The sequence below is a fragment of the Papaver somniferum genome, chromosome 2 (genome assembly GCF_003573695.1).
Source record: "Papaver somniferum cultivar HN1 chromosome 2, ASM357369v1, whole genome shotgun sequence".
Classification (NCBI taxonomy): Eukaryota; Viridiplantae; Streptophyta; class Magnoliopsida; order Ranunculales; family Papaveraceae; genus Papaver; species Papaver somniferum.
This window is the reverse complement of record NC_039359.1, coordinates 210633078-210705166: the sequence shown is the minus strand read 5'-3', so window position 1 is coordinate 210705166 and position 72089 is coordinate 210633078. Positions and strand designations below refer to the sequence as shown.

The 72089-nt window shown below is 36.6% G+C and overlaps 6 protein-coding genes and 1 long non-coding RNA gene across 9 annotated transcripts in view; 3 read left to right on the top strand and 4 right to left on the bottom strand.

Annotated features, from left to right (window-relative positions):
- The window catches only part of LOC113350407 (cytochrome P450 CYP82D47-like), a 4186-nt gene extending 992 nt beyond the window's left edge, over nt 1-3194 (bottom strand). Inside the window, exons 1-3 of one of the 3 annotated variants that reach the window (XM_026594542.1) lie at nt 1677-3185; nt 1121-1586; nt 719-1048 (exon numbers count right to left, since the gene is read on the bottom strand). In XM_026594542.1, the coding sequence (XP_026450327.1) occupies nt 942-1048; nt 1121-1586; nt 1677-2720 (1617 nt within the window). In that variant the 5' untranslated portion in view covers nt 2721-3185 and the 3' untranslated portion in view covers nt 719-941. Of the gene's footprint in view, nt 1-718; nt 1587-1676 lie in introns of those variants that run through there. The other 2 variants (XM_026594540.1, XM_026594541.1) reach the window with 2 other exon arrangements.
- Nucleotides 3195-18035: 14841 nt separating this feature from the next.
- Nucleotides 18036-18817, top strand: LOC113352727. The gene is made up of 2 exons (XM_026596514.1): nt 18036-18294; nt 18444-18817. The coding sequence occupies exons 1-2, from the start codon at nt 18036-18038 to the stop codon at nt 18815-18817; spliced, it is 633 nt and encodes a 210-aa protein (XP_026452299.1).
- An 8799-nt stretch (nt 18818-27616) lies between these two features.
- Nucleotides 27617-34989, bottom strand: LOC113352726 (respiratory burst oxidase homolog protein C-like). Its single transcript, XM_026596513.1, has 15 exons — nt 34721-34989; nt 34450-34602; nt 34299-34347; nt 34067-34180; nt 33480-33875; nt 32993-33379; nt 32790-32885; nt 32561-32673; nt 31312-31403; nt 31147-31202; nt 30924-30934; nt 30264-30801; nt 30200-30229; nt 27834-27841; nt 27617-27728 (listed from the first exon to the last, which is right to left on the bottom strand). The coding sequence occupies exons 1-15, from the start codon at nt 34987-34989 to the stop codon at nt 27617-27619; spliced, it is 2424 nt and encodes an 807-aa protein (XP_026452298.1).
- Nucleotides 34990-37076: 2087 nt separating this feature from the next.
- Nucleotides 37077-38009, bottom strand: LOC113352725 (F-box protein At3g56470-like). Its single transcript, XM_026596512.1, has one exon. It carries the CDS (start codon nt 38007-38009, stop codon nt 37077-37079), a length of 933 nt encoding a protein of 310 aa, XP_026452297.1.
- Nucleotides 38010-39876: 1867 nt separating this feature from the next.
- LOC113352724 (AP2-like ethylene-responsive transcription factor AIL1) lies at nt 39877-67381 on the top strand. Its single transcript, XM_026596511.1, has 6 exons — nt 39877-40024; nt 40437-40445; nt 40542-40630; nt 40734-40807; nt 66902-67017; nt 67146-67381. Exons 1-6 carry the CDS (start codon nt 39877-39879, stop codon nt 67379-67381), a joined length of 672 nt encoding a protein of 223 aa, XP_026452296.1.
- LOC113354494 lies at nt 46103-48067 on the bottom strand. The gene is made up of 3 exons (XR_003361917.1): nt 47473-48067; nt 47002-47349; nt 46103-46417 (listed from the first exon to the last, which is right to left on the bottom strand). It is a non-coding gene; the product is annotated as an uncharacterized LOC113354494 (long non-coding RNA).
- Nucleotides 67382-68829: 1448 nt separating the features above from the next.
- Nucleotides 68830-70427, top strand: LOC113352723 (AP2-like ethylene-responsive transcription factor AIL1). Its single transcript, XM_026596510.1, has 6 exons — nt 68830-69199; nt 69386-69394; nt 69530-69618; nt 69699-69772; nt 69931-70049; nt 70210-70427. Exons 1-6 carry the CDS (start codon nt 68830-68832, stop codon nt 70425-70427), a joined length of 879 nt encoding a protein of 292 aa, XP_026452295.1.
- The last annotated feature ends 1662 nt before the right edge of the window (nt 70428-72089 follow it).

Sequence of the window (72089 nt, the reverse complement as noted above, 5' to 3'; positions counted from 1 at the left end):
TGAAGAGCTCGTGCATGATAACGTTTTTGAGGGGAAAACAGAGAGAAGACTAAGAATATGGGTGACGGCAAGAGGGAGTCTATTGATAGGCAGCAACCATATTACATATCAGAGTATGCTTTATATACAACCATGGGAAAACCGTAACTACCTAGTTGAGCCGCACATCTATGGGCCTACAACACATTCCTGATTTTTTTTTTGGGGTTCAGGGAATGTTATGGTCAGCAGTCGAGATGCAGAAATATCATAAACGGAAAATGGGTCATTTGTCCAAAAAAAATTAAAAAATGGTTCAAATGGAAGAGTAAAAATTAGTATGGGTGAAATGGACAAAAAAAAATAGTAAGGATGAAATTGGATTCATCGCGACTTAAACTTAAAAAATAACAAGGATGAAACTGGATGCATCCTGATATAAAATAAAAATAAGAATAAATATTTGAAAATGGGTAGGATGAAACTGGTTACATCCTGGCTATTTTTATATTTTTGTCCATTTGAACAATATCTTTTTAATTTTTGTCCATTTAAACAGTATCAAAATGTACAAGTTTTTTTCACCCAAATTTTTTTGATTTTGATCTTTTTAACCAATTTTGTGTATCATAAATCACCATATGATCAACGGGTAAAGCATCCACCAGTATGACCATTTTTCCTAACTCAACTATTGTGTGGATCATACTCAAGAGTCAAGATATTTGGAACACAATATATATGAACACAACAAAGTTCCCATTAAAAGGTCTATAACTTTCCAATTGGCTAGCATCCCAAATCTTATTTATGAATCTGGCAGCGAAACACACTTACACTTGTTTTTCAATTCAGTGAATACTTCGAAAAAATGAAATTATTCTTTACCTCTTCTTCTGCCATCAATCCGGACTCCACGAGTATTGATGGCACACCCTCATCTCTAATTATTATTAAGCCTACTAGTAAAGTGTGAGAGGCAGACGTGGGGTAAGGTTAACTTCAAGTGGAGTTACCTTGGGCATCGTAAGACCTGGACCTTCCTCCAAGTTTATAACTAGTCCTCCATCTGTGTCAAAATCAAATGCATGTAGTATACGAGCTAGTGCCATGTGAATAGTCTGGAGGAAAAAGTCTATACCTGGGCATACCCTTCTTCCGGATCCAAAGGGTGTGTACTCAAAATGTTGACCCCTGAAGTCTAAGTGTGCTGTTTCATTACCAAAACCACCATTCTGGTGGGGAAGAAACCTCTCCGGCTTAAACTCTGACGGGTTTGACCACACTCGCGGGTCACGCTGCAGTTTCCACAGGTTAACCAACAAGCGTGTGCCTGCTCTCACTTTATACCCACCAACAATACAGTCTTCCATAGCCTCGTGGGGTACGGAGAGTGGGCCAGGCGGGTACAATCGGAGTGTTTCCTTGACGATTGCCTGGAGATAGATCAGATCATCTATATCGTGTCCTTCTACGTTTCTTTCCTTGCCAACTTTTTTGTCAAGCTCATCTTGAGCCTTTCTTAGGACATTAGGGTTGGTGAGTACTAGTGAGAGTGCCCACGTCAATGCAACTGATGTAGTATCTGATGCTGCTACTATAAGTTGCTGTAAAATCCAAAGATTTTTTTTTTCAATCAACAAGTAATGAAGTATTTACAAATAAGCATATTACGGATAGCGAAGTTAGTTACATACCAGACATGTTGCTTTAATGACGGTATCTCGAGTGTAACCGAAGAAGTGATCATCCTTTTCTTCATCGAGAACTGACATCAACACGTCCATGAAGTCATCATGATTACTTCCACTTTTTATTTCGCCGGATAGGGCAGTCTGAAGTCTTTTTTTCACTTGATGCTCTTCAAGCCACTTTGAAGCAATCAGGTTCATCTCCTTGGAGACTCTTTTCATTTGTTTCGTTTGCCCATCCACATCTAGCCACCCAAGGAAAGGAAGAGCATCAGATGCAACTGATACACCTGCTAACTCGAAGAATTTTAGGATACTCTTATGAAGCTTTAGGCCCTCTTCTTCCTCTTTGGTGTAGTCTTCTTTATTTTTGTTGTTCCTGGTAAAAAGGGTTTTTCCTACAATCATCTTTAACACCACATTCAAGGATAGTTCCGCAAACACTTGGCTCATGTCCACCTTAACTGAAATAGTTGTTGTACCATCCTGCTTTATCTGATTATTTTGTTCCATCCAACATTGATATAATCTTTTCTTGCAATTGTCGATCTCTAAGTAACGGGCGTGCTTAAGCAATTCGAGGCGCCTAAGAGAGAGTAAATGGACTGTTGCGATCTTACGGATCTCTCGCCAATAAGGACCATACATGGAAAATCCAAACATGGCTTTGGTGAGGTACTTCCCGGCAGCACTAGGTGGACGAGTAGCGAATAACTTGTCATTAGTGGTGAAGCATTCTTTCGACAACTCCCAACTGCTGACAACTAGTGTCGGATACATGCCAAATCTGACCATGAAAATAGGTCCGTACTTGTCAGACATACCCGCAAGGATCTTGAATAGAGGTGTAGATCCTATTAGCTGGGGAAGATGGCCTACTATAGGCCACGCTCCTGCAACATCAGGCGGCGATGCTGGTGATACTCTGCGCCCATTCCATGGCCTTATAAAAGAAACCCAAATACAACAGAAGAAGGATAATAAAGCTAAAAAACCAGCCATATTCACAAACGGATGCAAAAGGTGTTGATAAATGACTGCCATATCCATCAAAATTTAGCAGCTAGCAATGATAGTTTCGACAGGGCGAAACCTAATTTATTTAGGAAGATCGATAGAATCGGATACAGAAAGATGCAACTTCTTATATATATGATGTTGATGATGATAATAATAATAATATATTACGATACTAACCTACCAAGCAAAGATTTGACTGAATATGTAGCAATCTCCATTATTGAATGGATGATGGGAAACTGCTTAGAAAATTAATATACGTGGTCGGGTAGGTAAGTAAATCAAATTCATACGTTGGTAAGTGCGTATGCAAATCAAACTATCGAACATGAGTTCACATGGAGATATTCGGGTCTGACGCCCGACATGATGCGTGAAAATAGAGATTGTTATCAAGTTATATTGATTGTTTTATTTTTTCAAAAAGATCTGATCAGATGGAAAATGAGAATTCGAGAAAAAGAGAATCACAAAAGGAAGTTTGAAATTGTTTTCTTTGCTAATGAGTTAAAGCTCACGGGGTAGCCTGCTTGGTTTGACCTACTTTAGCTTTGATACTTTCTTGAGTGAAGTGGGTAACTGCGCCTTCATTTTTACTCGCCTGTAATTTTTCTTGTTAATTAATTAATTAATCTAATTATCTATAACGCCCTTAAATCCTTTCTCGGCTTCCGAGTTATGCCCCCTTACAGCAAGGACCATGGCGTTGAGAGTTTCTTTCTAGATGAAAAGGTTATTACGTGTAGAGGGCAACCTTTTCACCTCAAACTCAATCACTTTTCCTTTGCTACATACACAATGAAGTGTATGCACCCAGAGAATCCGACCCAAGAAAAGTCACCCTCTCTGCATTTGGACAGAAATGAGGTATAAGTGGGCCTCATCCCCTCTCACACGTTGCATCGTTTTGTGTAATCATTTTCGTGTTTCATACGAGAGAGTGAAATTGTTCCCTACACGTCTCTTTATTCACCCCTAGAGAAAGCAGATGTACTACGGCTCTTTGTTTGCCGTTTAATAGGTTTCTGCTTTCAATTTTGTACGACGTCCACATTTAACTTTATTTTTATATTATTAAAAAATTGTGGCCCACAATTAGTTTTTAATCTTTATTATTTTCAAAGTCAACCTTTTCTTCTACACGGTGTATCATTAGCCATACATCTTTTACTTCTCTATCCCACAGTAGCAGCTCTACTCTTGTCAAAACCCTATATCCCATAACCTTGCTCTTAGTTTTTTGCTCCCTTAGTGTCTTAGTGTAGGAGTTGTCATTCACTAGAAAGCAATAGAGGAGCACTGGCATAGATTTACTCAGGTAAATTTAAACTAAGATATCTATTTACTTTCCACACCATTATGGAATGTTAGGATTAACTTGAATCTCAAGTTTGGTATTACCGATTTGTAAAACCTGAAAAAAACAGTGTAACAGTGCATGCAACTCAGAGCATTATATGTTCAAAGCACGTAATCACCAGAATTCTACTTCGACTTAAAATCCCCCATTTTGATCAATTGACTTTGACCAAGTCATAACAAACCTTAACCATGTTGCCAAATGCATGAATAGGAATCTTCTTGTTTGAGGGCGCCCCATGTTTGGTAAGAAAGCTACAGGCTTCCCTAAAATATCGGTAAACTTTGTTTATCCTGTTTTTGGTAACCGATTCCGCGCGTGAAGCATTTGGAAACCGATTCCGTGATGCAATTTTGCTATATAAATACGAAAATGTTTGGTGTATCGAAAAGGAGCACCGTGATGTGCACCGTGATTTTGGTGTGAGAGAAAAAAAGATGGTGGACCCCACCTTTTATCCCACCCCTGCAAATCTCCCCCAGGGCTACCCTAACAACCCTTGGATTTCTTCACGGTGCAAATCGCGGGACACACCTTCGGTGTACGTATCATCGCTGATATAAATAACACAAGTTCGTTTTTTTTTTTTTTTGTACCTCATTGGAAGAATCAAATTTCTTTTCTTTTTCTCTTATTGAAACGACAAGGTAAGAAGATGAAGATTTTGTTTATTCTCAAAAGCTTACTTACAGGAACAGGTTCTCCCTGTCTAAATAGGTCTGTACGCCTCTTACAAATAAGGTGAGCATATAATACTCAATTGATAAGTTTTCTAACATACGAGATATCTTAACTACCATATATACAATAATATATATGCGAATATCCTTAATACTCCCCCTCAAGTTGGAGCATGGAGATCATGAATGCCCAACTTGCGAAGAAGAAGCTCAAATTGAGGACCTCCAAGTGCTTTGGTGAAGATGTCTGCAAGCTGAGCAGTTGTGCGAACATGAGAAGTGGTAATAGAACCTGATTGAATTTGATCACGTACGTAATGACAATCAATTTCAATGTGTTTGGTGCGCTCGTGAAAAACAGGATTGACAACAATATGAAGAGCAGATTGGTTGTCACAGTAAAGACGCATCGACTGAGAGTGAGATACACCAAGAGTTTTCAACAACGCCTTGAGCCAAGTAAGCTCAATACAAGTATGAGCCATAGAACGATACTCAGCTTCGGCCGAAGAACGTGATACATTATGTTGTTTCTTTGTCTTCCAAGATATAGGTGAGCCTCCAAAAAAAAAAGTAACCGGTAAGAGAACGACGACTAATGGGGCAGGAGGCCCAATCAGAGTCACAATAAGCAATAAGTTGAAGAGCACTGTTCTTACGAAGAACAATCCCTTGACCTGGATGACTCTTAAGATAACGAAGAACTCGGAGAGCAGCTTCCCAATGTGCAACGCGAGGAGGTTGCATGAATTGAGCCAATACGAGCACCGAATAACACAATTATAGACGTGTAATGGTCAAATAAATCAAACGTCCAATAAGTCGGCAATACTGAGATGGATCTAAATACACGGGTCCGTCATCTAGAGCCAAACGATGATGTTGATCAATAGGAGAGGAAGCTGGTTTGGCTCCAAGAAGTCCAGTTTCAGAGAGTATATCCAAAGCGTATTTTCGTTGAGATAAGAATAGACCATCAGTACCACGAGATATTTCAATGCCAAGAAAATACTTGAGATGACCTAAATCTTTCATATGAAAGCACCGACTTAAGTATGCCTTAAAAGTAGCAATAGTAGCGGAATCATTCCCAGGAATAATCAAATCATCAACATAAACAAGCACATTAATAGAGATCTCACCTCGTCATAGAGTAAATAGAGAGTAATCAACATAAGATTGTATAAATAGATAGTATAGTTCCTCATCAAGATCCCCATGAAGAAGGGCATTGTGAACATCCATTTGATGTAATTCCCAATCTCGAGCAACTGCAACTGCCGAAAATGTTCTAACAGACACCATTTTGGCTACGGGGGCAAAAGTTTCATGGTAATCAATTCCTTCAACATGTCTATTACCGAGAACAACCAAACGAGCTTTGTACCTTTCGACACTGCCATCAGAATTGTATTTAATTTTGTAATCTCATTTATAACCAATGGCCTTTTTCCTTGGAGGAAGATCAGTAATAAATAATGTGCCATTTTTATCAAGAGCACCAATTTCTTTAGACATAGCAACACGCCAACATGGAAGTTTTACTGCTTCGGCATAGCTTGTTGGTTCCTTAAGAGTAGTAATAGCTGCCAAAAAATGAGTATGGTTAGGAGAAAAATTATCACACGAGACATAATTAATTATGGGATAAGGCGTACCTGAAAACATTGACGAGTGAGTAGTGGAGGAGCTGGAATCTATCTTCTCGATCGTATTACATACATAATCCTTCAACCTAGTATTAGGAACCCGAGAACGAACACTTCTTCAAACCACTGTATCACTATTAGTATCTGTCGACATTACCGATTTATTTATATTATCATGATCAGATGGAGAAGGAACAACTGTTGACAAAACGTTGTCATCATCAGATGAGACAGAACCATCGCCTGCTGAGATAAACTGATCAATACGCTCACTGCTAATATAAATATGTTCTGTCACAGACTGGTACGTTCTGTGAACTTGCTACTGATCGAGAGTCACGTCGTCTGTCCCTATACTCTATTCTCCGTGGTCTGACAGTGCTGTGATGTCTGTCCCCACTTTCTGCCTGCTGTGTAGTCAACCCCTGCTACATTCTGCACACCTGCTAAGTTCTGTACGCCTGGGACAGGTCTGTCACCTCCTGACACGGTTTGCAATTTAGTCTGTGTGTCCCCGGTGCCGATAGATGACCTGTACCTGTTACTGTAGATAAATGTTCACCTGATATATTCGTGTTCTGTCCATTAACCTTCTGTGGAATCCCCATGGAACTGTCAGTGTCAGATGAAAATAGTTCTGACCGTACATTAGGAGTTGCCGGCTCTTCAGTCAAGTCACTATGGCATTAATCATTACTGTTATCCAACACATCACCAGTGAAAGGAAACTTATTTTCAAAGAACACAACATCACGAGAAACAAAAAATTGTTTTGTTTCTAAATCGAACAACCTCCAACCTTTTTTACCATAAGGATAACCGACAAATATACAACGCCGGCTTCGTAAATTAAACTTGTTTCGATCACGAGGAACAAGGCTTGCATAGCATAAACAACCAAATACTCTAATATAAGTATAAATAGGAGATTTCTTATGCAACATTTTATATGGAGTTTTCCCGTTAAGCAAGGTACTAGGTGTGCGATTAATAAGATAAGCGGCACTTAGGATGCACTCATCCCAAAAACGAAGAGGTAAATTTTCTTGAAATCTTAAAGCACGTGCCACGTTTAAGATATGACGATGTTTACGTTCCACTCTTCCATTTTGTTGTGATGTATCCACACATGAAGTTTGAAATTCTATTCCTTGTTCAAGAAAAAATGAGATTAGTGGACGAAACTCAGTACCATTATCACTGCAAACATGCTTAACTTATCTATCAAATTATGTCTTAGCCACAACACAAAAATTCTTAAAAATCTGCACCACCTCAGTTTATGTGCCATCAAATAAACCCAAACACACCGTGAATAATCATCAACTGTAGTAAGAAAATAATGTGCACCGCAAGAAGACGAAGTACGATATGCACCCCATACATCACAATGAATTAAACTGAAGATATCATTAGCTTTATTCTCACTAATAGAAAAAGTAGCACGAGTTTGTTTAGCTTTAAAATAAATATCACATGGTTCTTTAAGAGACTTCTGACAATCAACTTAATTCATACCAGGAAGCAAAGAAATAATCTTATTAGAAGGACGACCTAAACGCCTATGCCACAGATAATAATCTTCACCGGTGGTAACTCGATTTTCCATAATCTGCGCTCCATTGTGGAATATATATACCCCATATCGTTCCTCACCCATACTAATCACCGTCCTCGTAGTACGGTCCTGTATCATTTCAGATCTTTAATTAAACATGCTAACGAAATCAGGTTGCAATGAATCAGGAACGTATATAACATGATATAATCTCATGTTATCTCCAAATACCACAGTGCCTTCACATGAAGAAACTGAGTATGTACCATTCGAAAGTTTTATTGAAGAAAAACCAATTTGATATGTTTTAGGAAAAAACTCTTTACTCCCTATCATATGTCTTGAGGCCCCTGTATCAAGTATCCACTTACCAAATAGCTTCTCCTTCGAACCATCAATATTCGAGTTTTTAAAAATTCTAACAATTGCTTCCCATTGGGCATCAGTAAGGGTATTATCAAGACCCAGACGATCTTGTGATGAAATAGAGCTTCCACTAGAATTGGTATTTGTCAGTGCAACATTAGCGTAGTTGGAGACGACTTTCTATGACCAATATTTTTTCCATGTTGACCGCGTCCTCGTCCTCTTCCTCATCCCATACTATACTCTTCATTCCACCATTCCGGGTACCTTTTCAGTTTAAAAAAAATTTCTACCTCGTGACCTATCTTTCCACAGTGTGTGCAAGTTGGTTTTCTGAGTTTGTACCGCAAAACCGACAACATCAGTACGCACATCACGTGTTTTTGTAATTGTTTGATGTCTTTCTTCTTGAACAACAAGAGCATATACACGACTCAAGTTTGGAAGAGGATCCTGAGCAATAATATGAGATCTAACAGTTCCATATACAACATCATCTAAACCCATTAAAAACTGATGTATACGTTCTTCATCACGTTGCTTATTCCATTGAGTGATAAGAGAACTGGTACACTTACCACAGCTGCACAAAGGTGGTTTAACATGATCATTGGTTTCTTCCCAGAGAGCTTTCAAATGCCCATAATATACTGGTACAATATGTCCATCTTGTCTACGTCTTGCTAAATCTGAACGTAACTGCATCAATCTTGGTCCATTCCCAATTGAAAAATGTTGTTTCAAATCATCCCATAATTCTTTGACAGTTCCAAAATAGGTCAAAGACGATCGAAGTGTTGGTTCAATGGATGTAAGAATCCATCCAATCAGCATAGAATTAACACTCCACCAATCTTCAATATACACATCATTTTCATCAAGCTGAGTAAGTTTTCCATCCAAGAAGGATGTTTTTCTTTTGGCTCGAAAGGCATTCAACATCGATCGAGACCATTCTTCATAATTATCTTCATTCAACTTCACCGGGGAGATCAACATACCAGGATGATCTGAAGGATGTAAGTAATATGATGAAGTTGAATCGACTTTCCGTTCACCTTGAGAACCCGATTCTTTTTCAAATTCTTTCCAGTCATGGTGCTAATCTTTTAGCACATTTTTGTGATTTGATTTTAATTAGATTAAGTCGAACCTGGCTCAGATGCCATGAAATGACAAGGTAAGAAGATGAAGATTTTGTTTATTCTCAAAAGCATACTTACAGGAACAGGTTCTCCCTGTATAAATAGGTATGTACGACTCTTACAAATAAGGTGAGCATATAATACTCAATTGATAAGTTTCCTAACATACAAGATATCTTAACTACCATATATACAATAATATATATGCTAATCTCCTTAATATTTTTCAAATCAATCAATGAGTCATATGGTTTTCGTTAGTTCCAATAACTACGTACGGAAGATTGAAAACTTTTCAGGTTTGAATGGTGAAACACATTGGTCTGAAGTTTACTCCGCATGTGGTGTTAACTGGTATGACTCAGTGTTTCCATTTCTACTACTATTCTATCATCTGCTTACCTCTTTATTATAGTATATGCTTTTGGATGAGGATTTTTTTTTATTATTATATATGCTTTGGAATCATATTGATTTATTTGTGTTTTCCTTTTGTAATATAAGGGCGTTGACTATTGATCCAAAAGGGTTTCCTGGAAAACTTTTACCTAAAGGGACATGGATGGAAACACAATTTGTAATAGGCCTTTCCCCTTTGGGCACTGGATCGTGGTTCGTCGAGTACAGCTTATCGGTTATCAATCTAAAATAAAAAGAGCAAACAAGAAAATATGGTATTTATAACTCTCTTTAACTTCGTATTATCTTGTGTTTTCCACAAAAATATAACATATATTTGGTGGAAGGTTTTGTTTATTCTTTGTATACATAAATTTCTGATGATCTTGTGTTTTAGATATCCAATGTGAAATGCCCGCAAATTGGACAACGTTGTTCGAAGGAATGACTCTTACAGAACTGTTTGGACCCAAAAATGGGTATATTATTGATGATTTTTGGAGATCATCTGTGTTATGAAAATACTCAAATCTGGTGATGTGGTAGAGCCACAACGAGACCTATGTCGCGGCAAGTGGCGTCACTTGATTCAGGTAATTAAAATTTAGATTTTGCTTCACAATATCTCAACAAAATAGTGTGTATTAGTATTAATCAGTGATCTAAATTCCTTCGAAATAACATGCATGGTTGTGTAATAATCCAGGCATCACTGAGAAGGCCAAAAAATTACATTCTGGAGAAAACAAGGAAAAGACATCACATTTTAGAAACATGAAGGAGATTCCTCATTCAGTAGACACAAAAGAACAATCGCCAGGTGATTTAAATTCTACGAATAACATCTCCGAAGAAAATCAAAATACCGAAACAAAAGATGAAGAAAGTGTTGGGGGAGACTTGCAAAATCCGAGCCTCTATGTGCAATACGAAAACCGCACAAGCAATGAAACACAATGCGGAAATAATACAACTATGACGATATAAGAAGCAATCACACAACACTGACAATTACGTGGAAAAACCCCTCCAATCGGGCAAATCTTCCACTATAATCAAACAATGGGTTACACACAATTCTCCCAATTTGGGGATACACTCTTCTTCAGGGTGCGTATAACACTTGGATAACAATTTGCCTAAATTATACTCATCCCAAAGGATGGATCAACAATTCATTCACCTAATAATAGAAATACTAGATGAGATTCACAAAGATAAGAACAATAGCAAGTGATTGAGATACTTACTTCTAGGATTTGATCAAACCCTAGGTTTTTCCCCCTTTTGAAGAGATGTGAAATTGATGGAACAAACTTTACCACAACCAACTAAATGGATCCTCAACAAGAACCCATTCTTATTCTTCAAAGATTAACTCCAAATCTCACCAAAGATGAACTCTAATGGTGGCTACTCTTTCTCTGCCACTCACTCTCTCCCTGTCTACCTCCCTTTTCTTTCTCTTTTTCACGACAAGAGAAGATAAGAACTCTCATGTCCGATTTCTTCTTTTAACATCAAACCTAACTGGGCACTTGTTAATCTCATCCTTTAAAAGGTTAAGGGGATACCTCTTGTTGTTGGGCCATAAGGCAGTGAAACCCAACAATATCCCCCTCACGACTTATGGCGAGGTACCCATCACTACCAAACCTGCCCTGCTGCAGAAATGCACATGCTTGTACTTAGGTAGCGGTTTTGTCATCATATCAGAACCAATTTCAGTCTTGATTCTATACACCCACTTGTTCTTCAGAATTTTCTGGTTCTTTGGCTTGTCAACCAACTCAAAAGTATCGTTCTCATTCAAAGAGCTTGCCTCTTCTTTCATGGATTTCAACCACTTCTGTCTTTCAGGAACAATAAGAGCTTCTTCATAAGAATACGGTTCACCTGCATATGTGAGCATCACATACTCATATGGTGTATACTTTGTTGAAGGTAATCCGGTCATGCTGGATCTTCTCAACTCATCTTCTGGTTGTTGTTGTTGCACTTCTTGCTCAACATCACCCACTGGAACATCTTCATGAGCTTCATCTTCATGATTGTGTTCTTGTTCTTCATGACCATTACAATCAACATCATCATCACGTTGTTCAAGAGAAGGAACAACTGTATTTGGATCCAAGAACATGTCTTCTTGAAGCTTTGGCTTTTCGATCTTCTCAAAGTCTTCAATAGTTTGATCTTCAAGGAATACTGCGTCCCTACTTCTGATAACCTTTCCTGTCAACTGGATACCAAAATCTATAACCAAACTTCTCTGTTACATAGCCTAGGAACACACACTGCTTCGCTTTGTCATCAAGCTTTGACCTCTGATCTTGGGATATGAACAAATGCCCTACAACCAAACACTCTCAAGTGATCATACGTAGGTTCTTTGTCTCTCCAAGCCTTCTCTGCTACTTCTCCATCTAGCGTTCTTGAAGGTGATCGATTGATCAAGTACACCCCAAAGTGCTTCTGCAATTTTAAATGAGATAACATGCACCTAATTCTCTCAAGAATAGTGCGGTTCATCCGCTCTGCAACACCATTATGTTGTGGAATCTTCGGTACTGATTTTTCATGACGTATACCAATGCTCTTGCAATAATCTTCAGGTGGCCCAATGTACTCTCCCCCGTTGTCAGAACGAAGGCACCTCTACCTGTTTCTCTTTCCACCATACTGTGAAACATCTTGAACACATGAACAACATCATCTTTGGTCTTGATTGCATATGACCGAACCTTCCTTCAAGCATCATCTATGAAGGTACCAAAATAAAAGGCACCACTAAGTATTTTGACCTTTAAAGGTCCAAATACGTCCGAATGAACAAGATCAATAATACCAGAATTACGCTTGGGTAAAGCTTTATGAAAATAAACTCTAGTTTGTTTACCAACTAAACAATAAGTACACTTACCCAATTGCGTACCTTTCACCTTTGGCAAGACTTTCCTTTGGGTGAGGATTTGAATTCCCTTCTCACTAAGATGACCAAGTCTTTTATGCCACAGCTCGGAGGTTGAATCATTGTCAGCAACATTCAACTCACCTTTCAACACCTTCATTTGTGTCTTATACAATGTGCCACATTTTTTGCCTCTTACAATAACCATGGGGCCCTTGGTTAGCTTCCATTTTCCATCATCTAAGTTATTATTGTACATTTCATCATCTAACACTCCAGGTGACATTAGATTCAAACAAAGATCTGGTACATGTCGCACATTTCTGAGAACCAACGCGCATCCAACACTGGTCTCGATCTTCACATCACCCATTCCTACAATCTTCGAAACACCACTGTTTCCCATTCTGACTGTACCAAAATCACCAGCCTTGTAGGAGATAAACACATCTTCTCGAGGAGTAGCATGATAGGATGCACCTGAATCTACTATCCATTCTGAACCAGAAACTGCAAAACTCACACACACATCATTACAATCAGAGAATGAAATAATATCACTACTTGTTACCACAATTGTAACATCATTGACTTGTCTGTCATTTACATTCACTTCCCTTGGTTCTCGCATCGTCTTCCTGCATTCATTTGAATAATGATCATTCTTACAACAATCCACGTCTTTACTAGACTTTGATTTACTTCTCGACTTACCACGGTCAAGAGCTTTGCCACAAGCAGATTTCTGATCATATAACTCATTTATCTTCAACCACAAAGAATATGCTAGTTTCTCACTCCACATGACGAAAAATATAATCATCAACCCATTGTAAAATCAAACTAACAACTTTACGATTAGCAACACTCCACACTTTATCTTCTATCATCTTAGGATTTACTCCCTTGCCCTCTATTGGACCATAGAGATCTTCACAATATAACCAATCCTCAATCTTCATCTTCCATATCACATAGTTCTCACAGGTCAAAACGACCATTTTATTACTAGTGCTAGCTTCCTTCATTGCACAATATTAGCTCAACCCAAAAGCTCTGATACCACTTGTTGGGGAAGACTTGCAAAATCCGAGCCGCTATGTGCAATACGAAAACCACCCAAGCAATGAAACACAATGCAGAAATAATACAACTATGACGATATAAGAAGAAATCACACAACACCGGGAATTACATGGAAAAACCCCTTCAATGTGAAGGGTAAAAAACCACGGGAAAATCTTCCACTATAATCAAACAATGGGTTACACACAATTCTCCCAATTTGGGGATGCACTCTTCTTCAAGGTGCGTATAGCACTTGGATAACAATTTGCCTAAATTGTACTCATCCCAAAGGATGGATCAACAATTCATTCACCTAAGAATAGAAATACTAGATGAGATTCACAAAGATAAGAACAATAGCAAGTGATTGAGATACTTACTTCTAGGATTTGATCAAACCCTAGGTTTTTCCCCCTTTTGAAGATATGTGAAATTTATGGAACAATCTTCACCACACTAACCAATAGATCCTTAGCTAAGAACCCTTTCTTCTTCTTCAAAGATTAACTCAAATCATCACCAAAGATCAACTCTAATGGTGGCTTCTCTTTCTCTCCCACTTACTCTCTCTACCTCCCTTTTCTTTCTCTTTTTCACGACAAGAGAAGATGACCCGTGAGACAAAAATGTCTCCTGATGCCTTTTGTTATAACCTAACAAAGGCACTGCTAAGTAGCTCCCCCCATTGGCTAAGGGGCATCCATAATGTTGGGCCATAAGACGTGAAACCCAACAGAAAGAAAATTCTCAATCTCTAGGTGGTTTCAAAAACTAAAAAGGAATACTGGAAAACATTTCAATGATGGCCATGGAGACTATGAAAGGCTTCAATAATGGCTCAAATAGTGATGCAGTACTAAAGAATGACTAGCAACTAACTGCAGGAGATTCTTTATATATCTCATTCTTATTGCACATGTACCACTAGTAGAAAAGTGACATTAAGTAACAGTTCAAACTTTTATAAAGTAACAGTTCGTAAAATGCCTGTTACTAAATGTTAGATAGTTAAATAACAGTAACACTTTTCGCAAGAACTGTTACATAATGTCATCCAGGTTGCATACTGTAACTGTTATTATAGTAAGTGTTACTATATACCCATGTTACTGTAACATATATCGTATGTCGACATTACCATTACAATTCTTTAAACCAACTGTTACTATATACCTATGTTACCGTAACATATTTAATATGTCACCGTAGTTGGCATTATCGTAACGTTTTTTAAACTAAATGTTACTATATATCTATGTTACTGCAACATGTTTAATATGTTACCATAGTTGACATTATCGTGACATTTCTGTAAATTATTTATTTGTATAACTAGTTTTGGGTATCCGGTTCAAAAAAATAACTAGTTATGGACTGACATTAATTTAACATATTTTGATTTAGTTCTAAGCACGAGAGCTAGCCATGGCTCGTACTGATGGTTACCTAAGGTTTGAGAAAAAATAGAATATAATACAAAATAATAACACAAGTTGTAAAAATATGTAGGAATATTAAAAATATAAATTGTGTTGTAGTTGCGCGGTGTGACGACGAAGTTGGTGGAGGTATAGTTTACTGTCTAATGAGAGTAAATATTTTATTTGGATAACATTAAACAAAAGGAAAACATGGAAGAGTGGTTCAAGCGTTATAATTAATGCAATAGGTCTCAAGGTCGAATCTTGTGAAGTGTACTTTTATAGAATTTATATTTCATATCCAAGAAGACCAACTCATGGTAGTGGACGCGGCGGACATGGTGGTGACGGTTGTGGAGATGCTAGTGTTGATGGTTGTAGCAGTGATGGTGGTGGAGGTAGTGGTGGCGCTAGTGGTGGAGGTGATGGTAATCAGTAAAAACTGTCAGTTTTTATGACAGTTTCAATAAAAACTGTTACGCTTACTCAAACAATAGCAACAGTTTGTTCCCAAACATGTTACAATAAACTGCTAACGGTAACGGTTTTATGTAAAATAGTTACAGTAGAAATTATTCAGTAACATATACTTTATAAAGTGTTACCGAAAACTACCAACAGTAATACTTTTAGAATTTATGAGTAATTTTTCAATAGCCTTTCCGTAACAGGTTTTATAAACTTTCCGTAACATGGGCTTTAGTAACACCGCAAAAAAAACTAAAACGGTTACGGAAATAATACAGTAACGGTTTTTAACTTTTACGGATCATCATTTTTCTACTAGTGTACATGGACATCTATATGAGTTGCCAGTAGCCACAACAAATACCAAATTAACCCTAGGGAAGTCTAAAATGTAGATTATTTTTGTTATTTTTTTATTGATTAAAAATGTAGATTCTTCCGGTCAGTTTTTAAGAATGTAAGAGAAATATTGGTTATCAGCAAGTCCGTGTGGATGGAGTACTACAGGCTAGCACAATTGGGATCTTTATGGATATCCTGTGCTAGAAGGTGCAGTTGCATGCATATCTTAAAAACATTAATATATTTAGAGGCAACACGATTTAAAGGAATTAAAAGTACTATAAGTAAAATTATGAGATGAATTATTTCTATACTTGATGATGTCAACGATAAATCAGAGGGAAAAAATTCAAAACAAATGCAGATTCCTTGGAAAGACAAATTATCAAACAATTATTTATTATGAAGGTGTCTTGAGCCAGTCAAGCTCCTGAGATGTAGACTTCAGCATATTCGGTTCAATCCAAGTGCAATTTCTAAGCCATCCTTCGGTGTCGTATAAATACTTCGCAGAATAATTGCTATTATGAGAGTGATATGTACCTGTTTCATGTGAATAGAATATGATCCCTCCGTCGTTCAGATATAATCTAGGGAAGTAAATATTTTTCTTCATGTAACTATTTGGAGCAACTGCCGATACACATGAGTTGTGGATAATGAATAACATATGCTCTCCCAAACTATTAACTTCTATCCATTCCATCTCAGAGAAATTCAGTTTAAAAATCCTAACCGACCTTTTGCCGTAATAACTTAATCTAACCTTCACTAATAGAACATCTCCAGTACACCCTAGTAAGTAACCTTAGGAACAATCATCAAATTGTTCATCGGGTTCCCCAAGAACTTTCCAACTGTTATCCTTAGTAGAAAAAACTCCCACAGTTCTATGATAATTTACGCAATAGAAAGCCCCTCGATGAAAAACTCTGGTATTAAAGAATGTCATGTATCTATCCCTATTAGTATTCGGATTATTAAAGATACAAGAACTCCAATGTGCTTCTCCCCTTATAATTAAATCAATATAGATCTTGTCGGTCCTATGATCCATAGCGAACTGTTGAAGAATAAACCAAGATACTGATAAGAAGACAAGAGGGATCAACAAGTGTTGTTGATATAGTTGTTATGAATCAACTGTAAGAGTTGAAAAGTTACAAGTGGATCAACAAGTGTTGTTGATCCAATAAGGAAAAAGGGTACGGATCAACTGTTGTAGTTGATCCAAAGTGAATGAATCAACATGTATTGTTGACCCAATGGTACGGTGTCCGTGAAGTAAACTTCAGTTGCAAGTTTTACTGGTATTTGAGTCGGTTTACGTAATAATTGTCTAGAAGTTTCTTTGTTAGAGTTTGGTTATTTTTGGAAGTCTTTATTTCTTGATTGTCAAGTTTGTTATTCATATAAATAGGTTGTTGAGCCATGAATCGAATATAATAGAAGAGAGAGTTTTATTTCAGTTAACTCTGTGAGTTTTTTCATTAAGTCTTTGATATCAGATTTTCTACATATGGTATCAGAGCACTGGTATCAGGTTCTAGGACTGTGGGTTTGAGAAGTTAAGTTGCTTTTTGATGACAAGGTTAAGTTCAATCAAGGTGCCGGTATTTGAAGGTAAAAACTTTGAACACTGGAGGTTGCATATGGAGAATATATTCATATTTCAAGAGGTTTGGGATATTTTGAAGGATGGTTATGTAGAACCAGCAGAAAAAGTTGTACTTGAAGGAGCTGCGCAAACTCTATTAACTGAAAACAGAAAGAAGAATTCTAAAGCTACATATATTCTTCATCAAGGTATTCATGAATCTCTCATGGACAAAGTTATATATATTAATCAAGCTAAAATAGCATGGGATGGTTTGATAAGCTATTACACAAGATCTGACAAGGTCAAGAAGGTTAGATTACAAACCCTAAAATAGCATGGGATGGTTGGAAACTACTGGAGCAATATCAGATTTTTTTCTCAATGACATTGAATCTTGTCAATGAGATGAAAGACAATGGTGATACTGTAGAAGATTCAGCAATTGTTGAAAAGATATTAAGAAGCTTATCTGAGAAGTATGAAGCAAAAGTAACTGCTATTGAAGATTGTAACACTGCTGCAACTATAAATCTTAATGAACAAAGATTGTTGGAGAAAACAATTGCTGCAAAACAAGTTGAAGAAGCACTTCAAAGTCAAGTAAGCTGGAGAAGCAATCAAGGAAAACCTAATGCTGGAGGTTTTCAAGGAAGATATAGTAATGGAGGGAGATCTAACACAAAGGGTTATCAAGGAAGAAAACCAGTTGATAGATCAAAGGTTCAAGTTATAATTGTGGAATTTTTGGACATTTTTCTGTTGAATGTAAAAAACCAAGAAATACGACAGATAACAACTACAAGGAAAATTTAAAAGATAATATTGCAGAAAGCCAAGAAGAAAAAGAAGAAGAAGAAAAGAAAGAAAATATGTTGTTGGCTTGTCATACACCTGAAGAACAACCTCAACATAAGTGGTATTTAGATACTGGTTGCAGTAACCACACGTGTGGAAGAAAAGACTTATTTGAGAGTCTAGATGAATCTGTAAGATCCACAGTGAAGTTTGGTAATAATTCTACCATTCTAGTTATGGGGAAAGGGAGAATTGAGATTGTTCTCAAGAATGGAGTGAAGACTTACATCATGGATGTATTCTATGTACCAGGATTACATCAAAACTTGTTGAGCATGGGACAATTGTCTGAAAGAGGATATGTATGAATATCTTTAATGGTGTTTGTTTTATCAGAGATAGAAGAACAAGATTGATAGCAAGAGTGAAGATGACTAGAAAAAGATTATTTCCCTTGAATGTTCAACATCAAAAGGAAAGCTGTTACAGTAGCAGTGTTCCTAATGATACTTGGTTATGACACAAGAGAATGCGACATGTGAACTTTAACAGTTTACAAACTTTAGCAAAGAAAGAGATGGTGTCAGTCTTACCTTTTATTGAGGTACCAGAATCAAGGTGTGAAAACTGCATCTTTGGCAAGCAGCACAGAGATCCATTTCCAGTTAACAAAGATAGAAGAGCTGAGCAACAGTTGGAGATTATTCATAGTGACTTGTGTAGTCCTATTGAAGTTACACCACATGGAGGTAACAATTACTTTATAATTTTCATTGATGATTTTAGTAGAAAAGCATGGGTGTATTTACTTAAACAAAAGAGTGATGCTTTTAATGATTTTAGAAGTTTCAAAGCTTATGCTGAGAAACAGATTGGTAAGAGCATCAAGATATTAAGAACTGATAGAGGGACAGAATATACTGTTGTTGACAGTTTCATGGAAGAACATGGTATTCTACATCAGCAAACAACAAGATATACACCTCAACAGAATGGTGTAGCTGAAAGAAAGAACAGAACCATAACGGAGATGGCAAGAACTATAAGAAAAACAAAAGATTTACCAAAGAATTTCTGGGGTTATGCAGTTGGTACAACAGTGTATCTACTTAACAGATGTCCTACAAATAGTTTGAATAACAAGACACCAGAAGAAGCATGGAGAGGAGTAAGACCAAGTGTAAGACATCTGAGAATTTTTGGATGCATTGCATATGCACATGTGCCAAAAGAATTGAGAAAGAAGCTGGATGATAAGAGTGAAAAATGTATTCTTGTTGGTTACAGTTCGGTGACTAAAGGATACAACCCATATAACCCAGAAACTAGAAAGATAGTTATAAGTAGAGATGTGATATTTGATGAAGATTCACAATGGAACTGGAATAATGGATCAACAATCAATGTTGATCCTCATAATATTGGATCAACAAGGGATGTTGATCCACGTAATATTGGATCAACAAGGAATGTTGATCCACCTATTGCTGTCAGAACAGTTCCAATTGTAGTTGAGGAATAAGTGCAAGCTCAAGACAATGTTGAAAAACAACATGAAGAAGCAAGAACAGAAGCAATACCTCAACAAGAAAGTACAAGACCAAGAAGAAAATATATTATACCTGCTAGGTTGAATGATTATGTTTTATCAAAAGATAATGAAGAAACTGATGATGATGTGGTGAATTTTGTATTATATGGAGATTGTGATCCTGTAACTTATGATGAAGCATCTAAAGAACAAGGTTGGATTCAAGCTATGAATGAAGAACTAAAGTCAATTGAGAAGAATGACACATGGGAATTAACTAAATTACCACCAGGAAAGAAGCCTATTGGTGTTAAGTGGGTTTACAAAATAAAGTGCAAGTCAAATGGTGAAATAGATAGATTGAAAACAAGGTTAGATGCTAAGGGATATAGACAGAGACAAGGAGTAGATTACTCAGAAGTATTTGCACCAGTTGTAAGACTTGATACAGTAAAAATGATCATTTCTATAGCTGCACAAAAACATTGGATGATATTTCAGATGGATGTGAAGTCAGCATTCTTGAATGGAGTATTAGAAGAAGAAATTTTATGTAGAGCAACCAGCTGGCTACATTATGGAGGGGAAGGAGAATGAAGTATACAAGCTAAATAAAGCCTTGTATGGTTTGAAACAAGCACCAAGAGCTTGGTATACAAGAATAGACTCTTACTTCATCAAGAAAGGGTTTACTAGATGTCCACATGAGCATACTTTATATTTGAAAGCTGATACTCTTGGCAATCATATAATAGTATGTTTGTACGTGGATGATCTTATATTTTTACTGGAAATAGTTATGAAATGATCAAGGAATTCAGGGAGGATATGGTGAAGGAGTTTGAGATGACAGATCTTGGTTTGATATCATATTTTCTTGGTATTGAAGTACAACAATCTGAGAAAGGAATTTTTATCAATCAACAAAGGTATGCAGAAGGAATTTTGAAGCGTACCAAGATGGATAATTATCATCCAATCTTAACACTAGTAGAAGAGAAATTGAAATTGACAAGAGAAGGATCAGGAGAGCTTGTGAATTCATCAGATTTAAAGGTCTTGTTGGATGTTTGAGATATTTGACTGCTACAAGACCAGATATCATGTATGCAGTTGGATTGGTTAGTAGGTTTATGGAAGAACCTAGATAATCACATTTACATGCTGCAAAACGCATTCTGAGATATGTTAGAGGAACAACTAGCTTGGGGATTCTCTATAATGTTTCATAAGATCCAAAATTGGTTGTATTTACTGATAGTGATTGGGATGGTGATACAGAAGGAAGAAAGAGCACATCAGGTTATGGATTTCAATTGGGAACTGGTTTTTTCTCTTGGTCATCAAAGAAGCAACAAGTTGTTGCATTATCTACAACATAAAATGAGTATATAGATGCTAGCAATTGTGCTACACAAGCTGTGTGGTTGAGAATGATGTTGAAGTCATTGTTTCAAGAACAGAAGACACCAACAACAATAGTTTGTGATAACAAGTCTACAATTTCATTAACAAGTCTATAATTTCATTTGGTATCAGAGCTTTGGTTTGATTTTTGGGGGAAGGTTTGGTAAAGATACTAATATAATCATCAAGTATTTTGGGTTATGTTTATTTTTCTTGGTAGTTTTCTTAAATTGGGTATTTCAATCTTATGGTGTTTTATTATGATATCAAAAAGAAGAATGAAAATGGACGGGTAAGTAAAAGTAAGTAATGTTCAAGTGATGGGATTATTAAATAAAATGAGATATGAGATGTTTTATGAAATGTGTCAACTAGTAGAAGAGAAAATTAAGAAGTTGGAAAGTCTTTATGTGGACTCATTTGAACTCTCTAATGATTATAAAGATGAAATGGAGTTAGAGAATTCAATTTCCATTGGTGGGTATGAGAAGATTGTGTGAAGAATGAGAGGTTCTCTTCTTTAAAACCTAATTGTTATCTCTAGGGGGGATTATATCATCTAATTCTAGAGTATCAACTAGATGCCTCTCATAATCTTATAGTTTCCAATTTAATTGGGTAGAAATTGTAAGTTATTTGAGAAGAATCTTCATTATTAGGTTCTTCCTTTATTCAAAGAGTAGAAGAAACTAAATTGGTTGATTATTTATCCTTTTTCAAGTTATCAATTTCAATTTATTTTCATTGTAAGCATCGACTTCTCATCATTTGGTATCAAGAGCTTTGGTTTGATTCTCAAGGGGAAAAGGTGTAATTGGTGAAGATACTTGTTCTTGAGGTGAACATTACTAATCTCTTTATCAAGTATTTTAGGTTGATTTTTATGTTCTTTGATAGTATTTTCAAATTGGGTTTTTCAATCTTATATTGATTTCACAATGGTTTACAAAAGAGAAGTTAATCTGGGTATGATTCATTCAAAGGATGTGTTAATGAATATTGTACATGAAGTGTTTGATGATATGTATCTAAGAATTGGAGAAATTTGTGAAGAATATTATTGGAAACTTGCAAGTCTCCATAACCAAGAAAGGATTCTACCTAATGATTGTGATTATTTAAGTGAACTAGATGTATCAATTTTGGTTGGTGGATATGAGGATAAAAAAATTTCCCACAAGATGTTTGATGAAATGACTCCTCCAAAATTTGATAGTTATTTGAGTCATGGGGAAAGTGAAATAGTGGGTGATCTTCCAATCTATTAAGATGGCATGAATGTGGATCAAATATTTGATTATTTTACTATCATGGACCAATTTCTATCACGTAAGAATCAAGAGAAAGAAGAATACAATCCTTTGTGTTCAATTTTTGATGAAGTATTTAATGGTAGTGAAGTAAAAGATTTTGGTGTACCCAAGGTATGATATTGAATTGGAAATGCTATGTTAGATGCATCTCGAGAACAATTTCAATTATGTGAACCGACAATTACCGGAAGAAAGCATTCACTCAAGCTACAACAAAATGGAAAGTCAATATATATTAATCCAATTTGGGCTTTCGTTAAAGACAAGTTCCATGGATTTCGTTACCGTGCAAGGTTGAGAGAAATGCTTGGTGTTTCTTTACTACTTGGAGATGCTTTTAACCATGACCTCAAAATGCTACGTTTGGTGAGTAACTATAATGGAAGGTGTAAAGGTAGAATTTTCTTCAAGCAAGGAAGAAATTCAAGCACTAATGGAGAATATGCTTTGAAGGATGAATTTTTTCAAACAAGGGGAGGATGATGTATTTACAAACGAAGAAATACTTGATATGTCATTACTACTTGGGCATGCTCTTTACTATGACCATAAAGTGCTACATTTGGTGAGTAAATACAATGGAAGGTATAGAGGTAGAATTGTCTTCAAACAAGGAAGAAGTTCAAGCACTAATGGAGAATATGCTTTGGAGAATTCGTGGACGAATTTGTGCAAACAAGGGGAGGATGATGTATTTAAAAATGAAGAAATACTTGGTGTGTCTTTACTACTTGGGGATGCTCTCAACGATGATCAAAAAATGCTACATTTGGTGAGTAACTACAATGGAAGGTGGAGAGGTAGAATTGTCTTCAAACAAGGAAGAAGTTCAAGCACAAATGAAGAATACACTTTGAAGAATTCGAGGACGAATTTGTTTAAAGAAGGGGAGGATGATGTATTGTGGATGTCCCATATCGATATTGAAGCACCATTTATAGTTTATCCTAGAATTACTTTGAATATGCCAAGTATGCCCTTGGTGCTAGTATAAATTAGAAGAGATAAGGCTAAATGAGGAAGTTTTTGAGTTTTAGAACATTTGTGCGAAGAATGAGAGGTTCTTTTCTTTCAAACCTAATTGTTATCTCTAGGGGTAATTAGATCATCTAATTCTAGAGTATCAACTAGATGCCTCTCATAATCTTATAGTTTCCAATTTAATTGGGTAGAAATTGTAAGTTATTTGAGAAGAATCTCCATTATTAGGTTCTTCCTTTATTCAAAGGGTAGAAGAAACTAAATTGGTTGGTTGTTTATCCTTTTCAATTTATCAATTTCAATTTATTTCAATTATAAGCTTCCACTTCTCATCACTTCTTCAAGAAGTTTTCTAAAGTTTGAGGTTAACACATAAGGAGAGTTTCAAATAGGCGGAAAAATAAAGATGCACGACAACTCTGTCTTGCTATTAGGTTTCCTAGGTTCCGTAAAAAACCCAATTAAACCCTTCTAAGAATTATTTTGCTAATTACTCCGTATAAAACAAAGAGGCGTTTTGAGATCTTTTGACTAAAATATCCACACTAACAAAAGAACACAAAAAATAAATTGAGATGAAATGTGTAAAATTTCTTCTTTAAAAGCCAAGGGATAAAATCCTAGATTTACCTTTACCTGTTACTCTATTAGGTCGTACATTTTAGTCTATTTTCCTCTGAATCCATCACCCTCCCTAGTCTCAACCTCGGAATCTACCTAGATTACAAGTCTATGAATCGATCTAAGCCAAGGTACTTGTGTTATTTCCTATAGGATCAGGATATTATCTATTCTATTTTTATCTCTTGTATTTAGGATTATTATTTAACAAGTTCAGTAAACCCGCGCAATTATGGTTCCCTTTTATTGATCTCTCCAGCTTACACTTATAAGTAGCATTTTGATTCTTGGACATTCATATTGATAGAGGGAAAATTGTTATCCAACACCGCGTAACAGTACAAAGAAAATATTATGCTGATGACGCAGACATAACAAAGGCGGTAAATTAATGTGCAAAAATATCACTATCTACAAAAATAAAAACAAAGAGAAAGTAACAAATTTATAATTTAGAAAATGTTATAAAAGCAAGAAAGTGACATAAACCACTTAACTGAATTGTTGTAGCACTTTGTTTTCCCTCTGTAAGAAATCTGAAAACTCTAACTGGTTTTTGCCATAATAGATGTGAATGGATAATAGCATGAAAATGTTTTCATATATTCATATATATGTATCCAAACACCCTGTTAGCATATGTCCCCTTTATTAGTGTTCTATAAAGACGTCGTTCATGCCAGCTAAATGATACACGATAACCATGGGTTAATGGGTACTTACAATGAGTTGTATCAGTTTGCATCATATATGTGCGAATGTAAATCATCTCCCTTCAGTCCGAGAAAATACTTTTTCTTCCTTGTTATTACTTCTTACGACTCCTGCATATCAAAATGGAGAGAAACCCAAAAATATTAAATTTTCCCATTTTAAGTAATAATTCAATTTTTTTTTTCTTTTGCTCTTTCCGCATCATCGATTATAAAACTGAAACCCCCAATTCAGTTTCTTTTGGTACCATTTCTAAGAAGAAAGGGAAGTTTAACAAAACTATTGATGTGTCAGTAATTCATACCAGCGATTCTAGCGTGACATGCTAAAATTTCTTCCGTTTAATTCAGAAGCAAGTAGGCATGATGCCCACTCTTCAGTTCCTCACATTTCATCCTTCGGTAAGTTTAATTTGTCAAGGCGTAGTCAGTTGCATTTATTGATTTGTCTAAATCATCTCTCCCACGTACTCTAAATGCTGGAAATCAATGAAGATATTTTCCATCTCTCATTTAGGCAGGGGGTTTATGCTTCTGGTGATTCACATATATTTTTTCTTTTGGCTATTCGTTGGTATCTTTCTCTTGTTTGTAGATGGCATTATACATTTTGTCATGAAGATTCATCGCCGGTCACCTATACTTTTTCTTTGGCTATCTATTGATTTGTTTCTTCTTCCAATTGTAGTCATATGTCGGACACACATTTGTGTTTGTAGTGTTTTGTACCAATCCATTAGCATGTACAATTGGACCTGCATGGATAATCTTAATATGATTAGCTTTTCTGAATTTATAAATTAATCGGCACTGTAATTCTTCATTGAAAGTAGTCGGTGTTTACACATCATACTGCCTCTGCAAATAGAAATAAAGAAAAGAAATACCTTATCGGTCCGCGAGTTATAACCCCAAAAGTGTCACTATCCATATACAAAAACTCCAACAAAACAAATTGTTCATAAAAACCCCATTTAATATAAACTGTCTATATTACCCTTCTAGTTTAAATCACCCAAAAAAAAACAAAAATCAACCACACTTTAATTCTTATTATATTGTCACCCCCAACAAGAAATAAACAACCACCAATAAGCACCGCAGCCACCGATAACCACCGCCACCACTTCCGACCACCGCCGCCACCGCCACCACCTCCGACCACCGCCAACGCAACCTTCCGCCACCGCCACCATCGACTACCGCCACCGACCACCGCCGCCACCTCCGACCACCTCCTCCGCCACTGACCACCACCGCCGCCGCCACCACCGACCATCACCGCTCCGCCGCCGCCGTCCGCCGCCGCCGTCCCACCACCACCGCCGCCACCGACCACCACCGCCCGCCGCCGCCACCACTGACCACCACCGCCTCCACTGACCACCACCGCCACCACCGACCACCACCGCCGCCACTACCGACCACCACCGCCGCCACCAACCACCGCCGCCGCCACCGACCACCACCGCTCCGCCGCCGCCGCCCGCCGCCGCCACCGGTACTGCGCAATTGCACCACCACTGCCAGCCACCCTACCATCCATCACCACCATTGTCGATCACCACCGCCACCACCTCCGACCACCACCACCACCGATACTATGTGATTGCACCACCAATACCAGCCACCCTACCATCCAGCACCACCACTATCGACCACCGCCGACCAAAACCAGCACCACGACCGCCCACCACCACCACCTCCCAAAAATACGATGAAACCAATTTTGGTTTCATCATAAATACGATGAAACCGATTTTGGTTTCATCTTGGTTTCGTGAGAAATCACCTGCAAGAAATTTTTTAAGAGGTATTATACATCTTCATGGATAGAAATACATTGTTGAAATACGATGACCGATTTTGGTTTCATCATAAATAAGATGAAACCATAATTGGTTTCTGCGCTTCAACAACAATACCACCAGTTATGTCTCAAGACCCATTACTCAGCTTCACCTGGTATATCTTTCCATCTAGGTTTACAGGCAATTCCTCATTGTATTGCAGCACTTCGTTGCACCTGCACCTGCAACTACAAATTCACTTCAAATCCCATACCCACTGCATCACTGCCTTCCATTTCAGTTCAATCTCATACCTGAACACCACAAATGCTCCATCTCAGGCTCAGTTTGATCTTCAACTGGACCTGCAATATCCATATTAATTCAACCAGAGCAACACCAGTTCCTCCATGGATTCTGATTATCACCAACTGCAGTTCATAATCACCACCAACATAGGCATCTCAGTTCTTCTCTACACTCTCAACCTGCAACTGTACTTAAAAACCATTCTCAAGCATCAGCTCAAACCATTCTTCATAGAGAACCAACTCAAAGCCAACACCAGTACCACCTTCTCTATAATATTAACTTGAGCTGCAACCGGAGCTTACTAGCAGCATCAAATGAAACTCATCACAAGACCCTGTCAGTGAAATAACCATATCAAACCCATCACTGCAATAACCATATCAACAATACCAGCAGCTACACTTGCACACTGCCAATCTGAAAGCAGCAGCAGCAACATCTCCTAGCTGACTCTACTCAGCTCCTCAATCCAATTCACCACCTGCAATTGCTTCCCATTTCAATTATAGCCATCATTTTTCTCTATTAAACCTTCTTTTGGACCCTCTCCTTCACCTAATTTCAGAATCGGATTCCACTGTTTCCAGAACAGTTTCATGTTTCCCTTCTTCCTGTAGTAAAGAAGTTTTATCAACTTTATTCATCCCAAGAGCAGTCCTTAATGTCTCCATCTTTCTCTCCTTTCTAGCATCAATTTGATGGGTCTGACTGAGTACCTGACACCCTGAATCGAACACAAGCAGTTCCAACATATCAGTAATAAGATATAAGAATATTGGCCAACAAGAATAGAATAGTTACTTTTCTCTTTCCATATGCTCAAATCATCTCAAGTAGGTACTCGGAAATTAAAAAGAGCATGTTTTAGGGAGATGCCTCCTTCAGTTACGCTGCACACAAGTGTCGATGCAGGAGTCAAAAGAGGGCCACACTGTGGTACTTATACAAGTTTTCAAGTTCAACAGGGGCACCTAGTCTAACCACTCTAACCATAGATGATAACTATCAGATTGAACTGCAAAATATGACTTTGAAATGTATGCATGGTAGCTCAACATTAACAAACCACATAATGTCAACTGCTAAGTTAACCGTGGAAACGCAACTTAAGTTTTCAATAATTTCACAACCAAACAACTTGTACACTTTCCTTAACCAGTTCTTTAACTAGCATGGACTTCAATTAAAAAGTTAGCCCATAAAATGGACCTCACTAAGAGACAGTAATGCACACTTCATTGATCTCAACATTTTAGACTAAAGTACTTATACAAACTTCAGTTCAAAATTCATTTACTATTAGAAAAATCAATCCACCAACAAGCAACATAAGACTAACTGTGATATTCATATCCCATTTCCACCAATACAGAGCAAATAAGGGACGAAATCTTGCACCCGACAAGTTAATCTCACTACTATTTGGTATAACATTTTCAAGAATAAATCTAATTCATCATCAAACATGTAAATGGAATTAAATTTACCAAGTCAATAAATCCTTACAGTAACAATCAAAAGTAGAAGGAAATAAGATTTTTACCAAGTCAATAAATCCTTACAGTAACAATCAAAATCAAATTCTCAAGAATAAAAACCAACGAAATGTCAAACAAAACGAAATCTGGTATCCAATTCAATTGAATTTTTTTTGAAATGATAAGATCTTTTAATACTTCAAAACTTCAAATTATCATTCTAAATCCACCGTTTTTCCCAACACGAGCATATCGTCATCGGTAGTTCATTTCCACCAGGGAATCAATTCCTAGACCTTGTTAGAAACGTCACCACTCCATCATCCCTTCCTTGAAAAATCGATCTCAATCATCAATTCGTCACCAACCCATCTTTGTTCTTCAACTGAAGTTAAAATCGCAACGCTAATTTCAACAATTAAGGGTTAAGGGAACGAAGGTGGTGATGGAATTGAAGGAGGCGGACGAAGGCGGTGGTGGTGGTGAGATACGAAGGTGCTAGTGTGGTCGGGGAAGCATAAAGTTTCTGCTGGTGAAATCTGGTATCGCTGCTGGTGGTGATGGTGGTGGGGAGAAGGAGAGAAAGAAAGAAGAAAAAAGAAAGGAGAGAAGACGAAGACGAAGAAGGGTACGTTTGGGTTTTTTCAAATTAAAAAAAAATTAAATTTGGTAATTATTATTTGAGCTGGGTTTTTTGTGTCACTATTTAATGAAACTGATTTAATTTGTTAAAATTAATATGGGTGGTTTTTTTGTTCCTTTAAGTTGGTCACCTAGGGGTTTTGTCACTAGTTTTGATACCTTATTAGCAATTCATCATTGGATAATCAAAACAAAAAAAACATTAAGCAAAACCTGGAAATGAATGTTAGAAGTGATGATCAACTGCTACCCCTAACAGTTTTTTCTTCATAGTTCATAATATTAAATATTTCACCCATAAAGAAAATAACAGGTTTCATGGCTCTGTGTTTCTTTAAGCGTTTTTCGTTCATATTTATTTGCTTTTACGTACGACACCTGCAACGGAAAGGGAACAAAGGGAACTCGTTCTTCCAATGCATCGGAAAAACGGCTTCGAAACACAACTATCAAGAGTTTGGAGAACTTCTGGTTTCCGCAATTCATCAAACTGTTGCGGCTCTTATTTTTTCTTAAACAACCTTCAAGTCTCTCTTGAATTTTTAGTTTGAAAAGACTGAAACAACGAATCCAAATTGATCAAATTGGTTGGCTAAAGAATTTATAATAGGATCCCATATATCCGTTCATTTGAAGTTGCAACGTTTCGAACGATAAGAGCATTCACTTTCCTTGCCAATAGTGTACCGAACTGAACTGTTGTGCCTTTTCAAATACCAACTCTCTTCAAACGTACCCGACTGAACTTTTGTGTCTTTTCAAATACCAACTCTCGCCAAACTTAATAAGGAGGGGCTGTTTGCAAAGAGTCGTATCTGACGTGGCATCTTAATTTTTCAGTAGCGATGAAGAGGAATATGGAGCCTCCACGTTAGCAAAAACATCCTCCTTTATGTAAAGAAGAATTGATTGATTGATGTGTAAATAGGGTTTTGATTAGAGTGCAGTAAAGGCTGTTATACGATATAAATAAACACTCTTTTGTTTTTATATTGGAAATCACTCAAGTAAAGAAAAATGTCAAAAATTGCGAGAGATTCTCTTGTAAACATCATGCCAATTAGGCCTCCTAAAATGAAACTTGATAGAGGTTCCACTAACAATGTCAACACCATTTTTTGCCTGATCGAGGCATTGTATGGCTGCAATTAGGGAAGCCCTAGCATCTTCTTTTCCATATCCTGTGAAATGATTGTGAAGCTCGAGGACTCCTTTGATATCCATCTTTTCCACCTCAATCATCTCCTCTTTGAACCATTCGAAGGAACCTGGCACTCTCGTTACCCAGTAAAAATAAGCGCGCTTCATCTTTAAATCACTCCTCATGTTATTCCTAGGATGGATGCTACCCTTATTATGACTACTATTTGTAGCAGTAGCTGTAGTTGATATCCCACACTCAGGATCATCTGCTTCATTGTATTTCATGTTGTTCACAATATCTTTTATAATGCTGATCATTGGCGTGGCCCCAATTCCTAATCCAACCAACAATACCACCTCGTAATCCTTGTAGTCTTGAGCGGGTGCACCATATGGACCATCTATCATCACCTTCGCAAACCTATTTCATACACCTTTAGTTGCAAATAGTTGAACAATTAACATACTCTAATATGAGTAAGAGGTTATTTATAGTTTATACATTAATCATGGAATTTCAGGTCGGCCCTGTGCCCTGACTACCAAACTGAGTACTACATCCGCAAGCCATGGGAAGGTTACACCATTGGCAATTCTAGCTATTCCATTCATTTTTCTATCTTGATAATTTCGGATGCCCATGCTTAACACTTCTATGGTAGCAAATGTGGCTAGAGAATACCCGCTACTTAACTGGTATATTTTTGTGCAACTATTGCAGGAAGAAAAAACAAGTTGTGATGTTTAGAAATTGTCAGATGCTTACAGTGTGTTGCATTCCCCTGCGGCTATTATGGGTCTTCTTTTTTCTCCATTTGAGGCCTGAATTGCATGTTTATGTATCATCATACAAAAAATTAATTAGCTTACGGCAACAGCAACGACATAATTTCAAGATTTGTGGACGTAGACTACTGACCTTAGAGAGAACGACTTTTAGCCCGTCTTGTCCAATCTCCAAGAGCTCGAATATGGACACTTAGGTGATCGTCTGCTGGAGCGGAAGTCAAGGAGAATGGATGCCTGTGTTCAAAGAGAAAAAAATCTTTTTCATTTTGGAGATGTACAACAAAAGTGAAAAGTTAATTTATAGGGAAAATTGATAAAATGCTCCAATACAGGGTGCAATGTTGAAAATCTGCATCAACATTTAAAATTTTAGAGAAATACCCCATTCCATCGAAAAGCCAGTTAAGTTATATGTATGAGCCTAGTTAGCAATTCGGGGTACGGGAAATGTTCGGAACGGAATACGTACGAGTATTATACGGATTTATAAAATTCATATTCTGTCAAAAATCCGGTCAACGGTTCGTGATTCAGCAGTAATACAGAATGACATACATAAGTGTATAATTTTAGACATGAATTCGGCGTACAAAATTCGGCATATATTAACCTGTTAAAAAGTCATTTTTAATATAATCCCTCCTTAGATACAGTAATTTAATAATGACATGAACTATATATATGATAGATGAATTACAATCAGCAAATAATATGTGTGTTGGTGGTATTGGAATCAGATTCATGTATGTAAAATTTTAAAAGTCAAAAATATAATAAAGAATGATAATTTAGTGATGATGTGGCAAAATATTATACGCGCTGTATGATTCGGTAATTCGTAAATACACGTATAATTCGTTTTGAGCTGAAAATTCGCGAATCTAAGTCGGGGTTCCAGTTATACGGCTGATACGTATGGATTCGCGAATTATACGAGTATAATTCGCGAACTTACTAACTAGGTGTATGAGCGCAAGCACCCGAAAAGGAAAAGACTCACCCCTCAGAATTCTGGTTTAAGGGTTCAAATTTTTGATTCAGGGTTTAGGATCCATGGTTTAAAGTTCAGGTGGTGTCGCGACGGTTTTGGTGGTGGTTCTAGTGGTGATGGTAAGCTTACACATGTGTTTTAATTCGGTTGGATGGAAATGTTAATGGAATGAGGCATTTTTCCAACTATTTTTAACGTTGGGGCAAATTTCCAACATTGCACACCGTATTGAGACATTTTTTTGATTTTCCCTAATTTAGGGATAAGGCGAAATGTGTTTGACAGGCTTAAAATGATAGCCTGATTGCAGTGCCTTGTGGAACAGTACGAGTCAAACAAGAGTCGTTTATTAAATTAGACAGTACGTACTGAACAAAACTATAATTGGATCTATATTTACCATTCAAATGGAGAAATATCAGGACATTTGAGAAACACATATTGCCCACTCCTGTATTTGAAGCCTTTTGGTTTCGGCATATGCAGTGCCATTGCCCCAGTATACTGATCAAACTTTAATTCCATGTCAAAAGTGAAATAACAATCAGAATTATGTAAATGTATTAGATGGAAAATCCGTGTCCAATCTATACTATAGGTAGAATACACGAACATTTCCAAGTGCATACCTGATCTATACTAACTGACTTGACGCGTGATCTAAATGATCTAATCAATCTCTCGCAAGTGTAAAGCGCAATTGGGATTGCCAAATACATCCATGTCTGTGTTCCGTTTCATCAGAAGCAATATTAGTTGGTGACTCATTAATGCTTAATTACACGAAGCTGGTATAAGGTTTATGGGTGTGATTTTAAGGAAATAAACTAACCGTTTTCGTGTACCATTCTTTGGAGAGATAAGTTTTGCTTCCATGGACTAAGAGAAGAGTGTAAACTATGATGAACAAGTGATGCGTATACCAGAACATATTAAATCCTGATAGCCTTTCCCAAGTCCAGGATTTTCCATCCTTTCCTTTCTTAGGCCATTGTATAGCTAATATAAATGTTATTGCCATCGAAACCACCATTCCGATTCCTGTTAGTTCTTCCACCCCCTTTAGAAACCACCAGTAATTTCCAGGCTGATTTTTTCCAAAGAATGGCTGCATTAGCTCATACTCGCCTTTTGTCGCGTGGAGGAGACGAGGGAAATTACACGTTAAATGGGCCAGAGCATGTACAACGACCCCAATCCCGATTCCAATTGAAATTACCTGATTAGTAAATAAACATGTTAATTATGTTCTAGTACATCTAGAAGACCTATTTTAACAACCATGGAAAATTCAAGAATTTTAAGAGAAGAATCCTTACCTGATGGAAACTAATATTACTATCAAATGGGACGATGACACCTAGCTTTGTCTTATTTCTTAGCCAAGTGATGGTGTTGCGGAAGACCGGTAGTAAGATCAGGGCCATGTTGAATTTAAGAGTTTCCGATGCACCCTTGGCTGAGCAAACACAGTAACCCATGATGCCGAAGACAGATTTGTTACGATACTGAACGAACTTGTAGGTAAAAAGACCCAACATAATTCCAATCCAAAGAGCCAATACCAAAATCCTTTGCCATTTATTCAAGAAGTTGTATGTAATCCTTTGAAACCATTTGCAGATAGGGTTAGTATCTTTGGTTTGCTTAAGTTCCTCGCTTTGGCTTCGCATCTGACGCTCCTGTATACTAAATATCTCCTCCCACTCTTCAATCTGTTAATTATTGATAGTAACACATCCCCAAAATTTTAGCTTCAAATCCGTTATGGTTTAGTTTTTAATCGCAAAAATGACATTCAACGTGTGAGATAGTGTGATAATAATAGTGTGAGGGGATCCTTCCTCTAATTTAATACGGATATCTAATTATTAAATTTTATGTTCTAAAGATCAATATCACTCGCCTCAATGTAACCCAATCCATTTGGGTCAAGCTTGTTCGTGATCATGATAGCATATTGCGAGGCAAGATTTGTGACGCTGGGAAGATTGTTTGCAGATGCGCTATATTCGATAACCTGAATCACAACGATTATTTTTTCTATTACATGAAAAATATGACAAGCAATTTAGGAAACATCAATTCCAGAGATAGCTCCCATAAGTCGGAAACATCCATGGAGGTAGTTGGTGTACCTCTCTTAGTTCTTCCTCGTTTATTTTCCCATCAGCGTTTTTGTCAACCCTGCATTTCAGTGGTGTCATAAAAATACGGGAAGTAAAATTAGGAGCCGTGAAAAGGAAAAAAAAGAAAAGAAAACAGAACTAGTGTTAGAATTAGGAGTACATGTCAAAGAAAGTCCGAAGCCTAGAATGGAAGTTTGTATCAGAAATCTGCTTCCAAAATTCTTTGAGATACTTTCTGTTTATGAAACCAGTGGTAATCTTTCTCCTGCGTGCCAGAGCATCGAAAAGCTGAAGAGCAAATTCTTCTGATCCTCTTTGTGTCATCCCAATACATAATTTGATATGAGAGCAACATAAAATAATTCAAACAGAAAATAACTAGCATCCCCTAGGAGTTAAGAGAGCGCAACCAGATTGTACGTCCGTGGTACTTAACTATACATTCAGGAAACAGACTACGCTGTAGTTTGTCATCTGTGGAAGATGTTAACTTTTTGAATGTCTCCCTGACCGAGGTCCATTCGGCGTGACTACCTGTGTTGCTGATGAACATGAGTCCTTTCAAGGCGTCATTAGCAGACGATTTCTTCTCTAAATGACCAGTTTGTCTGTGAAAAAACTTACTAATAGTTCGTATATCACTAATGGAAGCTAGTTGGCTTCTGATGTTCTTTCTCTCCGCCTCCTGTTTTGTTCTCATATTGTGCATTAGAATCGTAAACCAACTACCTAATTATGGATGTACTATAAAGAGGGCTTTCTTATGAGATATAACAAGACGAGGTGTGATTATATACTCTTATGAACAACCTCATTCAAAGTAAGAGAATAATGATCTAATGTTTTTTTATATTAATTAGTCATCTTCCTCCTCATTCAAGTAAGGGAACAATAGTTAGGTAACTTACGTTGGACATCTCAACAGTTTCTTGATGCGTATTTAACACAGGTTACTGTATTAATACAGTAGACTATATTAAAGCGCGCGACAGCTGTACCGTGGGAGAACAAGGTTTTAGTCGATGGAACAAAGGATCGGGGCAATTTAAAGACTGTGGCCGGGATCTTCATCAGTTTACTATATTAACACAGTATACTATATTAAAGCGACATCTGTATCATAGGAGAACAAGGTTTGAGTCAAAGCAACCAAGGGTCGGGGCAACTTACAGACTATGGCTGGGATCTTCATCAGTTAGTGGAGCCAAATGATTAGAACAAAGGGCAGTCACCAAGCCAGTAACGCGCTGGCTATCATTGATCCGAATATTTAGCAATTTGTAACTTGACTTTGTGTATACTTAATTAAACATACGTATATGAACTCTAATCTCAACTGGTTGTGTGGAAAGTAACAGGTATCACTATCAGCTGTTCGTCAGGTGGGTGATGTTCTCGTGTGTACATGAAGAGTTGCGAATATTAGTTAAAGTAAACTAATTCCAAATGCACATAAAATATGACTATTTTCTTGATTAACACTCATTCGTAGCCATCAAACAATGATTAATTAAGTAATAGTCAATAACGCCAAGAACCAAAATAGAAAGTAAATGATGTCTAATATAAACAAATCCAAGACAGAGATTCCATCAAGTGGCACGCATTTACTCGCCGATTCATACTGTGGTTGAATTTCTGTGATATTCTAACTACTAAAGCTGTTTCTGAACTACAAATTGAACTAGTTATTTCAATTTGTAGTCTGGATTAGTTATGTAATTGATATGTGTACCATTACAACGCGGGTTAAATATCTTGTTCCTGGTTATACGTTACTAGTAAAATTAAATCAAAAGATGATATTAAAATGTCATCTGATCACTGGTTAGAGAGTATGCATAAAATCGAACTCTCAGGGAAGACTTTCCTTTGAAGGTGTGTGCGTATTTCAAATTTGTGTTGCTGACAACAGAACAAGTTGATCAAGGTCTAATTTAATACTCAATAATTCAGAAATAAGCGAAGACATTAGGTAGTCTTTACTCTCTAGTAGTTGTTAACGTGTCGTCTTCCACCTGTTTATATTTCTCTCCACCAAAGAGGCAGAATTTCTCCATTATATTTTATCTATTTATTATTTTTCTGAAAGGGAAGATTTTGGTCACACATACAAAATTTACAGAGGTAAATAATAAGTACACAAATAAATAAAAAGAAAGGAAAATACTAAAAGAAGCTACACTAACCTTTGTGACGACCATACAATTCAGTTGGTGGTTTTATTTATTTGACGGACATTAATGGATGGAGTACAAGGTTAGCATCAACAATTCTGACTGGGATATGAAAATCAGTAATTATAATATATGTGCAAGAAGGTGTAGTTGCATTTCATAGAAAAGTTAATTTATTTAGTAGAACCACGATTTAAAGAAATTAAGGGTACTTAAAGAAAATTGATCCGCACCAAATTATGAGATGCATTATATATCTCTGCGAGATGATGCCAACAAACAAAAAACGCAGATTTCTTGGAGAGCTAAATTATTAAACTTTCGGTTTTTTATGAAGGAGTCTTCAGCCAGTCAAGCTCCTGTGATGTAGACTTCAACTTATTAGGTTGAATCAACGTGCAGTTTCTAAACCATCCTTGTGTGTCATCTAGCAAACCCGTAGCAGAAAGCTGGCTTCCAACAGAGTGATAACTAGCTGTTTCAAGTGAATAGAATATGATCCCTCCGCCGTTCACATGTAATCTAGGGAAATAGATTTTGTTCTTCATATTACTCTTCGAAGCAACTGCCGATGCACATGAGGTGTCGCCAATGAATAACATATGCTCTCTCAAACTTCGACCCATTCCATCTCAGAGAAATTGAGTTTAGAAATCTTAACCGGCGTCCCGCAATGTTCTAATTGCACTAATAAAAGAGCTCCAAAACACTCTACTAAGTGACCTTGATAAAATTCTTCATCCGGTTCCTTAACAACTTTCCAGTTATTATCCTTCGTTGAAAACCGTCCCACAGTTCCGTGATCATCTAGGCAAAAGAAATCCCCATCGTGGAAAACTGCAGTGCTAAGGAATGGCATCGACCTCTCAATATTAGTATTATGAAAGTTAAAAAAACTCCAATGTATCCAATGTGCTTCTCCCTTTCTAATGCAATTGATATAGATTCCATCGTTCCTACGAGCCATAGCAAAAACTATGCAATCTGAAGAAGTAGGCAAAGAAGAAAAAGAAACAACTGAATAATTACCAACATCCATGTTTGGAATATTCACCGTCTCTCGTGTGAAGGGATTGTAGAAAAATAAATTTTCCTTTCGCGTCATTAATAGCCAACCGCCCTTCTGAAAACAAATTGTACAGCCTGTTAGATCATACAGATTTATGGCATAGTTTTCATCATTATACATCGGGTTTACAACATTGTAGATTGTGTACTTGAGGTCTCTAGAGAACACCAGCCATGGAGATAAATATGATGTCGCTTGTACTTTAGGCATTATTGCTCTATTTGCTTTACACACTAAACGAAAATTCTTAGAATCTGATCCATGAAGATGATTTGATATCACCAATACAATGTCTTCATCGAGATTATCCCAGTAGCTTGCAGCTTCCACTTCTCCTACATTGCAATTTTCACCTTGGTTCTCATCGTGGACAACCATTCTAGAACATGTTTTGATTTCTAGTTCCGTTAAAAAGCTATTTTCTTCATCTTTGCCTAACATACTTTCCACTCTTCCCTGCACATTAACTGGCATTATAACCCATTTTCCGAGAAATAATCTAATTCTTTTGACTAGGGACATGGCAGAGTCACTGCATTGCCGGTACTTTCAATTTGAAACTTATGCAGCCTTTCCCTGTACCCGAGTATGTAATACAAACATCCACTTGTGAAGCCCAACTCAGCTGCTAAGCAACAACCTGTTGTGTAACCTCTGCCGAGAAATAGAACATATTTTCCGAAACTATTCACCTGCTCCCATTCCATTGACAAGAAATTCAACCTCACCACTTGTATTGAAACCACACGACTGCTATCCTTTGTTATGGTAACCCTGAAAAGTTCGTCATGCGAATCCACATAATGTACTTTGACATTATTTTTATATCCCGACGGAAACAAGACATCCTTTATTACAGTGAATGGCTTAATAGAGAGGGTCAAATCAGTACCTTTCGTAATTTGTTTGATCTCTAGATGATGATCTAACTGGTTGTCCAGGTTATCAACATCCGTACACATTAAATATAACTCACCTTTAAAACAAAGGATAGTGATATGAAACCTACAATATCGGGAGACAACTTGTGTATTCTCCATTGTGTTTCTCCAGGGCGGCAAAATAAAAATCTGTAATCATCGTCATCATGCTCAGAATAAAAATTCTGGTACCAAAATATAACCGTTGAATTAGTATCAGCGGTTGACCTGTCGGTTGACTTGTAAGGAGGTGAGGATAAAAGACAATCGTAAATATATCCCTCATATCCACCATTATAATTAAAAAACTCTTTTAGGGACTGATTAACCAACCTTGGTGAGAAGGTTTTTGATAAAAGGTTGTACCCCTTAATTCAGGTATGTATTTTCCACAATCTTCTTCGTTGTTTTTTTGGAAAATATTATAGAGACTGGATAGTACTTATTACTACTAAAGGTTTAATAGATTTTATGATCATTTGTGTGAAATCATTTATGTCCGAAGGACCCTAGGATCTCGTCAACATACACTGGATAGTACTTATTACTACTAAAGGTTTAAATGCAGCTTGCTATTTTTGCATTAGAGTTAATGTTTTTCAAGTATATTCAAAAAATTAATGTCCAAGTTAAGGGACTTGGATTTTTGGCCATAACTACGAGATATTCTTGTAGAGTGAATTGATGTGAACCCAACAGTGTTGGAATGGCAAATCAGGTGATATATAATTAAAGATGGTGATAAGTATGATTTGTGTTCATCATTATAGCCGTGCTTGTGCAAGTCTCTTGCCCATATGTGGTTGGTGTACTTTTTAGGGTAAATGCTAACTGAAAAATTATTAGGGTTTAGGCTAAGTCTTATGGGCTAGATATCTGGTTGCTAGATTGTCCATCCACGTCAGACAGGGCAATCTCCTAAGTCCAATGAGAGTGTTAATCTAGCAGCGAGATTAGTAGTTCACGTCATCTGGGACCACTGAGCGCCGAACCATTCAGCGTTTAGTCACTTTCTGAGCGCCGAACCATTCAACGTTTTAATCTCAGCCGTTAGATTTTTGTGAGCGCCGAACCATTCAGTGTTTGGTCGCTTTTTGAGCGCCGAACAATTCAATATTTCAATCTCGCTGATAGTTGGAATGCGAGCAAATGTTAGGAGAGAGAAGTATCCAAAACTAGTGTTAACTTTTTCCGCACACTTTTTCTTGATTTACAACACTTTTTGGCTAATCTAGCCCATAAGGGTTAGCCTTAGGGGTGAAGTAAAGATGTATATAATCTTTTCCTATGTATTATTTTCATTTTATTTTTTGGGAGGTTTTCTCTAGTTTCTCAGTTTTTTTTTTACCGTTCTTAAAGAAATTCTTCTTTCGCTTCAAAAGAGAGAGTGAGATAGAGATTTGGTTGCTTTAGGTCTTGTTATGGAGTGGGGAGATTCAAGATATGGAGGAAAGCTGCCAGATCTGAATGTAGAATGGGCAGTAAAAGGAGGCGGCGGTGATTGTGATCTAAAAAGAAGTTTTGGAGGTTCAGATGATAGAAAACTTGAACTATCACTTGACTCACCAGGTGAGCATATTTCATGTATGCCTTGGCGTTCAGATGGTTCTCTTTGCAGGAAAATATCCAATTCTGATAACGGTTGCCTAATCAACATAAACAAAAAACCCATTTCGATTCCATTCACTTCTCAGTACAATTATCTAAAAAAACAAAAACTTCTCAATACCTTGGTGTTAGTAGATACACGGAGAGGAAAATATGTTGCCCAAATCCGGGATGGAAGTATTAAAGAAGGCAACATAAGAAAACGAAGACAAGGTATATAAGAAAAATGATCTTCTTTTTATCCATGATTCTATAATGAATTTGATGATAACACTCATGTTTTTTTTTGTGCTCTAGTAATAATACTTTGAGTATGAGATTGCTAACTTTTATTTATTTTTTGTTCATACTCAATGGTGATGTTTGTGAACAGTTTATCTTGGTAAGTTCCAGAATAATTACTATTTTTTTTTTTAATTTTATTTCCCTTGTTTGTAACTTTGTAAGAACATTTTAATCTGAAGAAATTTTCAATCAGGTGAATATGATGAGGAAGATAAAGCAGCCAAGGCTTATGATTTAGCTGCATTGAAGTATTATGGTCCTACAACTCCAACAAATTTCCCGGTATGGAATTCAAAAAGAAAAGTTCTTAATTAATTAATTTTTCCAATTAAGTATGGTAATTAATTTCATGTCTTTAATTGTATATTCTTGAAATTTTTGACAGTTATCCATTTATGAGAAAGAACTCAATGAAAAGAAGAACATGAAGAAGGAAGAATATATAGCCACCATAAAAAGGTATACCTATCTGACCACAATTTATGAGTTTTGGTACACATCTCGATAGTTTTCTGAAATTTTCTGAAAATTAAGATTTCAGTACTGAAATTGTTGTATTGGCGTGAGTTTGAAACGGGTTTAGTGCACTAAATAAAACAATTAATGCTATTCAGAAAGCATTGTTATTGAAAGAGAAAATTGTTAATGGTGCAGAAAAGTAGTGGCTTTTCCAAGGGTGCATGAATGTACAGAGGAGTGAGTAGGTCTGGTGAAACATGGCAAGCTCAAATTAGTGTCCCAAACAAGTACTTGTGCCTTGGAACTGTCGGTAATCCCTTTTTTCTGTACGTTTACACTTTATACTTCGTTCATAACCACTAGCGAGAATGATAAGATGGAGATGGAAGGGTTTAATTGTGCCAATGAAGACCACTAATTACATGTGCGTGTATTTATCGACGATTGATTGTTGTGTTTAATTATTTATAGATACACAAGAGGAAGCAGCCAAGGCATATGATATCGCAGCAATAAAACGCCGAGGGGCAAGTGCAGTGACAAATTTTCCTCTTAGTAACTATGATGTTGATCATATATGTTCAAGTTTGACGCTAATTGCTGGTGATATTGCGAAACGTCCATCGCCTCAAAAATCTTCGTCGTCTATTGCCACCATCGAAAACGAGTCAGGTGTAGTACCCAATTTGGCTTTATGCCTTTAACAAATGTTTAGCAGTCAACTGATGTATTTGTTATTATAATGTGATCTATGAGCTCTGAAAACAATGCTCCTGGTGTGATGATCAAGTCTCAACCAATTGGACTATTACAGGATGCGATTAGACAATTTTATTAAAAAAAAAGAAGTATATACGTACACTACGAAGAAGGGGTTCAAAAACAGCACTCTAGCTTATAAAACCCATGTGACCTGTCAATATCAGTCATGAAAACATGTTTGGATAGCAATTATTTTAACAGGTAATTTGTGTTACCTTCCCGAAGAAGATCATAATCTACGTTACCTCCCGTGCAAAGATAAAATTAGTGAAACCTCCCCTCATGCCGGTTATATGAGTCAGCAGTTTTGTACAGCTGGACTAAAATATACACGTGGTGCTTAGCTGTCAAAAACATCATCATCTTCTCAATCTCCCTATTCTAATTTATTTCTGAAAAAAATAAAAATACAACAATAATTCTTTACGTAGCGAGAAATGAAACCACGCTTACGTGTCGTCGACGTGGAGGAGAGATCCTCTGAAAATGCATCTGATTTTTCTGACAAAAATCAGAAACCTGTCTCTTCTTTGTAGCAGTTCATTTAAATATTTTAAGCCTCATTATGTTTCGTCCGTTAGATGTAGATCTAGATTTTCTTAGATAAGGTTCAAAATTAATTACTGAATCTCTATTCAGTTCTATTCATTCTCTCTGGTTCAGCTCTTGCTAACCAGAAGATTCTTCGTCTTTATTATTCTAAAGAAGGGTTCACTTTCATAGTAATTTTCATCCTACAATGGAAAGTAAAAAGAAGAACTACAAAGAGGTAATACTGTGATCATAGTTTAACACCCTAATTTGAATTTATAAATTCAAAATCACAGTATAAAGTTTGAAATTAAAATAATAGTCTCTATTTCTTATGAAAATAGATTATTAATCACTATGTTTTGAGAATGTTTAATGGTTACTCTTTACTTTAAACTAAAATCATTTGGATTAACCTAATTCGTATGTTACAGGCCATATCTTTGTTTTTAAATTATAACCTAATTTTTTTCAAGTAGTCCTTGTTGTTTGACATGCTTGTTGTACTGTTGTTTACCAAAGTCCAAACTTTATTATGATATGAATTCCTGTAATTTTTGTCATGCAATTTATTTTGCCGTAATGTTTATTAAAATTTCAGTAATTTCTAATTAAGTTGCCCTAACAGAGACTTACATAGCTACAAAATGATTTGTATGCCGGATGGACAATGATGTGGGATCGAAGGAAAGTGATTTTGGGTTGGATGAGACTCCTAACGAAGATGGAAGAAACCGTAAGTGTGATATAGTAGTGCCAAAAGTAGGAATGGAATTCGATGAGGTAGAAGAAGTATATAAATTATATAGAAAATATGCAGCTGGAACAGGATTTGGATGTAAGACACGCTCGTCAAAGAAAGATGAGGGGATATTAAGGCATGTAACATATACTTGTGTTAGAAATGGCAAGCATAAAACAACATCAACTACTCCATTCGAGCTTGATCCTACCGGAAAATGTGAATGCAAGGCTAAGTTATCAGCAATTTTGGTGTAAATCTTAAATAGCGAATCACTGTTTTTGTTCCCGAGCACACTCACATGACAAGCTCAAGTAAAACTCGATTCAAGAGATGTAACAAGTTGATTAAGAAAAGTTTCAAAAGAAAAATATTGATTAATGATAAGGCAGGACTTGAAATGTACAAGAATTTCAATATATGTGTAGCTGAAGCCGGTGGAGTGGAACACCTTACATATGATGAGAAAGACCTTAGAAACATGGTTGCAAAAGAGAAGCGTTTGAAACTTGGCGAAGGAGATGCTACCACACTTATAAATTACTTTGAGACAATGCAAAATTTGAACGAAGATTTCTTCTATAGAATAGACTTAGGCGACGATGGTCGCTTGAGGAATGTTTTTTGGGCAGATAAAAGGCACAGAGAAGCATACAAAGAATTCGACGAAGTGGTTACATTTGAAACTACCTACTTGACTAATAAGTATGCGATGCCATTCGCTCCCTTTGTTGGGGTAAATCACCATGGACAGTCGACTCTATTTGGATGCGGATTGATTTCGAATGAGGAAATTGATACTTTTGTTTGGTTGTTCCAAGCATGGCTCGATTGCATGAAAGGAAGTGCTCCACAAGCTATACTTATGGGCCAATGTAGTTCAATGAAGGTTGTTGTTGAGAGGGTATTTCCGCATGCTAAACATAGATGGTGTTTATGGTATATCATGAAGAAGATACCCGAGAAGTTAAGTAGTCACAAGAAGTATAGAAACATAAGGTGTAGGTTGAAAAGAGCCGTCTATGATACAACATCTCCAACTGAATTTGAACAAAGTTGGAGCGAGATGTTGGAAAAGTATCCAAAGTTGAGATCAAGTAGATGGTTGAATACATTGTATACAGAAAAACATCATTGGGTGCCTTGTTATGTGAATACAACTTTCTGGGCTGGAATGTCGACTACGCAACGAAGTGAAAGCATGAATGTCTTCTTTGACGGGTATGTTCATTCAAGAACTACTTTGTCAGAGTTTGTTGAACACTATGACAACGCTATAAGAAGCAAAGTTGAAAAGGAACTTAAGGCAGATGCTAGGTCTTTTTCAAAAGTTATTCCAACCACAACATCTTATGAAATAGAGGAACAAATGCAAAATGTGTACACTATAGAAAAGTTCCAAGAAATCCAAAAGGAATTGACGTAGAAGATATACTGTGAAATAATTGACGTTCAAGAAGAAATTCAAGTTGGTATTCAAGTGACAAGATATGATGTACAACAAGAAATTTGGTATTACAAACTACCATTTGTAGAAGATGAAGACGGAAATTCAACAGATGAAGATGCTACAGAAGCTGCAGATTCAGATCAAGAAGATATTTTTGAAGTAAATAATATATCGACGGTAGAAGAAGAGGAAGAGCTGAAAAATTTATGAAGCGTGTTGTTTTTAAGGTTTGGTATGAAAAGGATGAATGCAAAGTGAATTGCAGTTGTTGTATGTTTGAATTTCGAGGATTGCTTTGTACTCATGCGCTGTATGTGTTACTCCGTAACAAAGTAACCTCAATTCCAGAACGTTATATTTAAGGAGATGGAGAAAAAATGTGAAATTAGTGCATTCAAAGGTGTCTTTGAGTTCTGATAGTTGGCAGCTAACTCCCGAGGAAAAGCGTTATAAGGAGTTGTGTGAATACTTTACAGAACTTGCCGATATAACATCTCGAGATGATGATGAATGCAATGATATAAAAAAATGGATAGGCGAACAGTTGAAGTTGAAACTTATAACTGAAAAAGTTCCAAATACCGCGAAGGAAGTGATTCATACAGAAGTGAACAATGTTATAGAAATACAAAACCCACGTGTTGTTCCTACGAAATGCAGGCCATGTAAAAACACCTTGAAGCCTAAGGTACACAGGAAAAAGAAAGCAAACAAAGGAAAAGAAAATACTGAGGTACGGTATTGCTGATCTATTTGGGCGCATATTTTTGTTATCATTCATTACTGAGTTATATGTTTGTTTTGTAGGTTTTGCAAGAAGTGCCGACGCAACAAAACATAATGAGTACAGTTCAAACCAGAAATATCAACCTAATTCATGAACAATATCATCAGTATCAGGTAAGAATATATGAATGGTGTTTCCATCTTATTATGCTCATCTACGTTCCTTTTTTGTTTTATAATGCTAGTTGATAGTTATGAATTAGTCAATCAGTTTGAAATGTAGCAAAAAATTGGGCATAGCAAAAATCTTCATCTAATGGAGTTAAACTTGCAGCTTCATACAGTTGGACAATTTCAAAATACCCAAAATATGCAGTTTGGAGTATCGCAGAGTTACATAGTTGGATATTCGGGTGTGCCTCACATTTCACCTTACGGGAAGGTTGTTAATGTTGCACCTCAACAATTGGATAACATACTTTATGCAGCTACATACGGAGGATTTCAACTACATGAAGGAGCAGAAGAAGCTAATGTCTATCACCTTGCATCGTATCCTGAGTAGCGTTACAGGCCACTCTAAGGAGATGCGCTTTGCATAATGATGAAATTTTAAATGAATGTTTTGTTTTTGAAGTTGACATCTACTGGAAACGAATATTACATGTTCCAGCTTTTTGGATTTTTGGGTCAACTTCCGATAAGTCTGTGTTTTATAATTTCCAATAGTGGGGAAGTTTAGTTATGTATGACTCTGTATAACCAGTCTACTGGAAACTCACATTACATGTTTCATCCCTCTGGATTTTTTGGGGTAACTACTACTGTTGTTTTCTGCTACTGTTGGGTAACTATCTTAGTTGAAGTATTTTCGTTTTAAGTTAGTTGTTAGTTATTAACTACTACTGTTGTTTTCTGCTATTATGGTTCATTCAAGGACCAACCAAACCCTTAAGTAGATGTCATAATACTCAACAGTAATTGCTAAAAAAAAAAAATTCTTCGAAAAATATAAAATTATCATTTCAGAACTGATAATGAATTACATTCGAAGTCTTGTCTTCTTACGACTATAAGGTTGTTCAATTGACAGTTTCTTTCGTTATTGTAATTACATAACCAACAAACAAAATAATTGATAGATTGAGATTCAAATATCAGTTTGATCGAAAGATTCAAGATGTAATTCAGGTTCTCAGTAGCGCATAATGTGTCAATTCCTAGCTCAGCCAAAACAGCATCAAGTTCTGCAAGTTCCTTTTCCTTCAGCTCCTTCTTTAAAAGCTGCCTTCTGCTCCTTGGGTGGACAAGGTGTCTGGGTCATCTTCACCACCGGATCAGCATGTACATGAACATCATCATCGCCTAAATCAAGACCATCATCTTCACTTTCACTTTCCTGGAAATTTAGGCAAGTGTTTAACAATTATGAGACGCTGTGCAAGAGTAATTTACAAAAATATGCCATGACTAATAGAAAAACTATTATGCACTAACATCATATAACAGTCATGATTATTTCCATGTTGCTTCATCAATAAATAGCCCAAGTCATAGTGAACAAATTATTTTAGATATTACTTCGTAGTCTTAAAACGTTATTCCAAACAAATGAACATAACCGATGAAGTCTGCATCTCTTTCACATCAAGTTAATTAATTTTGACATGGTGCATTGGCAATAAGCATTAAAGACAGCTTTAAAAGCAAACGCAACAGCATGTTAAGGCCCTGCAAATGGGTATTCCTGCTGAGATCACAACATCATCATACCTTCTAATCTAAATAATCAAATTCTCAAAAACTCTGACAATGAAAACCTTAGTAAATACATAACTGCATCCATATGAACCTAACTTAACTCATATGCAACTCCCCCATTCAATTCTATTTAGAGTTCTTCTAAGTTCTAACTAAACAAGTTTTTAATCTAAACGGGTCTTTTCATTAATCTGATAAAAGTCTAAACCAAGTTTTCCTTACTTGATAGCAGCCTTAATCTTTTAATCTGACCGTATGCCTCCTTCTTCTCAAGCACAGAGACATCAATAGTAGGAACATGGAAAACTACTCCAGTTAACTTACCATTTAATGCAGGTAGCACCTTTCCAACAGCTTGTGCAAATATATATGAAAGGTTAGATGCAGCTTGCTAGCAAAGCATAAATAAACTTTAAAATCAAAAGATTCCAATCATTTGAGAAACAACTTCAAGTCCCCTTAATGTAAAACAATTAAGCCATCACAAACCAATTCATTAACGCTAAGAGAGCAAGGAAATTTGCGGTTCAACTGGCATAGACACAATGTTTGAGATTCGAGGCTTCAATTCTGCAAAAATAGGAAAATAACAAAGTGAAATTAAACAATTAATATAAATTAGACAACACAAAAAGATTATATTGCTCTAATTTATTTCAAAAAAAATAATCAGTGGATGAAAATAGAATGAACCTGAAAAACATATAAGGGTGTTGAAGAACAGAGACCGAGTTGTAGAAAATACAACGAAATTGAAATTGAAACCGAACGAGTCTACATCAAACAATTGATTTTAAATGAACGATTTCTCTTCTTATTTCTTCGATTTCACTCTTAAGTACTTAGATCTGGAGATTTAAAGCAAAAGTTTTGAAGAAAAAAAAATCATAACAACCACTGTTCTTACTCCACATATTTGAAGATTTGTATGAACTCTAATTTTCTTCAAAAAAATCTTAATTTGAAACGAGGAAGAACCCTACTTTTGTTTTCACTTCTCTGTTCTTCTTCCCTAAGCGGCATCAAAAGATGTGGAAGAAAGAAGATGGATTTTACTGCAATTGCAAATTGATATCTCTGGTGCCGTTGAAATTAGAACATGAGTTTGATTTGAATCTGAAATCGGTAACATAATTGTTTGAACTGGTCATGATTGATGGAATTCTGGGTTTTGGATTGAAAGTTAAGACAATACTTGAATGATGCGTTTGATTTGATTGTGAAACAAGAAGGTTGTTAAGACTCGGATGAGTTGAGTAGATTGGGTTTTATGTGGTTGGCAGCTAGAGTTCGAATGGGTAGAGTTTGTGGCTATGGAGGGGTCAAGAAGGTTGCTGCTGGAGAGTAGAGATGAGTGATGTTGTTTTGCAATTAAGTCTGAAGTAGAAGGACATGGCACGAACACTGGCTATGACTGTGAAATGCAGAATGGGTTGGTTTGTGGCTCAGAATTGAGATTGTTTGCTTGCTGCTATGTTGGCATTAAAGGGAAGAAATGATAATGGATTTGAGCTGCAGTTATGTGATTGCAGTTGAAGGTGAAGTGTGGGAATTTATGTGGTTGATGGTTGCAGCTAAACTGGTGCAGGGACAAGAAGCTGAAGATGGTGTGTATCTGAGCTTAATTTGTACTGTGGACAGGCAAAGGATGATGTTAGTTATGAACTTAAACAACGCAATTTTAGATGTTTACCCTGCTACTCAATAAATGTATTTCATCGGGTAAATGCATCAACAACAACGATTTAAAACAAGGTTTGTGAGATTAATTTTTGGGTTACTATGGTGTCCAACTTATCAAGGTAAGATCATCCAATTTCAAATTTAGGTTTCATCTATGGTGGTCGTTGAAACCACTAGTTTCGGTCACGGTTTTGATGGAAACAGAAAATGGAAGGATATTTTCGAAAACTCAAGGTCCACGTGTATATTTTAGTCCAGCTATACAAAACTGCTGACTCATATAACCATCCTTGAACGGAAAATGTAATGAGGGAGGTTTCACTAATTTTATCTTTGTATGGGAGATAACGCAAATTATGATATTCTCCAGGGGAGGAAATGCAAATTACCCGTTATTTTAATTACAAGTAAATTAGTGTTTGGGTCATAGATTTCAATATGGTTTAGGATTTGGGTCTTAAGTTTGTCAATCTTTGAGTTTGGGTCAGTGACCGTTAGTTTAGCCGAGGTAATGATGGAGAGTTGGGGTTGTTTGTTTAAAGCTTTTGTCGAACATTTTATTTATCGGAAAATGTGTCATTTGTCCAAATATTTTTAAATCACGGTTCAGATGGACGAGTAAAAAATAGTTTGGGTGAAATGGCCAAAAAAAATAGCAAGGATGAAACTGGATTCATCATAGCTTAAATTTAAAAAATAGCAAGGATGAAACTGGATACATCCTGTGTAAATTAAAAATAAGAAAAAATATTTGAAAATGGGCACGATGAAACTGGTTACATCCTGCCTATTTTTATATTTTTGTCCATTTAAACAGTATCAAAATCTAACTGTCCATTTCACCCAGGAATTGTTGATTTTGGTCTTTTTAACCAATTTTGTGTTTATTTATAAGCTTCTTGCAGTTCATAAAGAACAATTAATTAGGGGATAAAAAAAAGAATTGGGGGATATTGATTACTTCCCCCAACCCATGGTGTGTGCTAAGGGGTGATTTTTGTGTATGAAAATACTAAAATACCCTTTGATTAATTAAAAAACATTATGAAAACACCATTATATCCTTTCTCCTAAAACATTAAAATCAAAAACCATATTCATATATCCCCCATTTCAGTACCGGCACTGACCTAGGGTTAGGTTTTGAAGAAAAAAAAATTCATCGTTCTTCATCGTTTTTCGTCGATTAATCATCGATTCAAAAATTTCTTCGTTGATTAACCTACCCGAATCATAAACAATGCCTCCACGAAATAAAACGAATGCCCAATCGAACTCAAAATCGATTGCTCAACAAAAACAGGAACAAAGAATTGCTTAGATTGCTCAAGAGCAAGAAGAAGAACAAGCAGCAGATTCTTACAATCAACCTCTCGCAACCATGGCTTCTGTGAGAAGGTAAGTGATTTTAAACTACTTTATGAGTGTTTTAATCGATTTACAGCAATGGGTTTAGGTTAGAATCGCAAACCCTAATTGAAACAATTGAGTTTCAGTTATTACCGGCACTGAAATATGTATGAATACAAAGCCGGTTTTACCTTCCGGCATTCAATCTAGGATGAATGCAATGCCGGTTTCACTCCGCAGGTTCACCAGAAATTGAATTTTCGATACCGGCATAGAATTTGGGTCGAATTCCCTGCCGGTTCTTGGTACCATCGCAGTCATTTATAATTATTCGTGTATGCCGGTAGTGGCCTAAAAACATACAGGAGAGTGTATGAATTTGTCACCAGTACCGGCATAGACCTTTGGTTTCATTGTATGCCGGTTTATAGTACCGGCATTCTTTTGTAAAAATTCGAGCATGCCGGTAGTGGACTTAAACCATACAGGAGAGTTTATGAATTTATCACCAGTACCGGCATACATTTTTAGGTTGATTTGAATGCCGGCACCAGGTTACGGTATGGAATTGATTTATTTCGAGCATGTCGGTAGTGGACTTAAAACATACAGGAAAACTTAAGAATTTGTCACCTAAACCGGCATAAATTTTTAGGTTGATTCGAATGTCGGCACCAGGTTACGACATGGAATTGATTTATTTCGATCATGCCGGTAGTGTACTTAAAACATACAGGAGAATTACATATGATGACCAGCATTGTCGACAGTCATTGTTTAATGCTGGAACAGACAACCTGCGTGCTTTGTTTCAGTAAGTCAATGCCGGTAGAAAAACTGAAAGTGAGTTGTCTCACATTCATTTCGTGTGATTTTATGATATAGGTCAAAAGCCAAGGAGGCTAAAAAAAGAAAAACTAAAGATGTTGTCACTAAGAGAAGAAGGAAGGACAGTCTTGATACTCCTCAATCTATCCCTCCTTGAGGGAAAGATGAAGGTAGTAAAAAGCGTTTGGGGGCTGAGACAAGAGGGATAATTTGGGAGAGTGGTGGTGACCATAGTCGAGCTGTAATCCATGACCACGATGATCAAGATGAGCAAGATGAAGAGGAAAGTCAGGATGAAGATAATGCGGTTCCTCCAAGTCAATTAACAAGCCAAAGCGAAGTTGGTGGGCCAAGTCAACAACCAACACAAGGCAATGTCAAGAAGGGCAATCGCAAATTGAAAGTTAAAGGTTCCCACCTTCCTCAGATTAATGACATGATACCTGACCTTGAACGTGGTAGAATTTGGGGTGAACCTCCGAAACCGAAAACACTATTTGGATACAAGCACTCGTGGGCTCGTACTATCTATCAAACCTATGTAAGTATTTTTTATCTTGTGCATATGTATTGTTGTGTATTTATGTAAAATATCTTAATTGTATTGTCTCCTAATTGTAGGATCATACGAAGGCTGTGCGTGTTTGCCGAAACTAAGCCGCGGATTGTTGGAAACTGTCCGATGAATGTGAAGAGGTCCAACAAATAGTAATGGAATCTTGTTTATATGCTTTGGTTGAAAATATGTGTGAGCCTGATGTCAATTGCTTCGTCGAAAGGTATCATGGTGAAACCGATACCATGCACTTCCTTTTGGGGAGATGACCTTCATCCCTGATGATGCTCAGAACATTCTAGGCTTGAATGTTACCGGCAAATCAATTGCAGAAGGAGTTGAGTCTCTGGACCTAGAATGGTCGAAGTTGCACGCTCTGACTAACAAGATGTTGGGTTGGGACTACAAAACTTCTGTGGAGAGCTTTTATGAATCCAAGTCTGGTAGGACAAAGACAATCAAGTTGACGCTGCTTAAGAAGTTTGAAAACACAAAGCAAAGAAGTTTGGAGGATGGATGGGACCCTGAAGAAATTCGTTATACTGCCGCTGCATACCTGTTATACATCTTGGGCACTAGGGTATTCCCTGACACTAATGGCAACAGGGTTAGTGCGAACTACCTTCAGTACTTGGATCCATTGGAAGATGTCTATGGGTATTCTTGGGGCACCGCGGTAATGGCACATTTGATGATGGAGATGAGAAGGGCCTCTAAGGCTAAAACCAACCAATTTGTCGGGAATTTCACTCTACAGGTAATTTTGTTTTTAAACTTATGTTATTATGTATATTGTTCACATGTACCCTTATCGTGAACTTAGAAACAAAACTTATTGCTTCACCTTGGAATAGGTGTGGGCTTATGTACACTTCCCCACCTTGTTCAAGGACTGGACCTCCTTGAAGATCAAAGACCTTCCCGAACCCGATACGCCTATAGCTAGGAGATACGAGTTCAACAACACTCCGAAGCCCGGTAACATAGGTCGACTGATCGATATGAGATTGGCTTTGGACGCGATGAGTACCAAAGATGTTGTGTTCGACCCTTACAAGGAGGTTAGAGGAAACCACCAAGTTTTGAGGTTTGGTAACGTTGCATTCTACCATGGGCCGTTGTTCCTTCCAAAAGGATACGTTATGGCCAATCCTACACGTGTGATGCGCCAACTTGGATATAAGCAATTATCACATATCAAGACGGACTCTTTTCAATGTTTTTTGCTTGACCTTTCTCGGTGTTTTTCAACTCCTAATCGGTTGCATGTAGAGTATAATCCAAAACCGGATCCAACAGATTGAAGGGATAGGGAACCACGTCGTTTGGTAGATATTAGTCAGTGGGATAAGTGGGAGCTTGCGGAAAACGGTGATGAGGTTGATGCTGACTACATGGAAGATTACCTGCAATGGTCACATCCTTTTGTCGTCCGCCCGGATGACGTCCAAGTTCCACCCCGGAAACACCCTCCCGTTCCAACTCCCGCACAGGCACCACCTATGATCACCCAACTTAATAAGACCGTTGGATTGCTAGTAAGTATTGTTAATTACTTAGTCGTTTAATGTACACATAATCTTATATTAGCATATATATACTAATTATGTGTTGTATGTATGAAACTAGCGGCGTCGGCTTGGCAAGTTGAGGAAGTAGTTATGTTGCAAGTACGATGAAGGAGTGGGGCTATCCAATGAAGAAGTGAAGGAAGTCGTGGAGAAGCTTGATAAAATTGAAGAAACTGACCCTAGTGCAAGGGATTTGTTCGGTGAAATTAGGAAGAAACCGGCACAAAAGAAGCAAAAGACCAATTGATTAACTATTTAGTTGTGTTTCTTTTTCTGGATGGTGGTTGTTACGTCTTGAACAATTACAAACTTGTTTTCGTTTGTACCTCATGGTTAACTCTTTAGTTGTTTGGTTTGCGTTTAGTTTATGTTACCTGGATTAAGAACAGTTAAGCAGAATCCAGTTGTTTGGTTTGTGTTGAACAAGTTTAGGTTTCGAGTGATTGCTTTATGTTGAACATGTTTAGATTTCTAGTGAAATGTAATTTTTGCAAGATTTATTTACTACTGCTTCCAGCATGGAAAATCTTAGGTTCAACAACGCCGGTACAGGTTCCGGCATGAGGGAAAATTACAGTTCGTTGCCGGTTTCTTGTACCGACAAGGAAATGTTTCATAAAATCATACCGGAACTAGAAGATTAAAAATTTCATGTTCCTGTATACAATTTATGCCGGTTTTATGATTTTTTTCCAAATTTTCATAGTCGACAGAAAACCAGCACTGTAATATTGGTCGCTTCTATGCCGGCAGTCTGCTAGTTTTGAGTAAAAATCCATTTCGAATGTTCTTTTTTTCATTCCTAAGAAGTCTATTACATTGGATTTGATACTTTAAATTAAAACATGCTAAAAACATAGAATGGATTACATTTGGGTAAAGATTAACTATTTCCATCCCTTTTCAACAATTGCGGAACCTTTGAGCGTTTCCCGAATCTGTTCGAAGACATCGTCCGGGATGGGGGTGTCAAGGATCATATTCATTGATTCTTCTTCTCTTTCAACATATTCCTTTCCTTTCATATAACACCCATCACACCCATCGATAGGCTTGCATTGAACCTTGTGGTTTTCTCTTGACTCTTCTAATTCAACAGCTTTGTCAATCCATTGAAACTCATCGCACTTTTGGTGATTCAAACACCTTAGAAACATTCTTCCATTTTCAGCATCATCAGTTTTTGTAATCCAAAACCGGCGAGTCCCATCACAGCTTCTACACTTTGAATAAATAAAAGGACATTCCATGGCTAGATGAGAAGGTGACTTGCAAATTTGACACTTGCAATAATGACTCTGTAAGAGAAGATTATATTAGTTATGCGTCATAGTAGTGAAGATTATATTTTTAGTAATGTTTATTATACTTACTTTGCAAATAGAGCTAGATGATGAATCTCCCATCCCTTGTGAAGCTTTAACCGTGCTTGCTTTCTTAAGAGAAGGATTTTTGTTATTTGGCGGGTGGTTTGTGTAGATTTTTCCCAAGGAATGGGGGGTATTATATACAAATGAATCACCAATGGTCTTATTTTTCAAAAAACTAGCCGTTTTTTTTTTTTGAATTTCACAAACACCGGCATAGTCGCTATTATAGATCCAATGCTGGTTCTTTGTAACGACATTGAATGTTGTTGAGAAGGAAGAAATTTCATCTCTTGATCGGGCCCTAATATTTGAGAATGCATAACATTAAACCCCTCGCCTACACCAACCAATTGCTCATAAAAGCTCCTCTTGTTCACAAGTTGTTCGACCATCCTCGTTCTAGCATATCGGCATGGTGTCATACCTCTACTTACCGTCGTATCAAAGATTCCTAATTGTTCTGTCACATCATGATAACCACAATTTCCATCTCCATCGACATCATCCGTATATACAATACACTCGCGAATAACCTCAGGAAGTTGGTCTATGTAAGACTGTATCTTGGTATGATAACTTCTAATTGTCCTACATATTCTGGGATCCTTATACATCTTCAAATTACCCTTTTCTAACTTGATTATATCCAAACCATCCTCTACAATCTCTACACTTGCACTTTCTTCGATATGTGATGGGAGTCCGTACTTCCTTGGCCTACCCCTTCTCCTTGGAACTAAAACTACATCGACTTTGATATCACTTGGGTTTGTCACCAACTTTGCTTCGTCACCTTGTTGTTCTATGTCACTTGATGATGATACCTTTGGAGGCCTACCCCTTTTCCTTGGAACATCCGCTAGATCGACTATGGGTATGGCTTCGGAATGCATACCTTGTTGTTCTTTGTCACTTGATGTCGATACCTTTGGTGGAATACCCCTTTTCCTTGGAACCTCCTCTAGATATACTATGGGTATGGCTTCGGAATGCTCACCTTGTTGTTCTTTGTCACTTGATGTTGATACCTTTGGTGGCCTACCCCTTTTCCTTGGAACCTCCGCTAGATCGATTATGGGTATGGCTTCATAATGCTCACCTTGTTGTTTTTTTTTCACTTGATGTTGATACCTTTGGTGGTCTACCCCTTTTCCTTGGAACCTCCGCTAGATCGACATATGGGTATGGCTTCGGAATGCTCACCTTATTGTTCTTTGTAACCTGATGTTGATACCTTTGGCGGCCTACCCCTCTTCATTGGAACCTCCGATGAGTTGTCTTTTGGTGTGGATACGGAATCCTTCGTTTGTTGTTGACTTGATAGTGGTTCCTTCCTCGGCCTACCTGTTTTGTTTGGAACCTGCGCTTCCACGAACCTTTGTTCTGAAATATCACTTGCGGTTAGATCTCGTTTCTTACTTGTTGCGCGTTCTCACTAGTACAAAAATGGCCTTTCGTCACGGTAATATGCCGTGTCCAAAGATCTATGGTCACGGTATTTCATTTTTGAAAAACCGTGACCAAAGCCTGTGAGGCCAAAAGATACCATTTGGTCATGGAGATTTCCGTGGCTAATTTGTGCATTACACCGTGACCTCAACCTTATTAGTCACGGCTTTTTATCATACACCGAGACTAATTTGGCTATTTGTCTCGAAATTCTGTAATACACCGTGACTAAATTTGTTCATTGGACACGGATTCCCATATTTTACCGGACCAATTTAGATGGTAAGGTGGGATCCCTTATATTCACTATGTCAATATCGTTGCTCACTAATTACAGGGTACTACTTGGATGATTAGCACAGTTTCGCGCTTTCAAAGAATGAAGTGTGAGAAATAACAAATAATGTAAATGAAAGCTTTCAGCATTGCATCAAGTCAAATAGTACAACGAAAAATCAACATGGTTCATAAATATCTTGATATACGGAATCTGATAGAGTTTTACAAGTAAAATCAATATCGTCAGAAAGTATCAAAACGTATAAGCGCATTATTGCACTTCAATTTGCCTGCCTACTCCAGGTGCTTGTCCAGACCTCCTCCAAACACTTACACTAGGATGTCGATTGGCTGCAAAAGAATATATAGAAGAGACAAATAAAACAAAATGTAAAATTCATGTCACAATGTAAGATCTTATTATATACTGCTGAAGTGTGTTGCCGTTCTTCAAACTTTCACACGGGAGAATGCTAGTTAAGTCACTTCTAGCAATCTTCTGTCATCCCTCGTGCACTAAAGGGAACAATTTTTGCAAAATTACTATGGTGAGAGTTATGCCCTGCAAAACCATATATTTTTATATTAAACAACACTATGTCTGGTAAATACTAAATGATATAAATTCTTATATGATCTAAAAGTAACGCATTAAAACTACTCTGACCTCACAAGTGAAAAACATGGCAACAGTTAGATTAGATACAATAACAAGCCAAGAAAAAAGTAACCTATATCTCACATGAGCGTCTAGAATGGTTCCCACGTATAAGAAATCACATAGGAACTTACCGGTGTAAGGAATAACCAAGCATGTCTGAGTCTTGGAGGACTGCGCCGATCCTATAAGAAATCACATAGGAACTTATCGGTGTAAGGAATAAGCAAGCATGTCTGGGTCTTGGAGGACTGCGCCGATCCTCAATTGCATGCCATTACACCGAGATTGTGCAATACTCAGGTGCGCACATGAGGCTTACCATATATCAATCATCACTAATCACCATTCACCACCTTCCCAGGCACAATTCACTCAAAGCCACCAGCACCCAAATCCAAAAGAAGCATTAGAATGTACATTATTAGGAATTTGACATAAGTGTAAAAACGAGTTGAAAAACGCAAAATATGACTTAGCATTTTCTTATTGAGTACGAAGGCCAGGGTATGTATTTCATCCGACCCATAACATATTATTTTAGAAGCTTCAATTACATTGTGAAATGGGACGCAAACACCACAAAACTGTACATTAATCATAGAAAATGATCAACACTACATCAAAAGTCGAACAAGGTAGGATTAATGGACGAAATGAAAAAATAAATTAAAAAGTGACACACACAAGCTTGATAGGAGGAAGGAACGAAGTGATGGTTTGAAGTCTGTATTTCTCCACAGCTCCTCGAAACTATAAAAGAAAAATGACTAAACCACGGTTGAAGTCTATACAAAAAAGCTAAAAGCAAGCAACCAAAGTTTTTGAAATAAATTTGAATTGATTGCTAATAAAATAAGTCTTAAGATATCCTTATAAAAAAATAAATAACATATCAAATTAAATACATTGGAATCTATAACTTACATGATTTATAGAAAGTAAGTATGTGCCTGGCTGAACCAAATTGACAGGAGAGAACAATTACTGGGATTTCATCCCTTCAACTTGTTCACCTGGTTCTTTAAGTAAAAGATTACTTTCTTCGTACACTAATGGGAACATACTCCGCAAAATTAGTATGTCAAGAGTTACGCCCCTGCGAAGCCATAAATATTTATACTAGGCAACACCAAAATGTCTGGCAAAACTTCAGAAAATAGGAAACATAATTTAGTATGAAAAACAAAAGCCAGCTACCCTGGTTTTCTGCACTTCATTATAACCATTAGAGTTACAGATTCCATACAAGCAGATCCAATATTGTCAACCTAGGTTACACCCACCAACAAACCATTTGAGTATCCAATGAGTATACGCCAAATAAAGTTAGTGAAAAACACGATCAGAAATTCCATAAACAACAATTTTGCGCACTAATCTCAACACCAATACATAGCTACATGATTCTTAAACTCTTATCGCACCATATTTACATATGGAAGACGCATGACATACTTCGTTGCTATGCCTAAGCATTATCAGCAGATCAAATCTATTTATTACTGACCCTTTCAACTATGCAGATATTAATGTATAAGACTGATTTCCGAGCAACAAGATTATAATTGACAAAGAAGAAGGAAATTACTAGAACAAAACTTTCGATAAAACTCAATCCACCCAAACGACTAACTTTCCTACCTTGTGAACTGAAAACCAAAGATAACTAAATAAATTCAAGTTATATATCGAAATCAAAAAACACAGAAACTTCTATCAAACAGAGAACCAACTCTCCCCAATTATCAAAACCCACACCTTCTAGAAAATGATAATTAGATGATCAATTAAAAAAGCCTTCTATTTCTTCCAATTTAAGAGTCTCAGATCCACGAAATTCACAAATTGAATTTGACTGAACTTTCTTAGTATGACAACTGTTAGATTTCAACAACAATAAAAAAAATTTGAATAGATTTGAGAACAACTCAAATTCCATAATATTATTTAGCCCTATGCAATGAATTGAACCTACAAGAGTAATCAAAATGAAGATAAAAATAGAGACGGTAAATTGATAAAAGCAAAAACTCAGACAATAACAAGCAAAAGAAAAGACAAAAATTGAGAACCCATAGCATAACAAATAAGGAAATAGATAATTTTACTTACAGTTGTTACATTATAATAGCTACTATATGCAAAGATCTGATTCCAGCAGGGAGCTCCATCAACATTTGAACACTACACCACCTGTAGACAGTAGACCAAACAAACCCCTAATTATTATTATTTTACAAGACAAGAATTCCTTATCAAAATTGGTCAATCCAAAATATAAACCATATTTTTCATCAAAATAAGAGTTTGAGAATCAGACACAAGAGGGATCTATAGGATTTTACTTCTCGGAGGTTTTATGGATGAGAAAGAAAATGGAGAAGTTGAGAAGAAAAGAAAGTGTGAAGAACTGAAAGAAGTGGAGTAGTGATCGACCAAAAAATAAGAAAAAAACGGTGTTAGAGATCGTGGAATCCAATGCAAGTTGTGGACACGGAGTAAGTCCTGCTCGTGTCGGATTTTAGCTTTTTAGACACGTTCAATTCAGATACCGTGTCCCATAAAACACATGAACAGTTATTGGCACACCCGGTGAAAATGTAGCCATGACATTTATGGACTACGGGGACCAAAACATAATTTAGTCCCGTTAACCTATATCACCGTGACAAGCTCAACCGTGACCAAAAGCCATAATTTTACTAGTGTCTTCTTCACGTTGAGTCATTCCTTTCAATTCTACCCTTTGTTTTCTCCTTGACGTTTTAGTTTGGGGTCTACCTATTGGATCTCCCTTTCCTGGCTCTTCGCTTTGTGTGATACATGGACGAGTAATTAGCCTTAGTTGGCTCAACAAGACTTGCCGGCTTACCGAGGTGCCACGTGTGTAAGCTTCGTAGAATTCCTTTGCTTCGTTCGTATCCCATGGAGATTGCCCGGGATCTCCCGAAGGGGGAGGGTCGAAAGATAGTTGCTTCCAAAACGGATCAATAACCTCAATAGGTATCACTTCTTCATACTTAACAAGAATATGACGACACGGAATCCCCAATGAGGACATGTCGGGACAAATACACACATCACCCGGTTCTCCGTAATTTTTCTCATATTCCATTTGCCTCATCATATGTTTTATTGCCCAATGAGAAACATTGAATTCTATTCCTTTGAGAAACTTACGATAACGAAGAAATTGAGTCATCCTTTCCATTGATATTTTCTCAAAAGCCACCTTGATCCTATTAATATCAGCCTTAAAGTATTGTTCCATTTCCTCGGTGACCGTAACCACATTGCCTTGGCCGGACTGGATGAGATCTTTAAATCTCCCATAAGCGGACTTCGCTTCACTAGTTGCTTTAGTCTTGAAGTGTCTATACCGGTTTGTCCATGCACGCACAAATTTTTCCTTGAACTTATCCAACCATTGAGTCCGACAATACCAGACGGCAGTCGGATAAACTTCTCCAATCTCTTTTCGTACATAACCTCGGTAAGAGACCAATATAATTTCTCCCAATCTCTTAGAAATTCCAACCACTTTTTATGATTTTCTGCATGTTCTTTGTCCACTCGCTCCTTTATCTTGCCTCTCTCATCTTTTTCTTCTTCGAGGGTAGTTTGTTCTTTCGAATATATTCCTCTAGTTGAACAATCATTCTCTTCTTAATATCCTCCTTAGTGGGTTCAAACAAGGCATGACAAGTTTTTATGATATTTTGACTTATATGATATGTACATAAGAAATTTTGTGCGTCCGGGAAGACGTCGGATATTGCTTTCATTAATGCATCATCTTGATCGGTTACGATCACCCTCGGAAGTTGATTTTCCCGAAAGAATAATTTCAATTGTCGTAATGCCCAATGATAATTATAGTCCCTCTCGTTTTCCATTATACACCAAGCTAATGTGAATGTTACCTTATCTGAGGTTTGCCCCACGATGTTGAACAACGGTATATTGTATTTGTTTGTCTTTTAGGTACAATCCATCATAAGAACACCACAACATGTATTTGCCAATTGTGAAAGCAAAGGATGCGAAATGAATATTTGAAGGGGCTTCTCGTCCGGCCCTATTTTCATGATAAGCTTGTAGTTGTAATCCCAAGCCATCTTCTCAAATTCTTGCATAACGGACCTCCCTTCCCATTCCACCCTTCTAATAGTTGTTTGTGCGTTATAAATTGTACGTAGAGAAGACATGTTGGGCTCATCCTTTTCCTTGAAGCCTCTGAGAATTTGTCTCGGTTTGATAAGTGTTTTGGTCAATCTCTTTACATCCTCGAACTCATGAGGTTTCAGCTTCGCAACTATGGAGTGACCAACAAAATCTTTCGGATCACGGTGGTTATGACAGCCACCAAAAACCTCACAATCCCAATTGTTCATGTCATTTAAACGGAAAACAAGCTTAAACGAGTAATCATTCTTCCTCGTACGAGTCTTGTATACCCTATTAGTCTTCTTTGGATATACATAATCCTTTCTCTTGTGGCTATTCTTCTCCTTGTATTTCCCACTTCTCTCGCAAGCCATCTCAAAACGCCTCTTTGAACGCTCGGTATTCCTCATCAACACACACATGTTCTTAAGAGCCGTCTCTTTAGCCCAAGCGATTGCTTCATTTCGATCTATTATTCCCTACATAAGATCAATTTCACATTCGTTAGAAGGTTCATTACTAGCAATCCATTAGTAAAGTATTCTTTGGTCACATATCGGAGGTATTTTATAGTATTCCGACGTATCCTGATAAAGCGGATTTGCATTTGTTGGATCAATATATGTCACCACCTAAAGATCGAACGAAAATTAGTTCCAAACGAAATTAAAACAGTATGCCGGAAACAAGTACCGGCATGCTCGACCAATGTTTCGGCATTGTCGAAATTAGCCAAAACTGAAGACCAAATTTGAAACATATTCCGGCATACATTATTCATTAGACATCAACGCCGGAAAACAAGGTGCCGGCACTGTCGTAATTTATTGTCCCAAGCCGGTACACGCAACCGGCATTCCAATTAATTGATATGTAATGCCGGTATTTATCTCTGGAAACATTTATTCCTGTATGTTTTTTTGTAGGTACCGGCATTGTAAATTTGAAACTCAACAACGCCGGTTCCACTGCCAGCATTCTCGAAAATTAATGGTACCACGTCGGTAACTGGTTCTGGCGTTGATGGTTATTATTCCATGTCGGTTTTTGGGTTTACATGGAAAAGTTTCCTGTATGTCTTTCATGCAGTTCTGGCATGGTAACCTATCAATGAATCCATGCCGGTTTAATATTCCGTAGTATATTCCTTGGTAGGTAAAAAAGTTAACTGCGTACCGACATAGTTTTATTGTAGAATATTATGCCGGATCAATATTCAAATTGGGGGATATCGCTTTACCGGCATGGTCGTAGTATGAATACCATGCCGGTAACGCGTCTGCCGACATGGTATTCATACTACGGCCTTGCCGGCACCGAGGTTTTACAGTTGAAAAAATGGCGGGTTTAAAGAAAAAAAATCGATTTTTCAACCTCCTAGCAGCTTTATCTGTGTATTGGGTATGCTTGCATGTTGTGCAAGTTCACTTTCTTGTGTAGCTTCTTCGAAAAACTCTCAATACTCGTCAAAATCATCATTCAAGGGTGTCGGCTTAACAAATAGTTGCAATCGAGAGTTGTTGTCGTTATCTCCTTGTTGTAGTAGAGCTAAAGATTCAGCAGCTGCAATTCTCTCCTCACAATCATCTTCCATTTTCACAAAATAGTTTCCACTCAAAAATATTTTTCCCTTCTTCTACTCTCACCTCACTCACCCAAATTCAAATAAAACACACACTAATCATTTATCAAAAATCTTAAGATTTTATTAATTATTATTAATCGCTAATCCTGATTAGTGAGGGATAGATTAGGTAATACTAAAATACTTAGATAAGGGGTAACCCCGAATTGATATGTGGAACCAGTTTTTATCCTTTTCTTATATCCCCTAATTCCTTTTTTTTTATCTCCCAATTAATGGTTCTTTATAAAGAGGTATCTCTTTTGCTTAATTTGCTTACTCTTTTACTTCATTCGTAAACTATTCAGAACTCTAAATAAGTATGAAATCATGACTATTCATTACAAAACCAACGACAAATACACAACTTATTGCCTTGTTGGTTGTTTTCTCGTCAAGAAACTTCTCTTGAAACCAAATTAAAATTGAATTTACAACTAACCCAATGATAAAACTTATATAATTTTATAGTGCATTTGTCAAGTATGCCATTAGGAGAGGAAACTGTTACGAGATAAAAATTTAACTACTCTGGTGCAAAGTTACCATAAGAGCCAGTAATGGAAGATATGCATTAAGCTGGAATCAGTTGAGAAGTTAACAAGACCAATATCAGCAACATGCATGATTTTCATAATCGGAATCAAGTAAGATATGGTGGGAGTTTTTTTTCTTTTGTAGGTACGACGAGCGAATGTTTTACAAAGAAGCTAAACGCTTTAAAGGATAAACTGAAAGTGGGGAATAGAGAAGTCTTTGGGAGCATTGATAGGGCTATCGACACGGATTTAACCAAGTTGAAAGAATAGGACGATCTAGAAGATCATAGGGGTATTACCGAAGTAGAAGAGAACATGAAAAAGAAGAAAGTCGGGGGGAGTCGAACTGAGTTTAGGTGAGACAAACTCTGCGGATCGGGCTTCAACTCAAGGAAAAAATTTCTTTCAATTTTTCTTTTTCATTGCTAGTTTTCTCGATTTCAGTCCTAAATCATTAGTAGATCAGGTGTTTTTATATAAGTCAAATGGGTATTAATTTTTCTTTTGATTAAATTAAAATTGGATTTTGAGGAACCTCAAACTTCAGAAAGGGTTTCTTCAGTCGTTAATATTTCTAATTCTTTTGAAAAGCTTCCTTCTATTACTCTAATTGATGATACAGATGATGATAGGTATACTTCATGGAAATTTTCTTTAATTGGTCGACTTGATTTTCTTCGGGTTAAATTTACTGATGCTGCAACTATTTTGAAAAATCAAAGGAAGTTAGCAGGGTTGTGTCAATTGATTCCATTAGGTAATTAGAGTTTCTTCATAATCAAATTATCTAATGAAGTAGATAAACAATATGTCAAGAATGGAAGGTGGGAAGTTTTGGATCAATGACTAAGAATGAGAAATTGGATTCCAAATTTTAGGCCTTAAAATCAAAGAACTTCTTTAGCAATGGTTTGGGGTTCATTTCCCAGGTTTGAGTTTTGAGTATTGGGATGGGAAAACGTTATTTAAGATCTATGACGCTATTGGAAATCGGGTTAAGGTTGATGAAGCTATTCTAAGATATGAAAGTGGATATGCTGCAAAAGTCTTAGTAGAAATTGATCTTGCAAAAATATTTCCTAGTGAGCTGTGGATTATCACCAAACATGAGAGTTTCTTTCAAGATATTATTCTTAACAAACTCCCTAAATTTTGTTCTAATTGCAAGATCATTGGTCGTGTTCTGTCTGAATGTAGATTTTACAATTAGAATAATCTTCAACAACTATATGTTGAGGAAACACAAGTAATAATTAGTCCTACAAGAGTTCTGGATAAAGCTAATATTCAAGAACAAATTAAGTGTTAACAAACCACAGATATCCATCAGTTCTACAAGAATTTTGGACCCTTTTGATATTTTTCAGACTCCTATTATTCAACTGAATAAGGAGGTAATTCATGCTTCAAATACGCAGATACATATCTCTAATGGAATGTTTTGTCCTTTATAAAAAAGAAGAAAAAAATTGAAGGATGTAAAGGAAAAGGAAAAAGAAAAATCAAAAGTCCTGACCACATAGAAAATCTTCCAAATGGCTGAAGATAATTCTATTGAAAAAAGTGTAGTTAAGTATATCAATGGTAAAAATGGATCCGTATCATCTGAACTACTCCCAGTTACTTCATGGTCTAAAGTGGTTTAAAAGCCTTCAACTCCTAAATCAACTACTGCTTCAAGCTCTAATACTAATGCGAACGAAGCGACAATCTAAAAACAAGGTCATCCTCAAATCTCAACAAATACTCAGAATCCAAGTAAGTACAATTTTAGAAAGAACCCAGGGAAAGGAGGCACAAAAGGCCTTCAGCCTAAACAATAAATGTTATTTTTTGGAATTTAAGACGCCTAAGAAGAGCTAAGTCTCATAATAAGTTATGGTATCTAATGAATCAATCTAATCCTTCAATAGTGTGCGTTGCAGAACCAAAAGTAGCTTGTAATTCTTGTTTTTGCAATAAACTGAATTTACCTGGAATGAAAAGCAAGGTAATTCATAATTATATCTATCCCGATTAAAAAATGTAATATATCGTTATTTTGGAATAAAAATTTACCTACTCCTTCAGTAGTTTCCATGTCTTGTCTAATAATTACAATTAGCATAGGTGGTGTTATTATATCCGATGTTCATGCACAAGCTGGAGTTGTTCAAAGAAGGTTTATGTAGTCTGAGATGGAGCAAATTAGTTTGTTAAAGCTTCCTTGACTAGCTACTGGTGACTTCAATGTGATTACTTCAATAGATGAGAAAGTTGGTGGGAAAATTCCTAATAAAAGAGCAATGATGGATTATACTTCATGTTTAGATACTTGTGAACTTATGCAGGCTCCTAAAACAGGGTTACAACACTCTTGGTCGAATTGTCGGCATGGGATCAAAAGAATTTTATACAATCTGGACAGAAAAGTTTTTAATCAATTGTGATTACAAAAATATGCAGATTGGGATTATAAGGTGGTCTTGAGGGTAGGTTCTGATCATGGACCATTACTGGGCGGTTGTGTTAACATTCCTAAACCAATCTTTAAACAATTATGTAATTTTTTTGTTGGTTTTAACAATCTTTAAACAATTCTTCATTTTGCATTTGTTTAACCAATTTGCTGTGAAGACCAAGGAGAGGACAAAACAAATGGAGAAAAACAAACAACAATATGAAATATAGGAAGGCATAAGAAAAGTACATGTTTGTCTTGTTTTTGTTGAGATTTCTTTCCTTTAATGCTTGACAACTCCTGATTCTTTTTTTTTTTTGGTCGACACCTCATGAAATTGGTTGATCCAACGTTTCTCAAAATTAAATTTTCCTTTTACTGATTTGATCATTTGTGTCCGAAGGACACTAGGATATTGTTAGCATACACTGGATGTAGTTATTGCTACCAAAGGTTTAAATGCAGCTAGCTAGTTTTGCATTAGAGTTAATATTTTGCAAGTATATTCAAAAAATTAATGTCCAAGTTAAGGGACTTGGATTTTTTTGCCATAACTACGTGATATTTTTATAGAGCGAATTGATGTGAACCCATCAGTATTGGAATGGCAAATAAGGTGATAATTAAAGATGGTGATAAAGCATGATTTTTGTGCATCACTATAGCCGTGCCTGTGCAAGTCACTTGCCCATATGTAGTTGGTGTACTTTTTAGGGTAAATGCTAAATGAAAAACTATTAGGGTTTGGGGGTGAAAAAAAGATGTATATAATGTTTTTTCTCTTCTTATCTGTATTATTTTCATTTCATCTTTTTGGGAGGTTTTCTCTTGTTTCTCTGTTTTTTTTTTCTGCTCTTAGAAAAATTCTTCTTTGGCTTCAAAAGAGAGAGTGAGATAGAGATTTGGTTGTTTAAGGTGTTGTTATGGAGTGGGAAGATTCAACAAATAGTCGAAAGCTGCTGGATCTGAATGTAGAATGGGCTGTAAAAGGAGGCGGTGGTGATTGTGATCTAAAAACAAATTGTGATGATAGGAAACTTAAACTATCACTTGGCCCACCAGGTGAGCATATTTCAGCTATGCCTTGGCGTTCAGATGGTTCTCTTTGTAGGAAAATATCCAATTCTTGTAACAGTTGCCTAATCAACATAAACAAAAATCCTATTACACTTCCAAAAAAACAAAGAACTTCTCAATACCTTGGAGTTATGAGACATATACGGAGAGGAAAATATGTAGCCCAAATCTGGGATGGAAGTTATAGAAAAGAAGGCAGCATAAGAAAAGGAAGACAAGGTACTGACCAAATTTATGAGTTTTTGTACATATATCTTTAGTTTTCTGAAAATTAAGATTTCAGTACTGAAATTGCTTTATATTCGCAGGAGTTTGAAATGCAAAATAGTTAGGTAATAAAACAGTTTTCCAAAAAATTCCCTACTTTATACGAGGTGTCAGCATTTAAAGCCCGACCACATACTTGAAGTATGTGGCCCGACCACATCGTAGCCGCACCGGTTTGAAATGGGTTTAGTGTACTAAAAAGAACAATTAATATTATTCAGAAAGCATTGCTATTGACAGAGAAAATTGTTGACGATGCAGACAAAGTGGTGGCTTTTCAAAGGGTGCATCAATATATAGAGGAGTGAGAAGGTCTGGTGAAAGATGGCAAGCTCGAATTAGAGTCCCAAACAAGTATATGAGTCTTGGAACTTTCGGTAATCTCTTTTTCTCTGTATGTTTATGGTTTATATTTGGTTCGGTAACTACTAGTGAGAATGAAGACCAGTAATTACATGGTGTCTGTATTTGTGGATGACTGATTGTTGTGTTTAATTGTGTATAGGTACACAAGAGGAAGCAGCCAAGGCATATGACATTGCAGCATTAAAATACAGAGGTGCAAGTGCAGTTACTAATTTCCCTATTAGTAACTATAATGTTGAACATATATGTTCAAGTTCGATGTTAACCGGCGATGATGTTGCAAAACGTCCATCGCCTCAGAACTCTTCGTCGTATGTTGCTGCCATCGAAAATGAGTTAGTCAGTTGTGGTACCAAATTGGCTTTAAGCCTTTAATAAATGTTGAGCTATCAAGTGATATATTTTCTACCATAATGTTGTCTAACAACTCTGAAAACAGCGTACTAGTGATGATGAAGTCTCAACGAATTGGACTATCACCGGATGGATTCGCTTAATATCAGTTTTTTTTCTTTTCTTAAATTTTATTAAAAGAAGTGTATGTACAGTATGAACAAATATACAAAAGGAAGAAAAGAGAAAAGAAGAAGATGAGACTCCCAACTTAAAAGTGCCAAAGAGAAGTTTGCATGAGTTTCATTCCCCGCTGCCAAGCAGCTGTGCTCTAGCTTCTAATACCATGTCAATATCAGTCATGAAACATGTTTTGCTAGAAAGTCTTTTGATTGCTCCCCTTCCATAAAACCCAATAGATTGCAGCTGAATCAATGGCCAAATAATTCTACCAAAACTAGAATTCCCAGTATATGCCAACACATCGTTAAATTGTTAACGCCAAAGGGAAGACCCAAGACCAACCATTACCAGGCACCAACCATGTGTCATACCCTCCTTCCAAGTTGCAACCTTACAGTGCATAATTAACAATGAGGAACACCGTCTTCTGCTCCCTACTCATAAACTCGATAAAGAATTCCACCTTTGGACTCCTACTCATAAACTGGATAGCAGCTGTTCTAGCTTGGAGTATTGCTTTCAACATGGACTTCAATTATAGATTATACTGGTCTATGTTCTCTTGGGAGAGTTTATTTCACTAAAATCTCCAGAGTAGGTCAATCTCTTACAATTTGTAGAATCGTCTCCTTTATGTTCTTCACTCTTGTATTATATATAGATTGCACAAAGTCTTCTTTCTTTTTTATTAAAATTCTTCAATTCTTTCTCGATCAAAAAAAAAAAAAATGAATGAAACCAACGTTTGTTTGAGGAGAAAGCCGGAAAAAGATTAATTAACAAGTGAGGGTCAATGCTAATACAGTGTTAATGTAAAGTGAATTAATGCAAAATCTTACAGTGTTAATGTAAAGTGAATTAATGCGAAATCCTACAGTGTTGGTTTTTGTTAGGCATCTAATTAAATGTGGGATCGTTTTTGTAAAGTGAATTAATGCGAAATCCTACAGTGTTGGAATGCCAGATAAGGCGATATATAAAAATTGTGATAAGTATGGTTTTTATTCATTTACAGCTTCCTTATCCTTTGATCGTGGTTGGTGTACTTTTTAGGTTAACTGTGTTACGATCCGATATGAGAGAGATTTCCTAGAGAGATCTTCGAATTATACGTTTAGGTACGGTTTAGAGACCCTTTTTCTTTTCTGTCTTCTAAACTTTGTTCTGTTCCATTTCTTTTCTTTTAGGTAGTTTTCGCTTCTTATTCTCCCTTTCTTTTCCTTTATCTATAAATTCTCCTGCTGAGAGTGATTTTGCTTGAAATAAAAGAAGACACAGATTTCTTTGTTTAATATATAGGTGTCGTTATGAAGTGCGGAGATTCCACAAGCCGAGGAGAAATTAGTCCACAGCTGCTGGACTTGAATTCAGAATGGGTAGTAGAAGGAGATAGTGGTGGTAGTGATGAAAGAAGAATTTTTGGTGGTTCAGAGGAAAGAAAACTGGAACTAAAACTTGGGCCACCTTGTGAAGTAAACAAAATACCTATTTCACTTCTATTTACTTCAACTTTGACTAGTACTACTACTACAAATAATACTTCCCACTTCAACTATACAAAGAGGCAAAAAATTTCTCAATACCGTGGTGTTACTAGAGATATACGGAAAGCAAAATATAAAGCGCAATTCTGGGATGGAAGTTGTAGAAAAGAAGGTATAAGAAAAGGAAAACAAGGTATTAAAGCAAAAACTTTGAGATAACTTTTTTGTTCTCAACAATAAAGAGTTTGATGCTAACGAGTTTCGAAATTAATCATTTGCATCATATTCCTTTAATTTTTTTCATTTGTAGTTATAGTACTTTCAGATTACTAATTTTAGTTTTTTGGTGTTCAAATTCAATGGTGATGACCACAAACAGTTTATCTTGGTAAGTTTCAGAATCATTATTATTGATTTGAATCATTTGATTTTTTTGATTTCACTGTAGTTTTCTTTATTCTTTTTTTACTAATTTTGTTGCCGCTGTAATATGAAACTTTTAAGGTTTGCAATTTTGAATCAGGTGTATATGATGAGGAAGATACAGCAGCCAAGGCTTATGATTTAGCTGCATTGAAGTATCTTGGCCCTACTGCTCGTATAAATTTCCCTGTATGTAATTTAATCTAACTTTTTTCAATATGATACCTCATTTCATGTCTTTAATTGTATATTCTTGAAATATTTTTCAGTTATCTAACTATCAGAAAGAAATTATAGAAATGGAGAACATGAAGAAAGAAGAATATGTTGCCACTTTAAAAAGGTACATATATGATCTATCTGACTATATATGCCTTTAGCTTTCTTAAAATTGGATTTAGTACTTATTTTGTTATTGGCATGGGTTTGAGACTGGTTTAGTTTACTAATAAAAAACAATTCATGCATTGTCATTGATTGAGTAAATTGTTATTGATGCAGAAAAAGTACTGGCTTTTCAAGGGGTGTATCAATGTACAAAGGAGTGAGAAGGTGTGGTAAAAGATGGCAAGCTGTAATCAAGAGTGCGGCAAACAAGCGCTCATATCTTGGAACTTTCGGTAATGCCTGCCTCTTTCTCAACATCTTTATACTTGTTTCGGTATCCGCTGGTGAGAATGATAATATTGAGATGCAAGGGTTTAATTGTGCAAATGAAGACCAGTAATACATGTGTGTGTACTTACCGATGATTGATTGTTGTGTTTTAATTGTGTCCAGGTACACAACAGGAAGCAGCCGAGGTATATGACATTGCAGCAATAAAATCCAGAGGTGCAAGTGCAGTGACCAATTTTCCAACTAGTAACTATGATGTTGAACATATATGTTCAAACGCGACTCTAATTGGTGGTGATATTACAAAACATCCATCGCCTCAGAACTCTTCGTCATCTATTGCTGCCATCGAAAATGAGTCAGTCGTGGTAACTAATTAGGCATTCTGCCTTTAACACATGTTGAGCAGTCAAGTGATGTATTTGCTACTATAATGTGGTTAATAGCAGCGCTGCTTGTGTGATGATCAAGTCCCGACGAATTGAACTATTACCGGATGGGATTCGCTTAATCTTGCAACTGTCTTTTCTTTTTTATATCAATACAGAAAATTTTATCAAAAGAGAGAATATACAGTATGAATAAATTTACAAGAGAAAGAAAAGAGAAAACAAGAAGATGAGAATCCCAATCTAAAAGGGCGACAGAGAAGTTTACATGATAAATTTCTTACCCTGCTGCCTTAACTCATGAAAGCATCTGTGCTCTATAGCTTATAAAACCCATGTCAATATCAGCCCTAAAAACATATTTGGGTTCGAAAGTCCGTTTTGTTTCATCTCTTTTACTTCTCGTGGAAGTGATGTTTCTTCTTGTCCTTTAACCTCTCCTTTAACCAAAAAAAAAAAAAAAAAATGAAGCAAAAATCATGCAAAAATTATCTTAGATTGGGATCCCAAATTAGATTAGCATTTCATAGAAAGTAAATGTAGTTGGCAGCAACTGGAATTAATGCTAAAAGTAAATGATCCACCAGAATGAATAAATATAGACTCAAAGAAAACTTAATATAGATTCATTGCAGACACAAGTCTTCAAATTTTAGCGAAATTAAGGAGACAAAACTATCACTTATTTTATAAAGGTGTCTTGATCCAGTCGAGCCCCTCAATACTGGACGTCGACCTATTAGGTTGAATCCAAGTGCAGTTCTCAAACCATCCTTCTGTGTCATGTAAATCCTTTGCAGAATGCTCGCTCCCAAGAGTATGATAACTACATGTTTCAACTGAATAGAACACGATCCCTCCACCGTTGCGATATAATCTAGGGAAAAAGATTTTGTTTTACATGTAACTAACCGGAGCCACTGCCGATACACATGTTGTTTGGCTAATGAATAACACATGCTCTTCCAAACTCTCAACTTTTACCCATTCCATAACAGAGAAACTAAATTGAAAATCCTAATCGGCTTCTCGTCATATTCTAATTTCACTAATAAAAGATCTCCACCACACTCTACTAAAAAACCCGGAGAACTGTCATTAACATATATTTCATGAGGTTCTTTTATTTCATGAGGTTCAACTTTCCAACTGGTATCCTTTGTTGAAAAAACTCCCACGTTTCCATGATGATCGACGCAAAAGAAAGCCCCGTCGAGAAAAATCGCGGTGTCAAGGAATGGCCCGTATGATCCAATAGTAGTAGTATCAAAGTTATGAGAACGCCAATGTGCTTCTCGCCTTCTAATGAAATCGATATAGATTCCATCCTTCCTCTCATCCATAGCAAAAACTACGCAATCTGAAGATGTCGGCAAAAAAGAAAAAGATACGACTGAATAATAATTATCCCTATCCATGTCTGGAAGTTTGACCGTTCTCGTGTAAAGGGATTGTAGAAAAACATGTTATAATTTCTTGTGACTACTGATATACATATTGATTTCATGAGTTGGTTAATGGCAAATACAAAGAACTACAACCCTCGGCAGAAGTTAATAAATACCTTAATAGTAAACACATGTTCAGGTCATGTTTGGACTTAACATTCTAAAAAGACATGTTAATTGTTTTGTCTTTGTCATCTCAATTGTT

Coding starts and splice junctions, on each gene's coding strand:
- LOC113352723 (XM_026596510.1), top strand. CDS start 68,830: ATGAAGTGCGGAGATTCCACAAGCCGAGGAGAAATTAGTCCACAGCTG. Junction 69,619..69,698: donor CTGCTCGTATAAATTTCCCT/GTATGTAATTTA, acceptor AATATTTTTCAG/TTATCTAACTATCAGAAAGA. Junction 69,773..69,930: donor TATGTTGCCACTTTAAAAAG/GTACATATATGA, acceptor TTATTGATGCAG/AAAAAGTACTGGCTTTTCAA.
- LOC113352726 (XM_026596513.1), bottom strand. CDS start 34,989: ATGAGAACAAAACAGGAGGCGGAGAGAAAGAACATCAGAAGCCAACTA. Junction 34,603..34,720: donor TTTCCTGAATGTATAGTTAA/GTACCACGGACG, acceptor GATGACACAAAG/AGGATCAGAAGAATTTGCTC. Junction 30,230..30,263: donor ACAAGAGAATCTCTCGCAAT/TTTTGACATTTT, acceptor AGTGATTTCCAA/TATAAAAACAAAAGAGTGTT.
- LOC113352724 (XM_026596511.1), top strand. CDS start 39,877: ATGGAGTGGGGAGATTCAAGATATGGAGGAAAGCTGCCAGATCTGAAT. Junction 40,631..40,733: donor CAACTCCAACAAATTTCCCG/GTATGGAATTCA, acceptor AATTTTTGACAG/TTATCCATTTATGAGAAAGA. Junction 67,018..67,145: donor TATGAGTCTTGGAACTTTCG/GTAATCTCTTTT, acceptor AATTGTGTATAG/GTACACAAGAGGAAGCAGCC.
- LOC113352725 (XM_026596512.1), bottom strand. CDS start 38,009: ATGCCAGTTAATGTGCAGGGAAGAGTGGAAAGTATGTTAGGCAAAGAT.
- LOC113352727 (XM_026596514.1), top strand. CDS start 18,036: ATGACATTGAATCTTGTCAATGAGATGAAAGACAATGGTGATACTGTA. Junction 18,295..18,443: donor AGGAAAACCTAATGCTGGAG/GTTTTCAAGGAA, acceptor GAAATACGACAG/ATAACAACTACAAGGAAAAT.